A 72,089-nucleotide genomic window follows, 5' to 3' on the forward strand; every position below is an offset into this window, starting at 1 on the left:
AATTTCAAATTTCTCCTCTTTTTTGAAAATGTCAGGACAGTTTTCCCTAACGATTTTTTGGTAATATAATGTCTAGGCTCTTTTTCTTTTTAATCATGACTTTCAGGTATTACAATGAGTCTTAAATGATCTCTCCTGGACCTATTTTATAGGTCAGATGTTTTCTCAGTGAGATGCTTCAGATTTTCTTTTTTTCTCCACTTTTGAACCTATTTTATTGTTTTCCTGATTTCTTATGGAGTCCTTAGCTTTCATTTACCCAGTTCTAATTTTTAGGGAGGTATTTTCTCCCTCAGGGTTTCCTTTTCCATTTGGCATCCTAGTCTTAGAAAGTTTTTTTTTCTTCAGTGGATTTTTGCCTCCATTTCTGTTTGGCTTATTCTAGTTTTTAGGAAGGTATATCCTTCATTGAATTTTTTTCTAAGCTGTTAACTTTCTTTGTCATTTCTCTTGTTTTTTTTTAGCTCCTTTTCAAGTTCTTCCAGGGTTTCTTTTTAAGCCTGACACCCTTTCCCCTTGCCTTTGTAGATTTCACATAAATATCCCTCTCCTGTGATTAAGTAAATCTCATTTTATTAATTGTTAAATGACCTACAAGTGTCTTATTGTGCTCTAGTATTGCATATAAACTACCAGGGGACTGACCTACGTAGGCCTATCCTGGAACAAATAGACAGTTAATTTTCATTCCTCTTTTATTTACTGAGAAAAATTAAGGACCTGGAATATCTCTGAGGTCCTCCAACTCAGAAGTATCCTTTTACTGTGCTGGCCCTCTTATTCCATTGGTGAATTCCATCTGTAGTGCCTTTTGGGGGGAGGAGCTCAGGATGGCAAATCTCCATTGTACTGGCTTTGCTTTTGACCTTCCAGATTTCAATAACATATCCCCGTTTTACTACCCCCATCTACCCCTCCAGATTTTCAGCTTTATTTTGTGTATTATCTTCCCCATGGGAATATAAGCTCATTGACAGCAGGAAGAATATTTCTTTTTGTTTGTATTTTATACTCAATTGCTTAGAATAGTGCCTGACACTTAGTAAGCATTTAATCTGTGCTTGTCACTTTGCCTTGACTTATTGACTTTGGGTTGATAAGTACCATTTAAAGCTTTAAGGTAGACTTCTTTTTGAGTACAAAGCAAGAAATAGATATATGATAACACACCCAATCCTGGCCAATCTGCTAAAAGATACCTGATTTTTTTAAAGGGGAGAAGATAATGGGGAGATTGGCCAATGAACCCAGTTCTTATGAACTCTGCATATACTCAGTTGATATAATTCCCATGGAAATTAGAAATATTTTAGGTGATAATATATTACTGATTTCTCTCCTCATCAAACAAAATCTAAAGTAGTACTATGTTTGGTTCTGGTCACCATACTTTAAGAAGCATATTGATAAGCTAGAAAGAATCCAAAGAGAGGCAACCAGAATGATAGGGAGATAGTAGTAGTCCATTGCATGTATAGTTTGATTAAAAATACTTGGCATATTTAACCTGGATTAAAAAAATTACATGGCTATTTATTTAGCATTTTGAAAATTCATTTATTTAAATGAAGTATGTTCATATGTTGGTTCATGTTTCAAAAGTTGTACAAAATAGATCAACTCTAATATGTTTTTATTTTACTAGCTTTAACAATTTCAAAAATTTTCAAACATCTTTGCTGTTAAATGTCATTTTGTTGTGTTATCCAGTTCTTTTAGTCATGTCTGACTTTGTGACCCCATTTGGAGTTTCTTGGCAGAGATACTGGATTAATTTGACATTTCTGTCTCCGACTCATTTTATAGATGAAGAAATACAGCAAATAGGGTTAAGTGATTTGCACAGGGTCAAACACATAGTAAGCTTAGGTCTGACTATCTACTATGCCACCTAGCTGCCCCTAGATGCCATACACATATAATTTTCAGTGTTTTTCAGTTTGATAACTGAATTATGTAATATTCATAGTCTGTTTATTTCATTATCTTTAATATTAAGGAAAAAAAAGTAAATCTTTTAGGAAACCTGGCAAATAATAAGAAGCATAGGTCAAAAATTTTTCTCTAAAAGTGGCAACCAAATATCTTGCTTTTGGCCTCTGACTCAATAAAGCATCAGTTATAGCATCAATAACTTCTTTTGAGTCATGCATTCCATTGTTTCTTTGGTTATTCATATAGCTAACAAAGGATTGTAGATATGTTTTACTGTAGCTTGCTTTAGTTTCTTCATCAAATTTATTCCAGAATTGTTCTATAGTATGTAGTGGCATAATATTAGTGGCAAGAGCATAGTTTCCTGGTTCAATGAGAGACACCTGAAAGATAAAATTAGAATATTCACATTTTGTGGAGTTAATCAAATACCAATCATTCATCCATATCCCCCCCTTCTATATGAAGGCATTAGGTTCTTATAAGAATAAACAAAAAGGGAGCAGCTAGGTGGCTCAGTGGATTGAGGGCCAGGCCCAGAGATGGGATGTCCTAGGTTCAAATCTGACCTCAGATATTTCCTAGTTGTCTGATCCTGGGCAACTCACTTAACTCCCATTGCCTAGCCCTTACCACGTTTCTGCCTTGGAACCAAAACATAGTATTTATTCTAAGATAGAGGGTAAGGGTTTAAAAAAATAAACAAAATTTACTGCTTTTTAATATGATAGATTCTACTCTTTGGAACCATTTTTTATCATGATGATTGCTAGGCAATGTTCAAATGAAAGATATATTAAAGAATGATAATGGTTTTGAACATTTAATTTATATGAAGCACATTCATGGGAACAATGAAAAAGAATAGAAAAATGATCCCAAGGAAGATTGTTATTAGACTTTTCTAGAGACCACACTTTCAAATGTCTAGCCAAGATGCTAGCCTAAAAGGAAGATGACCTCCCAATTTCTATATACCTACTCCATTATAAACTTAAACTTTAGATAAAATAATTATCAAGAAATTCAAGGAGAACATATAAGTGTCTTCTCCAACCTTAAAATTGCACAACCAGAATATTTTATAAAAACATTTTAAAAATAAATAAATTTAAACATTTTATGGACTTTCTCCTTAATCATCATCAATCATGATCCCAAAGGACCACTGATAAAATATATTGCTCATCTAAAAGGGAAAAAATGGACTAAATATGCAAAATGAGACAGATTTTCTTAACATGGTCAATATGAATATTTGTTTTACTTGACTTATACATATATTTCTTTTTTAAAAAACCCTTACCTTCTGTATTAGTATGAATACTGTGTATTGGCTCCAAGGCAGAAGAGTGGTAAGGACTAGGCAATGGGGGTTAAATGACTTGCCCAGGGTCACCCAGCTAGGAAGTGGCTGAGGCCAGATTTGAACCTAGGACCTCCCATCTCTAGGCCTGGCTCTCAATGCACTGAGTACCCAGCTGCCCCCTATATATACATTTATTAAAATGACTATGTTTTTATTTTTTTCCTAATGAAGGATGTGGTAAAAGGAAGAAGTACAAAGTGCTGGAAATAGAAGCAATCAGTACAAAATGCCTATGCTCAGATTGGAACATCTTAAGTTTCAAGGGACTCCAAGCCCTCTTGAGATGCCAAAGTACACATGAATATAACAATCTGAACCTCAAAAATTCAAGTGGACTCTAATCTCAGGAAGAAAAGATTGGTGCAACACCCAAAGTGATCTTGGGAGGTTAATCAAAGCCATAGTATCATTCAAAAAAAAATAGTAAGAGATGAATTCTGACCCTGTCACAAAGCCCCAGTTCAGGAACAAAAGATGGAGAGAAGGGTTAATCAAAAAGGAAACTATTGTGTATTAAAAAATTGTACTGCTAAACCTTTGTTCACATTTTTTCCTTTGATATTTCCTTTGATATTCTTGACTTTTTGTTTTTCCAACTGAATTATGTTATTTTTCCAGCTCAATAAAATATTTTTTGATAATTTAATTGAGTTAGCATTCTAATAAATTCTCTATTAATAACTCTTCTTGCAGGACATTATTGGTGATATATAGAAATGCTAACTATTTATGTAGGTTCATTTCATATTCTGCTACTTTGCTAAAATTATTGATAATTCTCAACTAATTTTTGAGTGGAATTTTTCAGTAATATATATTTATTGCCTCTGAAAGGAGATGCTTTTATTAACTTTTTGTCCATTGGCAATAATGATCAAAAGTATTTGATAGATTCTGGCTAAGAAACAGAAAAGTAGATCAGTGGAACAGAACAGACATACAACAAACAGTTGTAAAAGATTATAGTAATATTGTGTTTGACAAAAGTAAAGATTCACATTTTTGAAATAATAATTTACTATTTAATAAAAATTGTTGAGAAAACTAGAAAGCAATCTGGCAAAAAATAGATATAGGCCAATATAGTACACCATTTACTAGGATAAGATCAAAATGGATACATACTTAGGCATAGAGATATCAAAATAGATATCAAAAGCAAATAAGAACAGATAACATTATTTATTAGGCTTATGGATAGGAGAAGAAATTTTTAATAAATAAGAGAAAGAAACCACTGTGAGTCGTCTGAATAGTTTTCTTCAATTAAAAAATGATATGAACTTTTAAATTTTTTCATCTTGCTTATTGTACTACATGGGATGAAATTTTAGTTTAAACCTAATTTCTGCCAGATTACTATTCATGATGTTCTCTCGTAAAGATTTATTGTCAAAGATTTATCAGTCATTGATTCAAATAGCTAAGAGCAAGATGTTTCCCAATAGTCAAACAAAAAAGTTTCCAAATGAAGAAATGTAAGCAATTGGCAACTCTATGAATATTCCAAATCTCCAAAAATAAGTGAAATGTAAATTAAAATAATTCTACATTCCCACAGTATACTTGTAAATTAGAAAATACAGCTTAAGGTGAAGGAAGGTAATTGGAAAAGGCAACCACTAATATTAGCACTCTTCATAAAACAGTGAATTAGTCCAATGATTTTCAACAAAAATTTATCTCTACCCCAAGGTCACTAAACTACATGCAACTTTTGACACTGATTCCACTACTGGATAGATAAACAAAATTGTTTAAAAATATGTATACAAACACTTATGGAAGCATATTTTTCTTATGACAAATGAAGTGGATAAGTGTCCAACAACTGAAGAAATGGAAGCCATAGTATGTATATGAATGAAATGGACTATTAACAAATGACAAATATTAAGGTTTCAGGAAACTCTAGAAAATGTATATGTCTTTCCAAGGAAAAGTATTTTTAATTATATATGTCTTGGTGTACAGTAAAATGAATATAAACAGGAAAAATAATTTATGTTAAAAATTGTCTTAAACTACAGAATTCAAATACAGGCAATTCCATTCCACCTCTTCTCTTCCAACAGATTGCCCCCTCTGCCATTTCTACTCTCATTTATTGTCAATCTTTCCCCATCTACTAACTTCTTCCCTACTGCCTACAAATATGTTCCTGACTCTTCTATTTAAAACAAACAAACAACAACAACAAAAAAAAATATTCTTGATCCTTCCATTCTATTGTCTTACACATCACCTAGTCTTTGTGGCTAATCTCCTCAAAAAGGCTATCTACAATAAATGCCTTTAATTTCTCTCCCTTCACTTTCTTTTTCTTACAATCTGGCTTTCAACCTCAATATTCCACCAAAACTTTTTTCTCCAAAGTAATCAAATTTTCCAAATCCAAAGGCATTGCTCAGTTGTCATTCTTCTTAACTTCTCTAAAGTGTCTGATGCTACTGATCATCCTCTTTTGTTCTTTAATTTTATATTTTTTTATTTTTTCTATCCTCTTCTTAATACTTTCTTCTCTTTAGGTTTTTAGGAAACTACTATCAAACTGCTCCTCAGCCTTCTTAGAGGATCCTTTTCCAAGTCATACCCTCCAAGTGTAAATGCCCCAGGGTGACTTTTCTAAAACACAGTTTCAATAGTTATTCATTCTACTCAATAAACTAGTGGTTCCTATCACCTCCGAGATCAAATAAAAATACTCTGTTTGGTATACAAAACCTTTCATAACCTACTCCACTCTGACCTTCTAGTCTTCTTATGTCTTACTTCCTGTCATGTATTTTTTGATCCTCACTCCATCACACCACTGTAGACATTTTCTCTGTCTGTATTGCCTAGAATGTGCTCTCTCTTTTATCTTTGCCTACTACCTTCCACAGCTTCCTATATATCCCAAATAAATTCCCATCTTCTACAGGAAGCCCTTCCTAGTGCTTACTCTCTTTTGATGATTTCTTATTCTGCACATAACTATTTGCAAATATTTGTTTCCTTAATTTACCCCCATTCGAATATGAGGTAAAAAACTGTCTTTTGTCTTTTTTTTTAATCTCCAGCACTTAGTACAGTAACAGACACTTAATACATGTTTATTGAGTGACTGACTACCTTTTGTTCTTCTCTGGGTAACATACCCACCCCAGATGTTTGAACAGTTCTCTGAAAGACAGCTTTGTGATGTGTGTGTATGTAAACATGTATAGAGACACATGATTTCTAATGGAAATTTCTGAGCCACTAGGCTCAGAATAAATATGGTAAATATGAAAGAGGGAGAAAAAAGTGGAATTCAAGAAAAGAGAGAAAAGGCATAGATTTTTGATTGGCAAATGCTATAGACATATAAGGAAAATTCAGTTACCCAACAAATCCCTTGATTCCCAGTACCTGTACTTCTCTAGAATGCTAAAACGAGATTTACCTAATAAATTTCCCTTTCTTTAGTAGACATGAGATTTTATCTGGTTCCTGTTTTGAAGAGCTCATTTAATTTCATTCTCCTATTATCAATCTAATTCAATTGTTTTTTACTATTTCCTTTGATAAAAAGATTTATTCACTACTCATGTTCAGCTTTTGTATATAACTAACTTTTGAAGAGAGATTAAGATGCTTGAGAATACATGGTTACCCTGCTCTTTTAGAGCAACTAGCAAACATGTCTTTTAAACCTCTAAAAAAGTTGTTCCACTGGGTGGCAATCTGTATATGTATAACTGATAGATGTGATGTTGGCCCAATAGCCCTCAGAGAAATCGTAAAGAGCTATGACTGCTGTTCTTTGTCCAAGGATGGAAATAATAATCTCCCTTAGAGACTAGGAAGGCTAGAATTATATCTACCTGCTAAAAATCACTGACACGTATTAAGGGTTCATCTTTGGAACCTGATAAATTTGATAGAGTTAGAGAGAGTTAAGTCTTTGGGACTTCAATCCTATCTTCCTATGGAGGTTATGGACCTACCTTATTGAAACACTAGAAAATATTTACTGGGCCAAGTCAATTAATGTCATGTTGAGAATCAGCATCATAAATTTAGAGCTAGAAAGAACCTCAGAGGTTATATAATCTAAACTTATTTTTGATAATCGAGGAAACTGAGGCAAAGGTCAAATGGCTTGTCCAGTGTCCAACAGCTAGTGTCTAAGACTAGATTTGAATACAGGTCTCCTTGACTCCAAATCCAGCAGTTTATCCAATATACCTCAGTAAATCCATTTAGTTTAGAAGTCTATACCCTCAAAGTAGGTCAGTACTCTGAGAAATCTGGTTTGGGGAAAAACCTTCCCAAAACCTGTATCTTCAGCCCACAGATTTCACCTTTCCCATCTAATTCCAGAAACAGGATAAAACCTTGAATAGGACCTGGTAAATATGATGCATTCTCTTTGCTTCTATACCAAACTGCCTTTAAATGATAAAGTGTCAGTAATGGGGCAAATCGATTGGCTTGGGTCATTGCAGATCAAAGCCAGGCCTATGAAATGCAAATTAGTGGTAGAATTTAGCCCTAATTTATAGAAATCTTAAGAAAACTGAGTTCAAATCAGAGACTTGAGTCAACTTTACTTCTTTCAGGATACCATCATATTTTTTATTGTTGTTTTTGATCCAAATTGTGAAGGTTTTTATTGTTTCTTTTTTGTTTTTATTGTTTTTTATTCTGGACTTAACTATCAATAACCTGGATACAGTATTTTCATCTACATAGTGTAAAGTAGGAGGAGAGATAGTCCACTTTGATCAGAGAACAGTCTCTGACAGAGACTAGCTGAAGAGAGAGTGGGGGAGGAGCAAGAAGAAAAAACTGAAAATTCCAGGAGAATCAGAAGCTTGGAGGTCCAACTGGCCACTCACTTCCAGCTGGCAGCCTGAGGAAGGAGGTGAATCTCCTAGGCTAGGAAGAAGAATGTCTCTCTGGAGATCAACTGTCTCTTTCTGAACCCCTAGATACCTCTCAATCAACTCTTAATAACAGCAATCTAAAGTCATCAGTGGATTTTGTGGACTGGGACTTTCAAGAAAGTCATCCACAGATTCCTTCCAAGGATCTCCCTCTCTACCTCTCTCTCTCTTACCTCTCCCTGCACTCTTATATTCAAGCTAATTAGCTTAGGGGTAGGGACTGACAGGCAGTTGGCAAGAAAGGCTGAGAAGCCTTGAACCCCTAGACTTTGGAGGGTCAATCTGCCAGAGGGGGCAAGTTGTAGCATTTCCTTTTTGATACCTGTGATACCTCTTCCCTACTTAAACCCCAATAAAACACCTGTTACTCAAGATTTAGGGCTGGGCTAGTTTCTAAGATTAAAGGGGATTGAAGATTTGGGGAAGGTCACACCTCTCCCCAAAAAGGGTGGTTGACTTCTGGATCACAGTGATCTAAGACTGCCAGACCCAAGGAATAGACATCTCTCCTTGGCAGGGGAGTAACCCTAAGATCCTGAAGGGAACTAACAGTTGATGTCCCTGAGGAAATCAGAGGCATAAGAGTTCATCTTACCTCTCAAGGATAGATTGAACCTCAAGGGGGGCATCTTGTCATCTTCCTAAGGCTTCCTTCTCTTGTCCCTTGTCCGCCATCTCCCAGAAAACATTCTCTGAGGAGACATACTCCCTCTTTCAAGGAGACAGGAGAGAGTAGAGGATAGGTGGGAGTTAACTGAGTCTACACCTTCCCTGATACTATTTTAGTTCTTATCTCCTTTTGGCAAAATATTCTTGTAACTATCCTGATAATATTTTCCATTTACAATGTTCTTAATGCTATTCTCTCTCTCTCTCTCTCTCTCTCTCTCTCTCTCTCTCTCTCTCTCTCTCTCTCTCTCTCTCTCTCTCCAATCTTCTTTCTGCTGAATAGTCCAGGTGACTATTCAGGTGACTGAATAGTTCAGGTGAATATTCCAGGTGATATTTTTTTCTCTCTATCTTACAAAGGTGCTGTGCAGCTTGGACACTTTTAATTAGACTACTCTTGCCTTTTCTTTCTCATTTTTACCAATAAACAATTAAAATTCACTACACTCTCCAAGATTAATTTTACCAATTCATATCCCATATCTACAGAAATCAAGTCCTATTGTGTCTATACCTATGATATGTCTGACATTTAAGTCTTTGGTTGTTGTTGTTCTACCTCCATATACAGGAAGTGCAGGGATCTTGTTCCCAAGTTTTTCAGTTTTCTGTCTAGGACTTCCAAGTCATGAATAATTGTGAATGTCTTAGCGATTCTACACACTGCAGTGATCCAAGACAATTGCCAAGGACTTGTGATGAAAAATACTGTCCGTTTCTAAAGAAAGAACTGATGGGGTCTGAATATAGACTAAAACATACTTTATTTCTCTTTCCTTCTTCACTTTTTTCTACATTTTTTGTTTGCATTTTCCTCCACAAACTAATATGGAACATGTTTTACATTACTACATGTGTACAAATATATATATATATATATATATATATGTATATATATACACATATATATCAGACTATTTGTTTTCTTAGGGAGGGAAGGAAAGAAAGGAGGGAGAGTATTTGATTCAATTTTTTTAAACTAAAGATGATAATTGTTTTTTACATTTAATTGAGGAAAAAACAAAATATTATTTAAAAGTTAAAAGAGCAGGTAGATGGATCAGTTGATAAAGACCTAGGCCAGTTGCTTAGCTCTTACCATTATTCTACTTTGGAAATAATACTTAATATTAATTTTAAGATGGAAAGTAAGGGACTTTTTAAAAAGCTAAAAAAATATTACTTTTCAAGTATAAACTTTGGTCCATTTTATTAATTCAATAGTATTTGAAACTTTTAATTTTGAGGTCTCTTTTTAAACATTGAATTTTGACTTTAAATTTTCTTTTCTTCTCAAATACACATCTTTAATTTTAAACCTTGATAATTTTGTCTAATATTATTTCAACATAGATCTGTGTCATGCTTATTATCAACTTGAAATAAAAAGTGCTACCAAAGTACTGAGAGAGAGAGAGAGAGAGAGAGAGAGTAGTCCCTGAGAGGCAAGTGTTTATCAACTCCATTGTCTATATTCACTCCTGGATCATATTTCAAGTCAGGGAAGAGCACTTTTAGCAAGAGAGAATGGAAATCCTGAAGAGCAAAATCACTTCTGATTTCAAGGGATCAGAGACTTTGAGGAGAATCAATGGCAATTACAAGAAATCAGGGGCCCTTCCCGAGTAAGGATGAGAGTGCAGTTGTAGTGGAAAATCCTTAGAACTCTCCTTTAGGGATCCCTTTATGCTCTAAGGACTCGCTTTGTGAGGCTGCCACACCCAGAAACTTGCTACAGACAGGGTGACCTATAGCCCCTCCTTTTCTTGTATTGCTAGAACTCAGAACAAAGCAAGTGGTTCCACTTCATAGGACACTGTAACTTCCCACACTGTTACCTGACAAATGCATGATGGATTGGTGTCCTGAATTTATACTGTCTGTACCATACTAAGAACTATATAAGCCTGAAGACTCCTCCCCCTCACCTCCCCTTGAACAATCCTGCAACAGGATGAAACCTTTTGAAACAATACTGTGTAGGAATATGGTTATGGATAAGACTGGCTTTCTAGGGTTATTTAAAAGAAGGGAATTTTGAGATAAGCCCTGGGAAAGGATTCTGGATTGGAAAGGGATTGTGGAAGTCTAAAACTGAAAATAACTGAACTTCACTTTCTTCTTGGATTTCAACTGAGCTGGAAAGAGGTTTAGACTCTCTGCTGACATTTCCATAAAGCTGAAGGGGTTTTTATTCTAAGAGATTCTCCTGGATAGTCAGAATTTGATGGAGAAATATTTTGCATCTAGGTAGAGGATTTATTTGGAGAAAACCAATTTTCCCTGAACCTAAAGATCATCTGCCAATGGTCAAGGTGCCAGAATTCTTCTTGGCTAAGGTAATCCAAAGCTTTCCATCTATAACTTTGAGTTACTTAGTACAGCAGACAAACCCAGGGGTTTTCCCTTTCTTTATTAATTACTGGTGGAAGATTAGGTTAAGTCAGGTAGCTTGGGAAAGGGTTTTAGGCTAGTAGTAGTCTCTCGGTGACCGAGAATGACAATTGTCTTTGTGCATTATCATCTATTGATATGCCCTCATGTGGCTTTGAAGTCCAAAGACTGAGGTGCAAAGTTTGTGGCACATGGGGCATGGGATGCCAGTTGTGCGGAGGTGCGGGTGTGGCCTGATGTCGGCGTGTAGCGGCAAGACGTCGATGTTGTTCATCTTCAAAGGTGGTGGTGGCATGGTTAATGTGGGTTCACCAGCTGCTTCTGTCAGAGGCAGCGAGTTCTAGTTGCTTTGGTGCAATGCCAGCCCACTTCAAGTTTGATTTTAGCTGATCCTTGAATCTTTTCTTTGGTTGGCCATGTTTCCTGAGTCCAGCTGACAGTTCACCATAGAATACCTGTCTTGGTATTCACTGTGGGTCCATGCGGATGATGTGTCCAGACCATTGTAGCTGGGTTTTGAGGACAATGACTTCGATGCTGGTGGAGTTGGCTCTGTCGAGGACTTCCTGATTGGTGATTCGGTCCTGCCATCGGATCCTCATGATTGACCTGAGAGAGCGTTGGTAGAATTGCTCCAGCTGTTTCATGTGCTTCCGCTACAGTGTCCATGTCTCACAACCATGCAGGAGCGAGCTGAGGACCACTGCATCATACACTTTGAGCTTCGTTGCAGTGCTTACACTGCTATGTTGGAGGACTTTGCAGCGCAGCCGCCCGAGTGCCTGGCTGGCCTTTTGGATCCTGGCATTGATCTCATGATCTAGGGACCCGTCATTGGTGATGGTGCTGCCCAGGTACTTGAAAGTGTTGACATTAGAAAGCTGCATGCTGTCTATTGTAATGCATGGCTGGTTAGTTGGCCTCCCTGGTGCGGGTTGGGATAGCACCTCTGTTTTGCTGAGGCTGATAGTCAGGCCAAACAGTTTTGTTGCGGTAGAGAACCTGTCCACAATGGTTTGGAGATGATTTTCCTGGTGGACCATGAGAGCACAGTCATCTGTGAAGAGAGCTTCCAGGATGAGTCTCTCTGTTGTCTTTGTTTTTGCAGTTAGGCGGCAAAGGTCGAATAGTGAGCCATCCAGTCAGTATTTGATGTAGACGCCCAGGTCTAGATCCATCACAGCATGTCGTAATACTTGGGTGAAGTATAGGTTGAATAGTACCGGAGCGAGGACACAGACTTGTTTCACACCATTGGAGATGTTGAAGCGATCAGAAGTCTCTCCACCAGATAGGACTTCCCCTGTCATGTCGACATGAAAGAACTGGATCAGTTTGATAAATTTTGTTGGGCAACTGAGCTTGCTAAGGATCACCCACAATGAGTCCCTGTTCACTGTGTCGAATGCCTTTGTCAGGTCTATGAAGACAATGTAGAGACTCAGGTTCTGCTCAAGGCATTTTTCCTGCATTTGCCTCACCATGAAGACCATGTCGATGGTGCTGCGATCTGGTCGGAAGCCACATTGTGATTCAGGCAGCTTCTGCTCTGAAACAGATGATAGGAGTCTGTTGAGTATAACACGAAAGAGGATCTTTACAGCAGTGGAGAGTAGTGAGATGCCTCTGCAGTTGTCACAGGCTGCCTGTGCGCCTTTGTTCTTGTATAGGGCTACGATGGAGGCATCTCTGAGTTCTGGGGGCATGTCTTCCTCTTCCCATATGCTAGTCAGCACTATGTGGAATGCCTGAAGCACCTTCCCCTTTAAGGCCTTGTACACCTTGGCTGGGATCCCATCTTTACCAGGTGCCTTGCCTGCACACATTTGTTTAATGGCTTTTTGGACTTCCTCTATTAAAGTAGGGTCATCAAGTTGTTCAATGGTGCGGTTTTGGGGGATCTGGTCAAGGGCTCTTTGGTCGACTGAAGAATGTCGGTTGAGAAGCTGACTGAAGTGTTCTTTCCACCTGTTGCTGATGCCTTTTTTATCTTTTTATGAGAATGGCACTGTCAGAGGATAGCAAGGGAGTGGTGGTGGGTTTTAATGGCCCATAGACAGTCTTGAGGGCAATGAAAAATTGTTTGTAGTTTTTCGTATCAGCAAAATGCTGGATTTCTTCTGCCTTTTTTTCCACCATCTGTCTTGCATCTTCCTGATCTCACACTGAGCCATGGCTTGGAGAGACTTGAATCTGTCCTTTTTAGGAGCAGAGTTTGGGTTATTTTGCCACTTCATAAAGGCTTTGTTCTTTTTGCTCAATAGGTCTTCAATAGCAGTGCTGTTCTCCTCGAACCAGTCCTGGTGGTTGCATTGTTTGGGGCCTAGGACTGCCTTTGATGTTTCCTTCACTGCATCTCTGAACTGGTTCCATTTCTTGGTTGAGCTTCCAGTGAGTGGTCCCTTTACAGACAGCTTGTTGTCCAGGCAGGACTGGAATGTTTGCAAATAAGATGGATCTCTAAGACGACTCACGTTGTAAAATTCGCGAACTGTCTAGGCGCGTTTTGGATGGCGAGGCACAATGCGCATTTGAAGAGTCACTCTAACCAATCGGTGGTCTGCCCAGCATTCAGCTCCTCTCATAGCTCTGGTGATCTGTACATCCTGGATGTCTTGCTGGCGTACAATGATGTAGTCAATGAGATGCCACTGTTTTGATCGTGGGTGCATCCACGTTGTTTTATGTTTGTTCGCCATTCTGAACACAGTGTTCGTGATGGTGAGTTCGAACTCTGAGCATTTGCTGAGTAGCAGGAGTAGGAGGTTTTAGGCAGGACAGTGTAATAGGAAGAGGACATTTGCAAAACAAGACTTTACAATGCAAACTTTCAAGTGATTGACGGGAGAATGTGACTGAGAGTCACATGAGAGGCTAAGGGTCAAGATCTGGGTAAAGATTCTAGGGTCCCAACAGAAACTTCACTTCTTTCCTGAAGGACCTTGGATTGCTTGTTTTATATCAAGTTTCTGGCCTTTTGGTGATAACAGCTGAAGAGAGAAGAATCCTGCTTGGACTGGCTGCTGGCAGATAGAGGACTAAAGACTCACTTCTCCACTGGACCTGCTTTGGACAGTTTTTATCTGAAGATTCTGGCCCATTGATTAGATTCCACTTGTGAGATTTTGTGTTGGGGAACTTAAAGTTTTTAGCTTAGATAAGTTAGGTTAAGATAGGTTTATAGACATTAGGGTTTAAGATTAATTGTAATAATTTTCCTTACCCTTTACCCTCTTCCCTTTCCCAAAAATTTTTATATGATTTTTATGTTTCCTTCTTGTTCTTTCCCCTAACAAAATCTCACTATTATAACTGGGAGTTGTAGGCAGGGCCCAGAGAAGAAACAGAAGATTCCCCTTAAGCAGGGGATTTAAGAGTTGGGTGGAGATGGTTTGAAGTGTATTAGGATTATACCTACAAGTTTCCCTTATTCCTTTTATTAAAATAAACTTTATTTCCATAAACCAAGGACTTGGTGCTTAACTGGTCCTGAGGAGTTCCTAGGTGGGTTGTAACATCTAACATTCCTCTAGGACAGTTTCACATTATATTTGTAACAGGATGCAGGGTCATTCTCAGTATGTTGAAAATGAAACTGTGTACCAAGTATATGTGTAACCATCAAGGGTATAAAAATAAAAATCAGCCCGAGTAAAGGCAGAGTAGTTTTTGTGATGCCTGATGGCAGGTTGAAACTTTAACTGTTTCCCATCTTCTTCTTATTTGCCAATGCCATCACACCACCTATACCCTGCAGGAGGACTGGCCCTGCCCATATCATTAGAGATTTTAGATTTAGAATATTGTTAAATTAATCAAATCCTTTTTGGCAGATGTAACCATAATACAGAGTATTTATATCTTTTTCATTTCTTCTGGTATCCTTAATGGATTGTTTTTTCCCTTCCAGAAATATCTAAATACAAATTGACCTAGAGCATAATTATTATTTTCATTTTGTATTAAATAACAAGATAAATGCCATTGATTATGTTGATTTTGAGTTATAAGAGTAGAAACCATTCCTTTTTGACTCACTTTCTCTATAGGTGATAACCAGAAAGGGCATTAATGTCTTTCTTCTGCATCTCAGAGGATACTTACAAAGCACTGAATAGTAAAAACTGATAGGAAAATTCAAATGTGTTCTTTCCACCATGTTACACAGAATCAGCCACCTGAAGAATTGTAGGGTCAGAGAGGTGTCAGTTCTATGAGTCAATGTGAGTTCATGATTAGTGGGGTGAAATGTTTCACATTCATCAATTCTTAATGTGAGACACTGCAACTTTACGGAAAATGTGTAATTGTTTCCTCTCTCTCTAGGTTATATTCCAGGTTAGTTTTCCTTTGTAAATAGAAAGGCTGCCCACTTCTGAAGTAAAAATGTTCAGCCATATTGGAGAATCATCATTTGAATTGTGGGATTATTTTAATGGGGAGAAAAATTCATGAAATTACTTACCTTAACTCCAAATTTCTTTAATTCATGCCTTAACATATCACCATATTTTTCCAATGCATTTTTTGATAAAGAATAGAAGATATTTCCTCTTTCTATAAATGCAAAAGTACTAGACATGAAGATTAAACGTCCTAAAACAAAAAAATATCATATCTATCACAATCAAATCAGAATATTTACCAAATGCTTATTATGGGCAGGATACTACATTGCTAATTGTGAAGGACTTAAAAGAGAAATACCATATGGGCCAGCCCTCTTATCCTATTGCCCCTCTATCTAGATTTTAAGAAATGTTACTAATGCAGATAAAATTTAAAAGATATGTCTACATATATCACTTCTGCACCCCACCCCACCTGATTGTTAAACATTTACCAGCACATCACAGTGTTACACTATTATAATTGCTTGAGCACAGAAGGAATACTGCAGAGAATGATTCGTCCATTTCTTTAATTGACCCTAATCTGTATTATTGCCCCGTTTTGCATAATTGCTCCAATCACAGTTCTCCATTCTTAAATTAATCTCAGGAATGCAATTTTTCATCTGAGTTATTTTAAAGTTATAAGTTAACTTGTTGCAAGTCTTTTTTAAAAGTTAATTTATTACTTTGTTACATTTAAAATACTCAGTTAACTCCCACCTATCTTCTACTCTCTCTTTTGGAAAAGGCATCATATGAAAAAAAGATATATGTATAAAGGAAACTATGTTTTATGCCCCCATAAACATAATTGCTAGATAAACCTATTCTTTTTAGATATATGACTGCCCCTATCCTCTATGGGACTGGGGAGGGATTGAGAGTCTCCATGAATAATCAAAATGTATTTATAGATCTACATGAAGAAATTTCTTTGTCTTTATTGAGAGGATCACTGACTTATTGATTTGGAGGTTAAATGCCAGCCCAATTATTGAAGTTATATTCTTATCCAAAAAAATAGTCTCTTAAATATTTTAATTGTAACAGAACAAATGAAGGGATCCTGAATCCTTCTTTTGCTTACCAGAAAAAAAAAAATCACTCCAAGACAGCCCAGGGAAAGGTTTTCTTCCACATGGAGTGATTTCTTTTCTGATAAGTAAAATGGAGATGTAGTAGAGGTCCCACCCTATTCCTGATGATCAGATCCTCTGTGGGTAAGAATTATATGTCTTTTGTGTTATTTTTTTTTCATGAAAATAATTGGACATAGATAGCCCTGGATGCCTGACCTTTTTTTAGATTGTCGAAGATAAAAGAGATGGAGATACAGAGGGAGAGTAAATATGTTTATGAAGTAAAAGGTATTTGGGGAACAGGATCCCTAAAATTTACAGGAGTTCTTTGTATGCATTGTTAATTCTTGGAGGCTTCTGGCTTTTCAAGAAAAACTTCCCTTTGGGGAACTAACCCTTTCAAGAAAAATTAATTCTTGAGGGAAGAGCCTTCCAGATGGGAGAAGCCCTTCTTCCCAAAGTTTAAACAAAACTTTAGGGATAGACTCTGAACCCTGAAGACTTAAAATAAGATGTCAAAATTTTGCCTCCTACATGTACGTGTATGTATGTCTGTGTATTAAAATCGTCTTGTATGTCAGTATCTTAAAGAACAGCAAAAACATTTTGCTCTCCAGGGGAAAAGAATAGCAATGAGCTATGGTCTGAAGTTAAAGAAGCTTTACCTCATATAGCTGAGATAGGAAACTATGATAAAGGATTTTAATGTGGGAAATGAAAATAGTCTTTGTGGAACAGACTCCACCAAAGATTCAGTCAGCTAGGCTGAGGAACTCTCAAATTCTGCTTCTTAATTGTCTTTTTTTTCTTCTCCTCTGGCATTGCCAGCATCTTTGAATTCACTCCTTCCTCATTTTAAAATTCCATCTCTATAACACAAGCCAGTATTAACCCCTTCCTTTCAAGCAGCTTCCATGGGAACAAGTAAGAAAATGTGAGTGTGGTTACATTCTTTGGATAAATAATAACAGTCCTGAGTGGAAATCTGATTGCAGAGCTAGGAAAGTAAGATTATTTTTTTGATAAGTTAATAACTTTTGTGTAATATCATTTATCTATTAAAATTATAATAGCATGAGATATGGATAGAATGTGAAGGCTGTAGATTTCAAAGTAAAATAAAAATTTAATGTGTTTTGCATGATAATACCTGTACCACCCAGATTGAATTGCTTGTCAACTCTGGGAGGGGGAAGAGAGAAAGGGAGGAAGACAACATGAATCGTATAAATTTGGAAAACTTATGTATAAATTTGTTATACAAAATAAAGATAAAATTAAAAAATTAAATTAAATTAAATTAAACTAAAAACTGTTTAATATAAATTAAATTTTTTTAAGTTTAAAACAAAAAGAAAAAATTAGGAGAAAAATAGTGTAGGAAATAAAATTGGAGTGGTATCAGAGCCACCTAAGGAATACTATAGAAATTAAAGTTTATTTTATATATATATCTATATATCTATATAGATATATATATATATCACTGAATTGAAATCTTTTGTTTCCTTAGATATTTTAGCTTTTAAAATATAGATTACTAAGGCTGTCAGAATACTGACCTGACCAATAGCCTTCTAGAACCTGGAGATATTGCTCTTTAAAAGGAGATAAGAATGAGGTTATAGGGAGTCAAGAGTTTTAAAAATCAGTATTGATAAATAGCTCGAGATTATAATTCCACTGTAGAAAACACCTTTATAATACATAATCAAGTAATTCTATTAGAAAATTCTATGAAATGCATGGATTCAAAGAAGGCCTGAGATAATATGCAATCTGCATAATTTTAGAATAAATGTTAGCAGCTAAAAGGCATAATACCCTGCTTGATATATGGCAAGCACTATATATTTTAACTATTATTATTGCTACTATTATTTCTTCAATGGAATTCATTTGTCTTATAAAGTGGTTTAATTGTGAAGTATGAAGTTGTTTCCACTTTCTATGAAGTAGAATTATAATCTGGATATATTATATACACATATTTATGGTATTTATATGTATGATATATATAACTATATATGATAAATAATATCAAACATATCAAAATATATCACAATATAATAAATATATCATAAATAAATTATACATATATAATTATGTCATAAACATAAAAATCCTAAATATATCATAAATAAATCATAAATATAATATATATCAAAATAATATCATAAATTATATATAAAAATAAATACACATATCATAAATAAATAAAACATAAAATTATATGTCATAATTCTAGATCATACATATAAAATTATATATCATAAACAAATATACATAATTATATATCACAAATATAATTATGATATACAAATATATAAATAAAAGGCATTTATAGCATAAATAGCATATTATACATATATATTTATAGTGAAAATTCAGTGTTTTTCTAGAGTTTTGAAAAACCTATTATCTATTCACTGTCTATGGGGAATTTCAAAATGCAGTCATTTATTGAATAAGAGTTATTGTCTTTATAATTGTGATTGGATATATATTTTTGTTTGTTTTTTTAAGATCTTTATCTGCTATTTTAGAATTAATATTGTGTGTTGGTTTCAAGGGGGGGCAGAGGATAAAGATTAGTCATTGTGAGTTAAGTGACTTGCCCAGGAGCTTGGAAGTGTCTGAGGCTAGATTTGAACTGAGGACATCTCCTCCCTAGGCCTAGGTCTCTATCTACTGAGCCACTAGATGCCCCTATATTTTGTTTTAAATCAAAGAAATATTAATGGCATTTAATAACTTACTGCTGGATAAAAAGGGCACAGTAAATTCCTTTTGGATCTTTGTCTATGAAGTTTGTTAAACCTTCCTCCTTAAGCTACGTTGTGAAATTGGAATACTGCAGTTTGAAAGATCTAGGATTTTTCTCTCTGTTAGTGAGAATTTTATGAATTAATCTTACTTGATTAGTAAATATAATTTCAGATCATTTGGGAAATTATGTAATTGTATTTGTTAATAACTGCTATATAGGAAAACTGCATTTTTAATGATTTAGTCACTGTAAAAGTTCAGGTTGTAATTTTTATATGTTCAGGTTAATAGAATACCTTGATTTTTAGGAAGGAATGAGGAAATTAATAATATTCTATTCCTAAGCTGCAAATGATGGAGATTTTGCTTTTGAAGAAAAGTGTTGGGGACTTTAATCTTCTGTTATTCTAAGTTTTGATTTTAGGTATGAAAATCTGACCCTCCACAAAGTCCCTGGGAATTGTTGCCCGAGAATTTTGCCCCTAGGAATGTTGAAGGAACAAATTTGAAAAAGTTAAAAGGAAATTCTTTTAAATGAGTTTCCCCATTATGATAATTCCTTTTGAAAAGGAATGTTTCCCTCCTGGTTAAATCCCAAGTCTGGCTTTGGCATGGTAGAAATGGAAATGGGACTTTGTATGGAATTTAACTATTGACTCTTCCCTGAAATCAAACAAAGCTCCTGGCATAAATGTGTTGAATCATTCCGTGTCCTTAGGCATCAATCTGAAGGACATTTTAATGTTATTTTAATTATGTTCCTGCTTCTTCATCTCATAGCAAATTTCTATTAATCAGGGAAATGTATCAGTGAAATATAGGAAAACAATTTAAAATCTATATCTAATCGACTAAGGCTGACTAACATCAAAACTACTAATTTGCAAGGATCAAAGTTATTTAACCTGAAATTGTCATTCTTTTAATACTCCTGACACAACTAAATACATGAGTATTTGACTTTATCAGTCATTCAAATCCTTCAAATATCTCAGAATGCTATAGGAATAGTAAGACAATGATTTGGGAAAATGTAAAGCCAGGCTATAATTCCATTGTCTAATAATGTTATGTTAGGAAAATTTTCTATATATTCTATTTTGTATTAGAAGATTTTATGCAGTTACTTATCTTAGAGTCTAATGACAGACTGAACTGCTGGGGATGGGTCACCTAGTCCTTTCATGTTTTCCCCATGCACTGTTATTTTGTCAATAAGACCCATATTCCAGAAGAGGAGTGTCTCTTTGATGATTCTCTACCTATGCATGTAACAATCATTTTAAACATCATGTTAAGAAACACACAAATATTATAGTTAGACCCTCCATGAAATGTAAAGTACCATCAGATTCTTTTGTATCATGGTGAGTGAGTCTTGAAATTTATAAGTACCATTTTGGGATGATTCATTGAGGAAACTGTACCTCAATTTCAGAGGGGGGATTATGAGAATTTATTTTGTACATAATATATTTTTCCTATATCAGAATCCTGGATGAGAGAGACTCCAATTAGTCTGTTGACTTTTTCATTTTCTTTGGCCTTAGGAACTACAAGGAATGTTCTCTCTCACCACCACCAAAACCTGATTAGTAGATAAGTAGATTAGTACATAAGTAGTAGTAGTTAGTAGTAGATAAGGCTCTTCCTACTTGGTATGAGACTACTAGACATCATTAATACAGGTTTTGTGAATACATATTATATGACTCTACAGTATTTATTCATTTATTCATTTACCTGAATAGGGGGATAAGAGGTCAGACTGACTAGTTATTTCCTAACATTCATTGTCAGAGTTGGTCACATGCTTTAATGAATAGAATTTTTTCCAGGCTAAGATGTGAAAAGAAGTATTTTGTTTCAATGATTAAACAAGAGTTGAGTTATCATTCATGTTACTGGATCTGAAAGAATAAACTCAACATGGAATCATTCCTTTTTCTTGTTCTATAACTTTTCTCATTCAATATTAGGTTAATTTAGGTGGATCTTAAAGTCTTATATTATTGATATTTTGCTTTTCTTATAGTGTGGAATGTAAATGTTTAATTTACCTTATATCATCCATTGCCCTACTATGATCCATTATTTGACAATAGTGAAAATATGAGACTCACCTTGACTCTTTTTTATTAGGGGAAGAAATGTTAGTGTTGTCCTGATGCTCCCCAAAAGGTTGACGTCTATAACATTTTTACATTCATCAAAAGATATCCATTCAATTGGCCCCACCAGCATTATTCCTGCATTGTTTACTAGACCCCAGAGACCTAGGAGCAGATATTTATTTTTTAAGAATATTAGTTATTACAAAAATTTTTTAGGAAGTGAACCATTGTCATTCAAAATAATACTATTAGATATATTAGGTCCTTCCTGTAAAAAGTAATACTTGATCTATTTTGATTTTATTCAAGGTTTTGAAAGAGCTATCACATGATTGAGGACATTAAATTATTCTATACCATTTCATAATTTATTCCATAATTGACTCTACTCTATAGTACTGCCCCATTTTGCATAATTGCTTATCACATTTCCCCATCTTTATTATCAACCTTAACTATTCTTGGATTTTATCTCCCTAACAAACTCTTCTAGATACTAAGAAATCTACTAACTCAGATCTACTAGCTTGGTCTGCATGATGTTGATGGGTCCCATAAAACAATTTTTTTTGGTAGTTTAGTCATATCTAACTCTTTGGGACCCTTTTTGGGGATTTTCTTGGCAAAGGTGCTGGAGCAGTTTGCCATTTACTTCTCCAGCTTATTTTGTAGAAGAAGAAATGGAAGCAAACACAGTAAAATGATTTGTCCAGAAGGACTTCTGTTCGCAGTGGTTAGAATACCTGATCTGAAGACAGAAAGACCTAAGTTCAAATCCAGCCTCAGACACTTACTAGCTGTGTGATCCTGGGTAAGTCACTTTAATACTATTTGCCTCGGTTTCCTTATCTGAGGTCATTAAGTGTCAGACATGACTGACAGATGACTGAATTACAAAAAAAGTTTGTAAAAAGAATAATAGGAAACTCAGAATAAGCCACTGGTTCAATGAAAGAAGTCAAAAAGAATCAGCTCCAGTTTAGGGGAGCTCATAATTTCTGTAAATACACAAAAATATTCCTTTCTTCATTAACAAATGGCATTGGCCTACTAGCCAAGGCATTCCAGTGGGACAGTGCAAAGGAAATAATTAAGTTGAAAACAAAGTGGAGTGTCTTTTTTTCTTCCACTTTAATGAGCAACTTTGGTTAGTCATATTTTTAATTGTTAGTAGTCTAATTAAAAGTGATTACCACAGATCACTCTGATACATCTTTACCTATAGATACCTGGTCAATTTGACCTTTTGAACTAAGTATCCAGACTACCTCTAATGTAAGATAATTTCCACTGGATTCCTTCTCCCAATACAATGGAACATGGGATATAACATCAAGAAGACTTGGGTTCTAGTCCTGCCTCAAATATTTATAAGTTGTGCTCCCCTAGTCAAATCACTTAGTCTCTCTTCATTTTAGTCTCTTAATCTATAAAATAAAGATTATTTCTTTTGGCAATAAAATTTATAATTCTATGATCTATGTTTTTTGAGGTCCTTGATATCCATGATATTCCAAATAACCTAATATTCTTTTCCATTCTATTTGTAGTCATAAATTGGGCAGTATGGGTGGGGGAAAGTTAATTCTAATTAATACTCAAAACAAATTCTGAAAAAGTACAATTTCTCATAGTGTTAGAAAAATGCTATGTAAATGTATTCAATCAGTTAATAATCATCTATTAGGCATCTGCTATATACCAATCACCATGATAAGTTTTTGGAATTTAAAAAAGGCACATTTCAGCAGCAAGAATTAGAAAGAGAAATTCCATTTAAAATCACCCTAGACAATATAATATACTTAGGAATCTATCTGCCAAGACAAACACAGGAACTATATGAATACAACTACAAAACACTCTCCACACAATTAAAACTAGATCTAAACAATTGGAAAAACATTGATTGCTCATGGGTGGGATGAGCTAACATAATAAAAATGACAATCCTACCCAAATTAATTTACTTATTTAGTAAATTGAACTACCCATTGAACTACCAAAAAACATTTTTACTGAATTAGAAAAAACCATAACAAAGTTCATTTGGAAGAATAAAAGATCAAGGATATCCAGGGAAATCATGAAAAAAAAATGCAAAGGAAGGAGGACTTGCAGTCCCAGATCTCAAACTATACTATAAAGCAGTGGTCATCAAAACAATTTGGTACTGGCTAAGAGACAGAAAGGAGGATCAGTGGAATAGATTTGGGGTAAATGGCCTCATCAAGACAGTCTATGATAAGCACAAAGATCCTAGTTTTGGGGACCAAAACCAAATTTGATAAAAAAAAAAAACTGCTGGGAAATTTGGAAGACAGTATGGGAGAGATTAGGTTTGGATCAACACCTCACACCCTACACCAAGATAAACTCAGAATGGGTAAATGACCTGAATATAAAGAAGGAAACTATAAGCAAATTAGGCAAGCACAGAATAGTATACTTGTCAGATCTATGGGAAAGGAAAGACTTTAAAACCAAGTAAGAGCTAGAAAAAAATCACAAAATATAAAATCAATAATTTTGATTACATCAAATTAAAAAGTTTTTGTGCAAACAAAACTAATGAATCCAAAATTAGAAGGGAAGCAACAAATTGGGTAACAATCTTCATTATAAAAACCTCTGACAAAAGTCTAATTAATCAAATTTATAAAGAGCTAAACCAATTGCACAAAAAATCAAGCCATTTTCCAATTGATAAATGGGCAAAGGACATGAGTAGGCAATTTTCAGTTAAAGAAATCAAAACTATTAATAAGCACATGAAAAAGTGTTCTAAATCTCTTATAATCAGAGAGATGCAAATCAAAACAACTCAGAGGTATCACCTCATACCTAGAAGATTGACTAACATGACAGCAAAGGAAAGTAATGAATGCTGGAGGGGATGTGGCAAAGTTGGGACATTAATACATTGCTGGTGGAGTTGTGAATTGATCCAACCATTCTGGAGGGTAATTTGGAACTATGCCCAAAAGGTGCTAAAGGACTGTCTGCCCTTTGATCCAGCCATAGCACTTATGGGTTTGTACCCCAAAGAGATAATAAGGAAACGACATGTACAAAAATATTCATAGCTACACTCTTTGAGGTGGCAAAAAATTGGAAAATGAGGGGATGCCCTTCAATTGGGGAATGGCTGAACAAATTGTGGTATATGTTGGTGATGGAATACTATTGTGCTAAAAGGAATAATAAAGTGGAGGAATTCCATGGGGACTGGAACAACCTCCAGGAATTGATGCAGAGTGAGAGGAGCAGAACCAGGAGAACAATGTACACAGAGGCTGATACACTGTGGTACAATCGAAGGTAATGGACTTCTCCATTAGTGGCAATGCAATGCTCCTGAACAACTTGGAGGAATCTACGAGAAAAACCACTATCCACATTCAGAGGAAACACTGTGGGAGTAAAAACACTGAAGAAAAACAACTGCTTGACTACATGGGTCGAGGGGGATATGGCTGGGGATGTAGACTCTAAATGAACATCCTAGTGCAAATGTCAACAACACGGAAATGGGTTCTGATCAAGGACACAAGTTATACCCAATGAAATTGTGTGTTGGCTGGGTGGCTGGGTGGAGGGAAGGGAGGGAAATAATATGATTATTGTAACCAAGGAATAATGTTCTAAATTGACTAAACAAACTAATTCAAATGGGGGGAAAAAGGCAAAAGATACCCCCTACCCTACAGGAGCTCAAAATGTAATGAGAGAGACAGCATGCAAATAGCTATGTACAGATAAATCATATATAAAAGAAATAGGAGATAATCAAGGGAGGGAAGGTATTAGAAGTAAGAGGAATTGGGAATGCCTCCCTGTAGAAGGTAAGCTTTTTACTGTAATTTGAAGAAAGCTAAGAAAGTCAGAAAGCAAAGATGAGAAGGGAGAATGTTCTCTGCATAAGGGACAGCCAGTGAAAATGCTCAGAGTAAGATAATATTATTAGACAAAAACTCACCAATCAATCAACAAGCATTTAATTACATCTCTTGATCTTTCTGTGCCTCAGTTTTCTCATATGTAAAATAAAGGAGTTGGACTTAATAACTTTGTTTTTGAAGTCCTTGGACTCCAGGATCTACCAAATTAGCTAATGTTCTCCATTCTATTTAGAACCGTACCAGAAATTGATGGGAGATGGGAAGAGGCAAGAGAGAGGAGAGAGAAAGCGGAAAAGAGGGAGTGACTTCATTCTAATTAGCATTCACTCACAACTAGTTCTGGAAAATGTCAGATCCTCGCAGGATTGTTGTGATAAAATTGTTGGATGGGAGTTATTAGACACGAATTCACATCAATCAACACACATCAGGTGTCTAGTGTGTGTCAAACATTAATGCTAAGCAGTGGGGATACAAGTAACAAAAAATGAGACACTCCATCCCCTCCAGGGAAGTGTAAGAGAAATAAGAAACCCGGCATGTGACTGTGAACTTAGACTGGGGGAAAATCCTACCAGACAGTGCTGATACTAGGTTGCAGTCTTCGGAACTACTCTCTTCACCCATCATTTTCCCTGAAACCTGGGACCCAGACATTAATCTTTATTCTTACCTACAGCAAATGTTCCCCAGGTGCAAAGTATTTGTGAGGATAGTTAGCAGCTGGGTGGCCTGGGGATGTGGAAGAGCTGAGTAAGTCACTTCTAACTGAAGTAAGGAAAAGATTTTACCGTTTTCAGGCATGTTCTTCAGGACAAATTCCTTAGCTTCAGCCACATCTTGGTCCTGAGTGACGTCAAGTTTGAGAACATGGAGCCGACAGCTAGATCCAGCTTCCTGCCTCAGACGTTGCGCCCCTTCCCCATCTGGAAAGAGGCAGGTAGCAAACACAGTGAAGCCGAGACTGAACAGTCTCAAAGCCAGGGAATGCCCAAAGCCAGTATCACAGCCAGTGATAAGCACCGCTTTTCCAGCCACAGCGATTCTCTTATCAGATGCTCCAAAGAATGCTATTTTTCTCCAGACTGGCAGCAGTCCCAGAAGGGGAGCTACCCAGAGCAGGTAACTCCAGTCATTTATGAGCCCTAATGCCATAGAGAGAGCAAAGAAGAAGAGGAAGAAACTGGGGATTCCAAACATAGTCTGACTTCTCTCCCTAAGCTGTATTAGAACAGAGAGAAATGTGCCTTCTTTATACAATTGGCCAGTAATGCTCTCTGCCAACCAGGACAGAGAAACAATGGATAATCTCCTCCCCAGTCCCTCCCTGACTGTGGAGTGGTTGGTGCAAGCTGTGCTAGGATCATGGTAGCTACGTTGTAAACAAATTAGTCTGTGGGACTAAATCTTAATGTACACAAAGAGAAGTTAATGAATTTGCTGTTGTCAGCAATATTAAATAGTTGGGCTAGGCTTCTCTAGACTAGCCCCTGGGATTGTTCAGAATTTGCCTGAAACTAGGAAGAATGAATTAGAGGGAGAGAGATGAGGAGGTTAATCATTATCATCATCAACACAGTAATAATGCTTACAGAATGAACAAAAGAAGAAAAAGAAAGAGGACTCTGAAAAATGAATTGAGGTAGTGTGGAAGCATGTTTGATTTGGAGTTGGAAGATGTAGGTGCAAATCTTTGCTCTGAAATCCATTAGATGTCTCTTCAATGCTAGTCTTCAGTTATTTCATTTGTTAAATGAAGGGTTTGAGCTAGTTAATGTCTTAGACATCTTCTAGATCCAATTCTATAATTCTAAATAATATTCCTCTCCTCCCCTCAAAAGGAGTAAGCAGTCCCTTTATCAATACCTAAAGTCAAACTCCACTTGTAAAATAATCCCTTGGAATTTTGATTTAATGAATTGGCAAACACTTATATGGCATTAGAAAGTGTCAGAGGTAAAAAATGGTGATTTTGTAGGTTCTTTTTTTAACCCACTAATGGATATTGGCATATGTATGCACATGTGCATGCATGTGCACACACACATATGAGTTTTCGAAGCTAAACTTAGTTATCAAGACATTTTCCAAAGGGCAGTTTAGTGGCTCTGTGAATTGAGAGCCAGGGCCTAGAGATGAGAGGTCTTGTGTTCAAATCTGAACTCAGACACTTCCTAGCTCTGTGACCCTAGGCAAGACACTTATTTGCCCCCATTGCCTAGCACTTACCACTCTTCTGCTTTGTAACCAATACACATTGATTCTAAGACAGAAGGTAAGGGTTTTTTAAAAAAAAAAAAGACATTGAAATATAGGTTCTCCATTTCTTTGTGGAATGATTCATATGGGACATAGAGTTGTTTTTTATAATTGTTTAGTTCTCTTCTCACACTAAGTTCAAGAGAATTATATCTGACAGTTTGGCTTACTAACATTATTAACATAAACATAACTTCAAAACGTACATGTTAAGGATCTATAATTTCTTTAGCATGGAAATGCCTTGTTCTAAAATAAATCACCTATAACTTGGGTGTGTTTGTCTTGACCATCCAGGTTATATGAATGTCTACATGGACTGCCTAAATGTAATTCACAATTACACTTCAATAAATTTCTCAGGAATCTTGCCCACAGCTCTCTCCAAGAGAGACTTTTGACTCTTGCTTAAAGGGGTACATGAAAAATGTCCATAAAGTTTATTGTCCTGCTCTATTCAGATAGGGGATACTAGATTGGAATGATGTTTTTCTATTTCCTTTTAACATTTCTAGTCTAAGGGAATATTTTTTTCTTAGGCTCAAGATACTTTCCTGGCTCTTAAAGAGGAAAGGAGACCCCAAACTTATGTCTAAAGATTTAACTCATTCCCACTGAATGCTGATAAGAAGACCATAACAAATAGCAAATAGCAAGTAAATCCATTGCTCCAAGCTGATAGACAAGATAAATCAGAATAGTAATAAAAATAAAAATAAATTAGATAATAGAGTGAATGAGTTCTCTCACTGGAAGTGAGATATCTCAATTCAAACAAGAGAGATACTTCAATTTTACTCAAGGCAAATCCCATGAAGTTTCTAGAGAGGTGAACTGGAAATCAGGGACATGGAGAAAGGGAGGGAGAGAGACAGAGACAGAGACAGATAGACAGGCAAACACAGAGACAGAGACAGAGAGAAAGGGAAGGAGAAGAGAGATATGAAGTATATATACACATATACATGTATACATATATGTATATATGTACTTTATTTTAGCATTCATATTTAAGTTTTCAAGTTTCAATTCTCTCCTTCCCTCCAGCTCTTCTCCTATGCATTGATAAAGCAAACAATATATCAGCAGAAGTGGCTTTTAATTAGGTATGGCTGGGTGATCTTGTGATATCTCTCTGTCTCTGTCCCTCTCTCTCTCTCTCTTTCTCTCTCTCTTTCTCTTCTCAATCCTTGACAAACAAAATAATTACAAATTAATATAACTTTCCAGAAAATTTTAATTATAACACATGCATGTGTGTATTTTTTTTTAATCAAGGCTCTGGTTTCATTGGCAAAGAGAGCTCTCAGTGAAGAAAAATCTCTTGCCAATGCAAATAAGAAGTTCATCAACTGCACAGCAATACTTGGACATAAAGAATTGCCTTGAGCACTAAAATCTTTCCCAGGGCCCAGAGTTGTATCTTTATTTTTTAGACCCTTACCTGCTGTCTTAGTATCAATTCTAAGGAGAAGAGTGAGAAGGCCTAGACAATTGAAATTAAAATGTTTTTCCCAATTAATTGGAAATTAAATAATATGATACTCCAAAATTGGTTAGTTAGAGAAGAAATCATAGAAACAATTAATAATTTCATTGAGGAAAATGACAATGGTGAGACATTCTTTCAAACTTTATGGGATGCAGCCAAAGCAGTACTTAGAGGAAAATTCATATCCATGAGTGCATATATTAACAAATTAGGGAGGGCAGAGATCAATGAATTGGAAAGGCAAATCAAAAAACTTGAGAACAAACAAATTAAAACCCCCCAAAAGAAAACCAAACTAGAGATCCTAAAAATTAAGGGAGAAATTAATAAAATTGAAAGTGATAGAACTATTGCACTAATAAACAAGATTAGAAGCTGGTACTTTGAAAAAACAGACAAAATAGACAAAGTACTGGTCAATCTAATAAAAAAAAGGAAAGAAGAAAGGCAAATTAACAGCATCAAGGATGAAAAGGGGGACTTCACCTCCAATGAAGAGGAAATTAAGGCAATCATTAAAAACTACTCTGCCCAACTATATGGCAATAAATATACCAACCTAGGTGATATGGATGAATATTTACAAAAATATAAATTGCCTAGACTAACAGAAGAAGAAATAGATTTCTTAAATAATCCCATACCAGAAAAAGAAATCCAATAGGCCATCAAAGAACTTCCTAAGAAAAAATCCCCAGGGCCTGATAGATTCACCAGTGAATTCTATCAAACATTCAAAGAACAGCTAACCCCAATACTATACAAACTATTTGACAGAATAAGCAAAGAGGGAGTTCTACCAAATTCCTTTTATGACAAAAACATGGTACTGATCCCAAAGCCAGGCAGGCTAAAAACAGAGAAAGAAAATTATAGACCAATCTCCCTAATGAATATAGATGCAAAAATCTTAAATAGGATACTAGCAAAAAGACTCCAGCAAGTGATCAGAAGGGTCATCCACCATGATCAGGTAGGATTTATACCAGGGATGCAGGGCTGGTTCAATATTAGGAAAACCATCCCCATAATTGACCACATCAGCAAGCAAACCAACAAAAATCACATGATTATTTCAATAGATGCAGAAAAAGCATTTGATAAAATACAACACCCATTCCTATTAAAAACACTAGAAAGCATAGGAATAGAAGGGTCATTCCTAAAAATATTAAACAGTATATATCTAAAACCATCAACTAATATCATCTGCAATGGGGATAAACTAGATGCATTCCCAATAAGATCAGGAGTGAAACAAGGATGCCCATTATCACCTCTATTATTTGACATTGTACTAGAAATACTGGCAGTAGCAATTAGAGAAGAAAAAGAAATTGAAGGCATTAAAATAGGCAAGGAGGAGACCAAGATATCACTTTTTGCGGATGGCATGATGGTCTACTTAGAGAATCCTAGAGATTCAACCAAAAAGCTAATCAAAATAATCAACAACTTTAGCAAAGTTGCAGGATACAAAATAAACCCACATAAGTCATCAGCATTTCTATATATTTCCAACACAGCTCAGCAGCAAGAACTAGAAAGAGAAATCCCATTCAAAATCACCTTAGACAAAATAAAATACTTAGGAATCTATCTCCCAAAACAAAGACAGGAACTATTTGAACACTACAAAACACTCTTCACACAACTAAAACTAGACTTGAACAATTGGAAGAACAGTAACTGCTCATGGGTAGGACGAGCCAATATAATAAAAATGACCATCCTACCCAAACTCATTTATCTATTTAGTGCCATACTTCAAAAATGTTTTTTTACTGATTTAGAAAAAAAACCATAACAAAGTTCATTTGGAAGAACAAAGGATCAAGGATATCCAGGGAAACAATGAAAAAAAATACAAAGGAAGGGGGCCTTGCAGTCCCAGATCTCAGACTATATTATAAAGCAGCGGTCATCAAAACAATTTGATACTGGCTAAGAGACAGAAAGGAGGATCAGTGGAAAAGACTCGGGGTAATTGACCTCAGCAGGACAGTATACGACAAACCCAGAGAACCCAGCTTTTGGGATAAAAATACACTATTTCATTAAAAAATGCTGGAAAAATTGGAGGACAGTGTGGGAAAGATTAGATTTAGATCAACACCTCACACCCTACACGAAGATAAATTCAAAATGGGTGGATGACTTGAACATAAAGAAGGAAACTATAAGCAAATTAGGCGAAAACAGAATAGTATACATGTCAGACCTTTGGGAAGGGAAAGATTTTAAAACCAAGCAAGACTTAGAAAGAGTCACAAAATGCAAAATAAATAATATGGAATACATCAAATTAAAAAGTTTTTGTACAAACAAAACCAATGTAACTAAAATTAGAAGGAAAGCAACACATTGGGAAACAATCTTCATAACAAAAACCTCTGACAAAGGTCTAATTAGTTAAATCTATAAAGAGCTAAACCAGTTGTACAAAAAATCAAGCCATTCTCCAATTGAAAAATGGGCAAGGGATATGAATAGGCAATTTTCAGTTAAAAAAATCAAGACTATTAATAAGCACATGAAAAAGTGTTCTAGATCTCTTATAATCAGAGAGATGCAAATCAAAACAACTTTGAGGTATCACCTCACACCTAGCAGATTGTTCAACATGACAGCAAAGGAAAATAATGAATGCTGGAGGGGATGTGGCAAAGTAGGGACATTAATGCATTGCTGGTGGAGTTGTGAATTGATCCCACCATTCTGGAGGGCAATTTGGAACTATGCCCAAAGGGCGATAAAAGACTGTCTGCCCTTTGATCCAGCCATAGCACTGCTGGGTTTGTACCCCATAGAGATAATAAGGAAAAAGACTTGCACAAGAATATTCATAGCTACACTCTTTGTGGTAGCAAAAAATTAGAAAATGAGGGGATGCCCTTCAATTGGGGAATGGCTGAACAAATTGTGGTATATGTTGGTGATGGAATACTATTGTGCTAAAAGGAATAATAAAGTAGAGGAATTCCATGGAGACTGGAACAACCTCCAGGAAGTGATGCAGAGCGAAAGGAGCAGAACCAGGAGAACATTGTACACAGAGACTAATACACTGTGGTACAATCGAAGGTGATGGACTTCTCCATTTGGGACAATGCAGTGTCCCTGAACAATCTGCAGAGATCTAAAAAACACTATCCACAAGCAGAGGATAAACTGTGGGAGTAAAAACACCGGGGAAAAGCAACTGCTTGACTACAGGGGTGGAGGGGATATGACTAAGGAGAGACTCTAAATGAACACTCTAATGCAAATACCAACAACACAGAAATGGGTTCGAGTCAAGAAATGCCCCTTTGGTACTGTGGGGTGTCGTGGAGTTAGGGTCAGAGCATTCAAATAAGTGGCTCTTGCAGCGTCTTTGGCAGCTAGATCTGCCCGATGATTCCCTCAGGCTATTTTGGAATCTAGACCCTGATGTCCTCTGCAGTGGATGACAGCAATTTTGTTAGGTAAAGTGACTGCCTTCCCCTGTTTCAAGGGACAGTTTTTGGTACTGAATAAACCCTTTTCTTTCCATATGGCCCCATGAGCATGTAAAACATAAAAGGCATATTTTGAGTCCCTGAAAATATTCACCTTTTTCCCTTCAGCAAGCTGCAATGCTCTTCTGAGGACAATCAGCTTTGCTTTTTGTGCTGAAGGCCCTGGGGGGAGCCCCTTTGCCTCAATGGTAGCTGTCTGTGAGACTATAGAGGACCCCACTTTTCTAACCCAACCCTCCATAACGGAGGACCCATCTGTATACCAGCTGATCTCTGCCTCAGGGAGAGGTGAATCTTTAAGGTCTGGTTGGCTGGAGAATGTATGGTCTATCAATTCCTCACAGTCATGGGAGGAGGGGTCTCCCAGAAGAGGGAGGAAGGTAGCTGAATTCAATGTCCTGTATAACTTTAGAGTAAGGCCAGGTGTGTCCAGTAAAAGAGCTTGGTATTTAGTGAGATGGCACCCAGAGAACCATCAGTGACCTCTAGCCTCCAGAACATTGAGGACCTGATGGGGGGGGGGATCAGAATTTCTGGGGGTTGGCCCAGAGTTCATTTAAATGCCTCTACTGCCATGAGAACCGTGGCAGAGACTTCTCTCAAGCATGGTGGCCATCCTTTGCTAACTGAGTCAAGTTGCTTGGAAAAGTAAGCAATGGGACAAAGGCCAGGTGCTAGGTACTGGGCTAGAACTCCTAGGGCAAATTGCTTTCTCTCATCCACAAACAGGAAAAATGGCTTTTCAAATTCTGGAATCCCTAGGGCAGGGGTGGAAGAAAGCCGGGTTTTTAAGAGTGAAAAGGCTTGTTCCTGGTCTCCCCCCCATTCTAGGGGTTCTGAATCAGGCCACTTGGTGGCCTCATAGAGAGGTTTTGCAATGATCCTGAAATTAGGTATCCAAATGCAGCAAAACCCTGCCATACCCAGAAAAGTTCAGAGCTGTCTTTTGGTGGAGGGGACAGGAATGGACAGTATAGCCTGTTTCCTGTCTGTGGTCAGAGAGCGAGAATTTTGGGTTAGGTTGTGTCCCAAATAAGTTACAGACTGGGAAACAAGTTGGGCTTTAGAAACAGAAACCTTGTAACCCCATTCTCCTAGAAAAGTTAGGGTAGAAATTGTGTCTGTGATACAAGCAGCCTCAGATGGACTAGATATCAAAATGTCATCAACATACTGTAAGATTGAGCTGCTCATGAGTCTCAGGGCTCTAAGATCTTTGTTGAGGGCAGCCCCAAAGTAGTATGGGCTGTCCCTTAATCCCAGAGGGAGCACTCACTATGTGAACTTGTGGGGTAGGGGGTCTGAGGGGAAAACCCACTCAAAGGTAAAAAGGAATCTGCATTTTGGGTGTAAGGGTATGCAAAAGAAGGTGTCTTTCAAGTCAATGACAGAGAACCACTGAGAATTCCCTGGTATCTTAGTTAGAATTGTATATGGGTTAGGGACAATGGGGTGAACAGAAATTATTGCTTCATTAATATGTCTAAGGTCTCAGACCATAGGCCAGGTCCCATTTGTCTTTTTCAGTAAGAGGCTATATAGGCTGGGAATTTATCTATGAGTGGTTGTAATCCTTTTCTGGCCTCTGGGTAAATAGGATATTGCTTCCTGTGTGGATAAGGAGAAGCAGGCTTGAGGTTTATCATTATGGATCTGCCTGAATGGCTCTTCCTGGTATGCCTTGATCCCAGACAATAGAAGGAACTTTCTCCCAGATTTCTGAGAAGATTATTAGAGGATTTTGCAAAGGGGTGGTTGGGGAAATTAAAATTGAGATAAGGGAGATTTGTGAGCCTAATTTCTTCATAATGTTCCTGCCCAGTAAAGGACATGGGGAGGAAGGAATAACCAGAAATATATGTTGGAATAATTTGTCTTCATTGGCACACGTTAGGGGTGCCTTTTCACTACAGCTAAGTGTCTTTCCCCCAACTCCAATTACCTTCTGCTGCGAATGGAATGTAGGACCATTGTGAGTTTGGAGAACAGAATAGGTAGCTCCCATATCGATTAGAAAGGTAATTCTCCTACCTTCAACCTTGAGAGTAACCCTGGGTTCGGCCATGGTGATGGAAGCTGGGAGGGAACAAACCCTAGGGAGGCCCTATTCTGAGTCCTCAGGAGACTGGGGGTCAGAAAAGTGCCTCTGGGGTCGCTGGGGTCTCTGGTTGGCCGGGCACTGCCATTTCCAGTGTCCTTTTTGGCCACAGGCTGGACATGGAGTCGTGGGCAGTCTTTTCTTCAAAGGGCAGTCCTTCGACCAGTGCCCATCCCGTCTGCAAGTGTAGCAAGAGCTCCTTGGCCTCTGCCCCTAGGTCAGAGAGGTGAGAACTGCCATGGGAAGTTTCTCATGTTTCTGTCCTTCTGTCTCAACAAGGTTCCTGTTGTGAAAAATCTTAAAAGCAGCATCCATTAATTGGTTAATTGAAATCTGATGTCCCAGATCCAGCTTTTACAGTTTTCACCTGATGTCTGGGGCTGACTGTCCTATAAAGTGGAGCCTTAAGATAAGTGCCCCCTCATCAGTGTCTGGGTGGACATTGGTATATTGATTCATGGCTTCCAGTAATTGGGACAGGAAGAGGGCTGGATTCTCCTCCTTTCCCTGAAAGATTTCTTTGAGCTTATTGTAATTCACTCATTTTCTAATCCCTTTCTGCATGACCTCAAGGAGACAGTCTATCATATGGTCTCTCCTAAGTCTGTCCCTTTCATTCATATAGTCCCATCCAGGATCTTGCCCTGGGACTGCGGTGGCACCAGGAACTCCTGCCCACGTGCCGCCTAACCCTAACCCTTCTCATCACCTATTTCTACAGCCAAATCCCAGATCCGTTTTTTCTCATCTGGGGTACAATAGGTGGAGATAATAATATGCAGATCAGCCCAGGACAGGTCAAACTGCAGGGAAGGCATTTAAAACACTCAATGAATTTGGTATGGTTTTCTGTGTAACAACCCAATTTCTCCTTCATCTGGGCTAGATCCATCATAGAAAAGGAAACATGTACCTGAGCCAGCCCATCTGGCAAGGGTACCTCTCTCATAGGGAGGAGGTGAGCCCTGTCACCTGTCACCAAAGCTCAATCCGCTCTGGGTGTGGAGTAGGCTTGGTTGAGGAATGGGCAAGGAAACATTTTCCTTAGGCAGTGGCAGGCACAAAAGGATATTATGGTTGGGAGTAGAGAGAGGAGTGATCTCATGCTCTGAAGCTGGAGAGTAAGGCTGGAGTTTCAGAGCTGAGGGTTGGGGAGAGGAACCAGGAAAATCTGGAGGAGAGGATTCTGTAGTAGAAGTTAATTTGGGGGGAGGGGAAGGCCTTGGCTGCGCTGCAGCCAGTGTAGGAGATGTTATCTCCCTACCCCTCACAGAAGCTAAATTGACTGGGAGAGCTAAGTCATCCAGAACATCCTGTTGGGGACTTTCCCCAGAAGGGATCAGTAAGGGTGCAACAAGGCACATGAGACAGAATTTTCTTAGCTCAGGGTTCTGGCTAAGTTTAATAAAGGTGGAAATATAGGGAATGGCTGTCCATTTCCCTTCCCTTCTGAAAAACAAATCCAATTGTCTGATGGTGTTATAATTTAGAGTACCATGGATAGGCCATGTCTCTTGATTACCAAGGATGTAACGTGGCCAGTCAACATTACAAAAAGGAATTAGTTGCTTTTTCTTTAAGCTGTTCAGTGCCATTTTTTTTCCAATTTTTAAATACACATCCCAAAGGGGCATCTCCTGGTAAGCTCTCTGTCTCTGTCCCATTTAGATGCAGAATGGCCAATTCCACTCTGGAGGGGCAACAACTGTGCATCCACAGAGGTTACCCGACCAAGAGCACTCAGTTTAACACTGAGGCGAGACTTCTCATACACCAGGAAGTCTTCCAGGATCAGAAGGGGAAGCTGATAGACCCCAAATCCAGTGGACCAACTGATTTCTGGGGCCAATGGGGGAGAGAGCACAAAAGAGGTCCCACAAAGATATCACCCAAAAGATGGGGGTTTCAGGAGTCAAAGAAAAGGCTCCTTCCTACCTGAGAAGCTGTGTCCCTGTGGACAATCTGGGCTACAGGAGTAGCTTTCAGGAGAGCCAAAAATGTTGGGCACCAAGATGTTATGGGGGTATAGCTGTGTACCCCTGGGGTTCAGGAAGGATAACTTTTGCAAGAATTCAAGACTCCAAAACTTAGCTTAAAAACAAAAAGATAATTTTATTAATTAATTCTCATTAATTGAGAATGGCCAGGAGGATAGCAAGGTGGACCAGCAAGATGGGGATCAATTCCTTGGGAGGACAGTATGAATGGAAAGGCTGTTCCCCCATGAGGACAGCATGTATGGAAAAGGCTGTCCTCCAGATGACATCAGGTCTGGGGATTTTTTACTTTTTACAACAGAGAGTTTTAGTCACTCCTGCATTTGGTGGGGTGAGGTGGTCATCTGACTGGTCTGTTGATAGGATCGAGGTGTAGCCTAGAGGTGCATCTCTCTGTCCATAATAGTTTGCCTGAGTTTCTGGGGGTACAATGCCCATGTCGATACAAAATATTTCATGTATTAACAAGACCAAAAATTTGGGAAGAAAAATTAGACCTTAAAGTTAAGAATTTCTGGTCCTTTTGCCTCCTGCTGGATATTCCTGTATCCAGATCGCCAGTTCTGGTTTTGCCTCTTCAAACTTTTGGGAGGAATTAATCATTAACAGCTTTCAGGCATTATTTGCTAACCTTTAAATCACCAGCATTTGAAATTATTAGCAAAGTCTCTGCCTAAGAAATACATTAGACATACAATATAAGCAAAAGCCCACAGGAAAATTTGAGAAAAAATCCAGAACTTAAGTTCTTAAGCTTCTATGAGAAGCTCTTTCACAGACTTTATGACTATTTAAACCTCAAGCCATGGCATTAATTCATGAAGAAACTTTCTCTCTTTTAATCAACTTAAAGCAGTTATTCAGACCCTCAATTGAACACTCAGGCTCTCACACTCTAACTCAAGCTTCCCATTCAAAACTTTCAGCCAACCTTTCCTGCATCTGACCTATACTATCCTCACTCTTACTTCTCTTTCTAATATTCACAGGTACCTGGTCCATAATGTATGGAACATGAACTCAGCAGTGGTCTCATTGAGGGGCACACTGGGGCATTCACGGAGATGTGGTTGCCCATTTGTTTCCTGATTAAAGAAAGGTTCGTTTGCCAAGAGTTTGGCTTACCTAAACGAAAACTCCGAGCTGACTCCTGACTGAACTCAGTGGGTTCTTGTGTTTACCTCACGTCGGTGGTCAAGCTGGCTGGAGGTTTAGGCAGCCATAACTTTGGCAATGGCTGGCTCACCATATGTTAACTTGGAAATAACACAGAACTATTAAATAGTCAGAAAAAAACATGTCTTTAATCAGGATAGGGTTAAGTCCAATATTTAATTCCTTAATCAGAGTCTGGCGCCACAACTTTTTCAGGGTATAAACCCTGGACTTTGGGGACATTATCCCTGGGAGTTCCACCATGCTAGATGATAACTCCAAGGAACAAAATAATTTTGGTAACCTATATACCATTTCGGAAATCCAGGGGCAGGGAAAGATGACTGACATCACTATAGCTACAAAGAAAATGGGAGTGTTCACACTACATTGACAGGATATAATCAAGCTTTGGAAAGGAATCATAGCTAGAGGCTAGGGTGTAAGAAAAGGGGCTAATTACAATGAATACTAAAGGATCCTTAGCATATGCTTAGTCTCACCCAACTAGGATTGTCATTCCCCAGAAGGTCCTCCACTCAGGCTAGTCTGCTAGCCTGGGGTTCCCTTCAGGGTAGATTCCCATGGGAACAGGGAAAAAGTACAAACTTTGTGGTCCACAACCTATAAGGTAGTCCTAAAACTTGGGGTTCATCAAATCTCACTATGCTACAAGTTTGGGGTTCCTATATTCCATGTTGGCACTGTTTTATTCTAATAATAGAATCTAATAATAATCTAAAAATAATTTTATACTCTCACATGGCTGACACACTGTCACTGATTTTAAGCTATATGTTTTTAATTTTTAAAACTTTTTTTAAAACTTTGATTTTTCTATTGCATGTGCAATATAGTATCTGTTTTATTTTTCTTTCCTTTTTGTATTTGAAGAACATGTCAAAAGTATTGAGAATATTTTTCTTTAATTTTTTTGTTTTGCAGTAATATAAGTTTTAAATACATTTATTCTAATGTAAATGCATACCCAAAAAAGCTTTAGACTATAAAAATGATGCTATTTATTATTTAAAAGAATTATGGGACTTTGATTCATGATTCTGTCTGATTCTAGAAGAAGGGAATATACAAAAGAGCCACTGTATAGTGCTAAAGAAACACAGAGTACCTGCATAATGCCTATGGAGAGCAATGTCAAAGAGACCAGATCCCAGTGTGATTGATGCAATTTTGAGCCAAGATAAGAGGACTTAAACTTGTTTGGGGTTCCAGGTTTCAGCTGTTTAACATATATTAAATGTAGGTCTTCCTTGTCCTATATTCTACCAACTATCTCAAATTTGACTCCTACCTGGCTCCTATAATCTAGTCCCTTTTCTGTCTTTCATGGTGTGGCAAACTTTCTATAGTCCTGGCTACTGATTGAGTAAATGTATAATTGCTTAAATTATTTTAATTGGGCCCTGATTCAAGGACCTGTTATAGATTTGTTTTTCCTTTACTTAGATTTTTTTATACATAAGACTTTTACATTTTGTATTTCATACACAAGTTATTTTTTTCTTTTATTTGGATTTTTTCATATTTTTTATTTTCTTTTGCAAATTGATTCATGTACCTCATAATTCAGCCATGCATTCCTGAGTAATCCCTGTGTTTGTCATTATTCACCTCAGCGGGGCCAAGTTATTATTGTTAACTTTGATTTAAATTTGAGCAATTTTAGAATAAGCAACTCGCTACCTCTCAGAATTCAGAATGCGCCATGAAGATAGATGCCTGCAGAGACCACATGCTACACCAGAAGATCCATAGTGAACTTTAGGATGTGAATGGAACTATAGGGGGTTGAAATGTCTTTGTTTTGAATGTATACTCTTATGCCAAAGGGGACTACTTCTTATTTAAAAAAATATTTTAAAAAGGAAGCAGATGTCCACCAAGGGGAGGCTTGTACCCCAAGGTATAGAGAGAGGGAAGAGAGAACTCCCTACTCCACAAAGCATGGTACAGGGGAGACAGCAGCTATAACAGGTTGGCTCAGAGAGAAGAGAGGGGTTATTAAAGATTTTCCCCCTTCTACCTTCCCTCCTTAACTAAAGCTGTTCTCCCCAATTTGCTCTTGTCCCTCTTGTTCCCCCTCCACTACTCAAGACCAAAGGGTCTCCCCTTGATCGGTTCACTCACACTCAGCTTGGGGAACAGATAACTTTTAACGTTAACTCAAATCAGATAATACAAAAGGAATAATGGGCAGGGAAGAATGGGGAAAGGAAAATGGGAAAAGGGGGTCCCTGTCTCTATCTAAACCCTTTTCCTTCCTCCTTGAATCTGGGGGGAACTCAGGCCTTGGCAGCCTAAGACCCCCGAGAGAGTCAGGTTGACTCACCCCTGGGCAACAAGAGCTGAAGTAAAGTCTGCTTAGGTTTCTCTTCAGAAAGTCCCTTCAATTGGGAAGTCTTGGGGGGAAAGATTTCTAGTTACCAGCAGGAAAAGTGGGTAACCCTCAGGAGAGAGTTTTTATCCACCTTCTCTCTTCGATGTCTCAAGATGGAGAGACCTTCGCTGCTTTCCAATAAAGAGTCTTCTCCCCTCCAGAAATTCACTCCTGGGGCCCCTCCCCCATTGAAGTGATCAATTTAATATACTCTTCAGTCTGGTACTTTTTATCTAGTGCCAGCCTCTATCACACCCCAAATTGGCTTTTTGTCAACTTAGTAATCATTGTTTGTGTTCTTTTTTTTTCTCTTTTGTCCACAAATTATTGCTATTTTTAAGTTGATTATGTTTCCATGATCCTTTTGGGGAAATTGGTTTCCCATCAGGATCACAGTGGGGTATATATAAATGGAGATTTTTGAACCTTTAACTTCATTCTCCAGAAGTCCTTAGTATTTCCCAAAATTCCCTATAATCTCTCCTGTGTCTCCACATTGGTGAGATCACATTATTGGCATTTAAGTGGATGTATGGTCCTCCCACACTCTCTTGGACCTGTGAAAAGGTTGGAGTCAGGCAGTTATTTTGTTTTAGTTATTATTAATAAAACTTTAGAAAATATAGTTTTAGTTATTATTAATTTTAAAACCCACATCCAGCAGTTAAGAATCAGCCTTTCACTCAGCATGTGTCAGTCCAGTCAGCAGATTCTTATCAGCCTCACCAGGGAATCAGGGTCTCAGGTTGTAAAATTGAGATTTAAACTCTGGACTCCATTCCCCAGGAGTCCTTGCTAGCTCCCAGAATGCCCTCTAATCGCATGGATTTCTCACCTGGGTGAGATCACAAAACTTTATTTAAAGGATTTCTCCTCCTACTGAGGGCCCTTTTCGACTCCCTTTTCGGAGCAGACTTGTCTCTTTCATGCTGTGAAGTTGTCTTGTCCAGGCCTCTCTGGCCTAGACCTGTGCTTTCTTATTCTGTATTTTCTTTAATCTTTAACCTTTAATAAACCTCATAAAAATATAATATTCCTTTCAGAGAGAAACTAATTTCTACCTTGCCTCAGTCTTTTCCCAATTTTTTAATCTTAACAAGGTCCAGTCAGGAGATCCTTCTGCCACTCTTCACCAGCCTCAACTGAAAAGCATGAAGAATTGACCTCAGTCTCCATTCCAAAAAGTGAAGAACTATCTCTCACAGGAAGCTCCTTTTCAAGATGCTTCTTTTGTGTCACTTCCTGTGTCTTCCCCAAATTTTACATCTACCAATCACAATTGATCCTTTTTTTTAGGACTGCCCAGAAGGCAGTCAGTCAATTCTGATTCATCATCCACTATCACACACTTGGGTCACAGACCACCCCCATTCAAGTGTGAATTGGGTGTTTGCACCTTTAGTGATTAAATATAAAATGGGCATATCTTCATACTTAACTTTTAAGTAGGGTTTTTACACTTTAGGGCATTAAATCTAAAAATAGTCAGGGATTACAATTTCATCTTCACAATCAGAGGAGAGTTAAGTATTTTTATTGTTATAATCAGGGGAGAATTAAATTTAATCTTCACATTACTCAGAGGATGGTGCTTTTTGTAACTACATCCTTATTAGAGTATAATAGTTTAAATTAATTCTAGTATGGGGTCAACTGTAATGAGGTAATTAAAATTGGTATGTTAAATGTTATTAATAAAATTGATCTGACTGCATTGATATTGAGTATTGATAGCTTTGATTGCCCAGCTATGTTGACATACTAACACTGTCAGGGTTAACTACTTGGTTGATGGAAGGCAGGAAACCAACTGTAATAATCACTACACTATCAAGAGTTAATTTATTGCAGACAATAGATTGAAGGTGTGAGGCAATCTAATACAACTCATTGATTATCTCTATGACGAGAGGAAGGACAGGAGACAGGATTTAAGAACAGGCTAGGACAGGATAGGAATCTTTTAACCTTAACACTAAGCTTTCTAAATAAACCACCCCCACCAACTGCTTCTCATGATGCTGCTTCTTGTTTACTGAGGTGAACCTACATTGATCTATTTTCAACTGTTGAAATATTTAATTCTATCTTATTAACCTACACTAAAATGTATATATAACCGACCTAAAGTAACTTACAGTAAATTGTAAATCTTGAAAGAGAAATTGAATCAGTTTCTCTCTCCCTTCAGAAATTAGGCAAAGCAAGACTTTCGGTCAGGATGGCGGCTTAGAAGCAACGAAAGTTCAGACCTTGGAAACCCTTCCTTACCGATTGCAAACCAAGTGCTCCTAGGACACCAAAATTCAAGCTGAACAACAGGACAGACCCAGGGAACCCTCTTCCTGGACCTGGATCAAAAGGTACAGCCCCCCAAAAGCCAGAACCCTAGATCACTCGAATCTAAGGGGTAGGCAGAAGGAAGGTCCCAGGACCCATCCCTCCCAACCCAGAGTGCTGAGCCCATGGCAGTAGCGGGAACCTCAGGGCCTGCAAAAGGGCCTCAGGGTTGGCTATTTTGAAGGACTCACCTTGAAAGCAACCTGAGCCAGTCTCCAGGGCGCCCAACACAGATGGCAGGGAAACATAGAGAGAAGGGGGAAGCCTGTAGCCCTTTGGCTGAGTCCTTCCATCTGAGTCTCAAGGGAGGTCCCAGCTTTAGGGCACCAGCTGAACCCAATCCCATCAGGAGCCCTCAGAGCTTCTGAAAGAACAGAAACAGGGCCGGCGAAGGGCTTACCTTGAAAGGAACCTGGGCCAGTCTCCAGGCATTTAACACAGATTGTGGAGGAGGAGGTTTTTTGCTTCAGGGCTCATTTGGTCCAAACCAGCTGAACATAATCCCATCAGGAGCCCTCAGAGACCAGGGAGGCCATGACCACACCCCCTTAGAGAGAAGGGTCTTCTGAAAAAACAGGAACCTAGAGGCAAAGTCAAGATGGCAGTCTAGAAGGAGCATAGACCTGGCAGCCTGGCCAGAGCTTTGGAGATCCTCCATATTTGCTCCAGCTGTCCAGGAAGTTTAAAACTCAGAGTAAACCCAGCCCAACTAAGCTGAACCCAATCCCATCAAAAGTCTCCAGAATGCAGGGAAGCCCAGGCTCCCCACCCATCCTCATTGACTGCTGGACTTTAAGCCAATCAAAAGCCTCCAGAGGACAGGGAATCTCAAACTCCCAACAACCTCCTCCAGAGACATTGAAGAAAATGACAATGGTGAGACATCCTTTCAAAACCTATGGGATGCAGCCAAAGCAGTACTCAGGGGGAAATTTATATCCTTGAGTTCATATATAAACAAATTAAGAAGGGCAGAGGTCAATGAATTGGGCATGCAAAATAAAAAACTAATAAGTGAACAAATTAAAAACCCTCAGATGAAGACTAAATTAGAAATCCTAAAAATCAAAGGAGAAATTAATAAAATTGAAAGTCAAAGAACTATTGATTTAATAAATAAGACTAGAAGCTGGTGCTTTGAAAAAAAAACAAATAAAATTGACAAAGTACTAGTCAGTCTAATTAAAAAAAAGGAAAGAAAAAAACCAAATTGACAGTATCCAAGATGAAAAGGGAGACCTCACCTCTAATGAAGAGGAAATCAAGGCAATCATTAAAAACTACTATGCCCAATTATATGGCAAAAAATATGGTAATCTATGTGATATGGATGAAAACTTACAAAACTATAAATTGCCTAGACTAAAAGAAGAAGAAATAAATTACCTAAACAACCCCATATCAGAAAAAGAAATTGAACAAGCCATCAAAGAACTCCCTAAGAAAAAATTCCCAGGTCCAGATGGATTCACAAATGAATTCTATCAAACATTCAAAGAACAGCTAACCCCAATACTATACAAACTATTTGACAGAATAAGCCAAGAAGGGGTTCTACCAAATTCTTTTTACGACACAAACATGGTACTGATCAAAAGTCAGGCAGATTAAAAACAGAGAAAGAAAACTATAGGTCAATCTCCCTAATGAATATAGATGCAAAAATCTTAAATAGGATACTAGCAAAAAGACTCCAGCAAGTCATCACAAGGGTTATCCACTACGATCAGGTAGGATTCATACCAGGAATGCAAGGATATTTCAATATTAGGGAAACCATCCACATGATTGACCATATAAACAAGCAAACCGACAAAAATCACATGATTATCTCAATAGATGCAGAAAAAGCCTTTGACAAAATACAACATCCATTTCTATTGAAAACACTAGAAAGTATAGGAATAGAAGGGCCTTTCCTAAAAATAATAAACAGTATATACCTAACACCATCAGCAAACATCATCTGCAATGGGGATAAACTAGATGCATTCCCATTAAGATCAGGAGTGAAACAAGGATGCCCATTATCACCTTTATTATTTCATATTGTACTAGAAACACTAGCAGTAGCAATTAGAAAAGAAAAAGAAATGGAAGGTATTAAAATTGGCAATGAGGAGACCAAGCTATCACTCTTTGCGGATGATATGATGATTTACTTAAAGAATTCTAGAGAATCAACCAAAAAGCTAATTGAAATAATCAACAAATTTAGCAAAGTTGCAGGATACAAAATAAACCCACATAAGTCATCAGCATTTCTATATATATCTCCAACCCAGTTCAGCAGGAAGAATTAGAAAGAGAAATTCCATTTAAAATCACCCTAGACAATATAATATACTTAGGAATCTATCTGCCGAGACAAACATAGGAACTATATGAACACAACTATAAAACACTCTCCACACAATTAAAACTAGATCTAAACAATTGGAAAAACATTGATTTCTCATGGGTGGGACAAGCTAACATAATAAAAATGACCATCCTACCCAAACATATATCTATTTAGTGCCATACCCATTGAACTACCAAAAAACTATTTTACTGAATTAGAGAAAACCATAACAAAGTTCATTTGGAAGAATAAAGGATCAAGGATATCCAGGGAAATAATGAAAAAAAATACAAAGGAAGGTGGCCTTGGAGTACCAGATCTCAAACTATATTACAAAGCAGCGGTCATCAGAACAATTTGGTACTGGCTAAGAGACAGAAAGGAGGATCAGTGGAATAGACTCGGGGTAAATGGCCTCAGTAAAATAGTCTTTGACAAACCCAAAGACTCCAGCTTCTGGGACAAAAACCCAGTATTTGATAAAAACTGCTGGGAAAATTGGAAGACAGTGTGGGAGAGATTAGGTTTGGATCAACACCTCATACCCTACACGAAGATAAACTCAGAATGGGCGAATGAGTTGAATATAAAGAAGGAAACTATAAATAAATTAGGAGAACACAGAATAGTATACATGTCAGACCTTTGGGAAGGGAAAGATTTTAAAACCAAGCAAGACTTAGAAAGAGTCACAAAATGCAAAATAAATAATATGGAATACATCAAATTAAAAAGTTTTTGTACAAACAAAATCAATGTAACTAAAATTAGAAGGAAAGCAACAAATTGGGAAACAATCTTCATAACAAAAACCTCTGACAAAGGTCTAATTACTCAAATTTATAAAGAGCTAAACCAGTTGTACAAAAAATCAAGCCATTCTCCAATTGAAAAATGGGCAAGGGACATGAATAGGCAATTTTCAGTTAAAGAAATCAAGACTATTAATAAGCACATGAAAAAGTGTTCTAAATCTCTTATAATCAGAGAGATTCAAATCAAAACAACTTTGAGGTATCACCTCACACCTAGCAGATTGTTCAACATGACAGCAAAGGAAAATAATGAATGCTGGAGGGGATGTGGCAAAGTAGGGATATTAATGCATTGCTGGTGGAGTTGTGAATTGATCCCACCATTCTGGAGGGCAATTTGGAATTATGCCCAAAGGGCGATAAAAGACTGTCTGCCCTTTGATCCAGCCATAGCACTGCTGGGTTTGTACCCCAAAGAGATAATAAGGAAAAGACTTGTACAAGAATATTCATAGCTAAGCTCTTTGTGGTGGCAAAAAATTGGAAAATGAGGGGATGCCCTTCAATTGGGGAATGGCTGAACAAATTGTGGTATCTGTTGGTGATGGAATACTATTGTGCTAAGAGGAATAATAAAGTGGAGGAATTCCATGGAGACTGGAACAACCTCCAGGAAGTGATGCAGAGTGAGTGTAGCAGAACCAGGAGAACACTATACACAGAGACTGATACACTGTGGTACAAGAGAACGTAATGGACTTCTCCAGTAATGGCTTTACAATGTCCCTGAACAACCTGCAGTGATCTATGAGGAAAAAAGAAAAAAAAAACACTATCTTCAAGCAGAGGACAAACTGAGGGAGTAAAAACACCGAGGAAACGCAACTGCTTGACTACAGAGGTTGAGGGGACATGATCTAGGAGAGAAGCTAAATGAGTGCCCTAATGCAAATACCAACAATAAGGAAATGGGTTCAGAGCGAGGACACATGTGATACCCAGAGGAATCGCATGTAGGCCAGGGAAGGGGTGGCGGGGGGGTTAGAGGGAGGAAAAGAAAATTATCTGTTTCCAATGAACAATGTATGAAAATGACCAAATAAAATAATGTTTTATAGTATTCCATCACCAACATATACCACAATTTGTTCAGCCATTCCCCAATTGATGGGCATCCCCTCGTTTTCCAGTTTTTGGCCACCACAAAGAGCGCAGCTATGAATATTTTTGTACAAGTCTTTTTGTCCATTATCTCTTTGGGGTACAAACCCAGCAGTGCTATGGCTGGATCAAAGGGTAGACATTCTTTTATTGCCCTTTGTGCATAGTTCCAAATTGCCCTCCAGAATGGCTGGATCAGTTCACAACTCCACCAGCAATGAATTAATGTCCCTACTTTGCCACATCCCCTCCAGCATTCATTATTTTCCTTTGCTGTCATGTTGAACAATCTGCTAGGTGTGAGGTGATACCTCAGAGTTGTTTTGATTTGCATCTCTCTGATTATAAGAGATGTGGAGCACTTCTTCATGTGCTTATTAATAGTTTTGATTTCTTTATCTGAAAACTGTCTATCCATGTCCCTTGCCCATTTATCAATTGGGGAATGGCTTGATTTTTTGTACAATTGATTTAGGTCTTTATAAATTTGAGTAATTAAACCTTTGTCAGAGGTTTTTATGAAGATTTTTTCCCAACTTGTTGTTTTCCTTCTGATTTTAGTTACATTGCTTTTGTTTGTACAAAAGCCTTTTAATTTGATGTAGTCGAAATTATTTATTTTACATTTTGTGATTCTCTCTATGTCTTGCTTGGTTTTAAAGTCTTTCCCTTCCCAAAGGTCTGACATGTATACTATTCTGTGTTTACCCAATTTACTTATGGTTTCCTTCTTTATGTTTAAGTCTTTCACCCATTTTGAATTTATCTTGGTGTAGGGTGTGAGGTGTTGATCAATTCCTAATCTCTCCCACAGTGTCTTCCAATTTTCCCAGCAGTTCTTATCAAATAGTGAATTTTTGTCCCAAGACCTGGGATCTTTGGGTTTATTGTATACTGTCTTGCTGAGGTTGCTTTCCCCCAGTCTATTCCACTGATCCTCCTTTCTGTCTCTTAGCCAGTACCAAATTGTTTTGATGACTGCTGCTTTGTAATATAGTTTGAGGTCTGGGACTGCAAGGCCCCCCTCATTTGTGTTTTTTTTCATTATTTCCCTGGATATCCTTGATCTTTTGTTATTCCAAATGAACTTTGTTATGCTTTTTTCCAAATCAGTAAAGAAATTTTTTGGGAGTTCCATGGGTATGGCACTAAATAGATAAATAAGTTTGGGCAGGATAGTCATTTTTATTATGTTGGCTCGTCCTACCCATGAGCAGTTAATGTTTTTCCAATTGCTCAAGTCTAGTTTTAGTTGTGTGGCGAGTGTTTTGTAGTTGTGTTCATATAGTTCCTGTGTTTGTCTTGGGAGGTAGATTCCTAGGTATTTTATTTTGTCTAAGGTGATTTTGAATGGGATTTCTCTTTCTAGTTTTTGCTGCTGAGCTGTGTTGGAGATATATAGAAAAGCTGATGACTTATGTGGGTTTATTTTGTATCCTGCAACTTTGCTAAAGTTGTTGATTATTTCAATTAGCTTTTTGGTTGAATCTGCTCAAAGGAATAATAAAGTGGAGGATTTCCATGTGAACTGGAACAACCTCCAGGAAGTGATGCAGAGCGAGAGGAGCAGAACCAGGAGAACATTGTACACAGAGACAAACACACTGTGGTATAGTCGAATATAATGGACTTCTCCATTAGTGGTGGTGTAATGTCCCTGCACAATCTGCAGGGATCAAGGAGAAAAAAACACTATCCAAAAGCAGAGGACAAACTGAGGGAATAGAAACACGGAGGAAAAGCAACTGCCTGACTACAATGGCTGAGGGGACATGACAGAGGAAAGACTCGGAGCGAACACTCTGATGCAAATACTAACAACATGGCAATGGGTTCAAGTCAAGAACACATATGATACCAGTGGAATCACGCGTCGGCCACGGGGGGTGGGAGGGAGGAAAAGAAAATGATCTTTGTCTTTAATGAAAAATGCATGGAAATGAACAAATAAAATACTATAAAATTAAAAAAAAATAAAATAAAATAAAATAAAATAATGTTTTAAAAACTAAAAAAAAAAAGAAAGAAATTAGGCAAAGCATCAGGCCTTCTCACATCACAGTGCCTTCTTATCTCAGCTCCACTCCAAACTATCACAAACTGCTCTTCAGCATCCTCTGGCTCAAAGTGCTAAAGCACCCAGCAAACTCTTCTCAGCTCAGGATGAATTTCAAAGCTCAAATCAAATTCTCTATTTTCAATCAACCCAAACTCAACTTTCAGTTTCTTCTCGGGTCAAAGACACTTGACCAGCACCTTCTCTCCTCCTCCAAGCCCAGCACCTCCAAGCCCAGCACCTCCAAGCCCAAGTAAAATGGCTCCCCAACTGCCTTTCCTTCCTTCTTTAATGGTTTCTGCTTAAAGAGCCCCAATCCTATTTAGATAGCTTCTGTACTTAAAGAGCCCACAGCAAAATTGTCTGTTCCCCCAGCTATGGGAACAGTATCCAAATTACAACTCTGCCTCTTCCCTACTACTTCTACTCTTAATTAAACAGCATAAACTAATTTAAACTAATTTAAAATCCTTATAATTTATAAGAGGAAAAAACCTCTTCTAGGAATTTGGGCCATGATTTCACAGATGGTCAAATGATATGAACTTTGAATGAGTTATTCAGACAGCTATGAGCTAGAAGCAAGTGTCCCTTCAAAGGTTCTGCAAAGTTTTTCTTGTTGTTTTTTTTTTCTATACAGAATTTTTTTTGTATACAGAAAAAGTATAATATGAGTAATTAGTTACTATTTCACATTCAAATATTTTTCAGAGCATGCTTATAAATCTTTTGTGTCTGTGAGGAAAACCAGCTGTCCTACACTTGATATTTACTTCTTTGTACATTTAGAAATTATTCCAGAAGAGACTGTACATTCCTCTAGACATAACAACATAATTCAACCCTGAGCTTAATTTAGACAACTAAATGGCACAGTGGATAGAGTGCAGAGCCTATAGTGAGGAAGATTTTACCTTCCTGATTTCAAATTTGGCCTAGACACTTACTAACACTGATCCTGAGCAAGTCACTTAACCCATTAGTAAAATGAACTGGAGAAGAAAATATTTCTACCAAAAAACAAAACAAAGCAAAACCCCCACACCCAAATGGGGTCATGAAAAGTCAGATATGACTGAAAAATGATTGAATAACAAAAAAAGTTCATTTAAGAGATTTTTTCCTTGAGATTCCCTGGGGGTCTAAAGAGCAAGAACTGGGAGAATTGAGTCTCTCTCTCCCTCTCAGAAGTCATATTCCTCATAGAAGATTGGTCCAAGTGAGTCCAGAGAGGTGGGGTGCTTTGGTTTATAGAAGGAACAAAAATACCTTATCACATTTAAACATACAATAGAGTTTTGTTGGTTTTCTTCTTCCCAAGTGATTCACAAGAATAAAAAATTAATGAATAAATAAAAATAATAAGTAATGCAAACATAAATAAATGAAAATAATAAATCAATATATATTGCAAATTTTATTCATGCCACTTCATGAGAGTTGTAAAGACTTTGGCAATATGGACATGGCAAAACATGCTTCCTCTCCATTAGAGTCCAGAGACTTTCTTGTGGGTGGCATCGGGTTTGAAGATAGCTGAAGCCTGCCTTGTCCTCTAGGTATTTTTTTCTCTTTTCCTTTCACTATTTTTCACTGCCCTGTACTAAATACTGCAATTTCCTTCCCTTGCTCAATCTAAGTCACCATTCCTAGGATTCCATTGTCATGCCACTTTCCCATGTTATGTCCTTCTTCCTCAACCCTTTGGGCATGGAAGGGACTGCTGAACTATGCTCTTAAGTTAGCCATGCTCTCAAACTCTTTTGGTCCATGTGAAAGTATATCTAGTTATGACTCTCTACTTTAATAACTTTTGGTCATCTGAAATCATAGCATCTATAGGAGTTTGCCTAATATTTTTCAAAGAAAGGAGAAATCTTCAAAGCCATTAATCCATAGCAGACATCCCGTGACATTACCATCAAACCACAAAAAAGGATAGAATGTTCTTTTAAATGGTCAGATTCATATTTCCTGATCAGAGGCCTCTAAATAATCACAAAATCATGGAATTTGGGAGTTGGAAAGAACCTCAGTGCTTATCGAGTCTAACCCACACTCAAAGGCATCCTCACTTTTTCTATTACATCCTTTATATATTTATACATTCCTTTGTATATTCCTTCCTTTGGTTGTCTCATATACTCCTATAGCTCTAATACCTCTTCATAGATGACTCACAAATCCCAGTCTTTTCCCTGCTAAATGTCAACTGGCTTTCTCACAGTCACAATACAAAGCAAAGCGCACACATTCAAAAGTGAATTGAGAAACAATTGGATCAGAAAATGTATGGTGCACTGAGCCTGGAACCAGGGAGAACTGAGTTGATATGCAAGTTGCTTATATATTTGGGAAATTAAGACTTTGTCAGAGAGTTTTGTTATAAAAATGTTATCCTAGTTTATTGCTTTCCTTCTAATTTTGATTACATTGGTTTTATTTGTACAAAACCTTATTAATTTGATATAATCAAAGTCATTCATTTTACATTTTGTGATGTTCTCTATCTCTTGCTTTGTCTTAAATTCCTTCCTTTCCCACAGATCTGATAGTAGCCCCTATAAGGGCTACTATAAGTTGATATATATCAGAAATCCTTGGCCAATAAGATACAGGTTAAGTCTAAACTGATCAGTGAAGCCCACCCAGGTCCCCTCTAGGGTTTGGGAAATTCCTTTTGATGGCTTGTAATTTTCCCCATTCCCATGGTTTGAAATTATACTCAGTAATGGAAACAAGTCAAGTGGCACAAATTACTTTTCCCTCATCTGAAGTTTCAGTTTGAGTTTGGAGAAACTGAAAAGGTATATTCTAACCACAGGCTCATATTGGGAGGGAAGAGGAAGAGGAGAGGTAAAGGGATGAAGGAAGAAGAGAGTAAAGAGAACAGGTGTTCTTGGGGGCCTCAGAAGATGAAACAACCCTTCTGGAGAGGCTTGCCATTAGCAGAATTGTTTACAAGTTGATTCTGATTCCACCTTACACTCTCTTTTGGCAGCCTTTGCAAACTATTTATAAAAGCAATTCCATTCATGATATGTCATTTTAGATTTCTTTTCACTTTGTTTTTATTTAAAATTGATTGATTTAAACAGGTCAAAGGATTTCTAACTGGGCCATGCCAATTTATCATCATCTTTGGTTAAATCTAGCTATTTACTCAGTGGATTGAGAACCAGACCTAGAGGCAGGAGGTCCTGGGTTCAAAATCTGACCTCAGACACTTCCTTGATGTGCATCTGAGCAAGTTACTTAAGCCCTATGCTTAGCCCTTACCACTCTTCTGCCTTGGAACCAATACATAGTATTTATTCTAAGGTGGAAGGTAAGGATTTAAAGAAAAATCTAGCCATTTACAACAATATTTATGCATGTCAAAATCATGTTTTTTTGCACATTTGAAATTTAGCCCATTGATCACGTGGTTCAGTGGCAGAAAAATCCTTAGAATTCAATTGACCAATGTTAAAGAATATCCTAACCTTAGAGGATGATCTCTGAAGGGCCCACTAAGTTTTGTTGGGAAGAATAGAACCAACAGGTAGGAGCAGGAGAACAGAAACAGGGACCAAAGTCACCAATCTAATGATTTAAGCTTCAGGAGAAAGAGTCCTATGGCACCTAGCTGTAGCAGTGTTCTGGCAAGGTCCAGATCAACTCTGCCCATCTTATCAAAGTCTCAACACCAAGAAATATCAACCCATCATCTTCCTAGGTCTCTGGCCCCATAGATAAGAGTGGGACTGAGTTAGAGAGAGACACTAAGAACCAGAGAGAGACACAGGCATGTTTAGCATCTTCTCAGAAGAATGGCATGCATACTAGAACTCCTTAAGAAAAGGAACCCATCAGCCAACTTTTTTATTGCTTCAAAAACCACCAAAGCTCAGAGAAAAGGGTGTGACAGTACATTTCTGGAATGGGCCAGAAGACTCCCTGGGAAACAGGCTGAAAATAGTTGCTTTATCTGGAAAATCTCTGAGGTTGTTCCTAGTTGAGATAAGTTGATTGCTTTATCTGGAAAAGTTATTAAAGTTGCTCCCAGTCCAGGGTCAATTGGAATTGTCTGGTCAGGACTCAGTTGGTGGGTTTCTCAAACTTAGCTTATAGTTGTAAAGCATTATTATCATGTATCAGAACCCCCTGGAATATGTGGAGGCTTGAGCAAATCCAGCTAATTATTACTGTCAGTATTCCTTTCATTTTCACATTGCAAAGTCCCCTACATATGTTATCTCATTTGAATTATCATTGTTGGAAGGTTAGTAGAAACAGACACATTAAAAAATTGTTGGTGGTCCATTAACTTGTGGAAAGCTGTCTGCAATTATGAAAAATGAGTAACTAAAATATTGATACTCTTTGACACAGAAATTTAGGCATATATATCCAGAAAAGATCAACAAGAAAAAGAATCAGCCCATTTGAGACAAAATATTCATAATAGCACTTTTAAGTAGCAAATGAGTAGAAACAAAGCAGATGCCTTTTGGTTTGGTTCTAACTAAACCAATTGTGTTCCATGAATGGAATGAAATATTACAGTGCTTTAAGAAGCAAGAAATATGATGAATACTGATATATGGTAAATATCTGTATGATTGTTGTGGTAGAAGTGAGATATCAAGGTTTGCTGGTTACTTGATACCCACTGTGAGGCTAGGACAAGTGAGCTTATCTGACTCCAGACAAGTTTAAAAAACAAAGACAGGGTTTTATTTTGACCATGATAATGTAAAAATTAAATTAGTTTCTAGCAATAAAAGTATTATATTTTATGAGGTTTATTAAAGATTATTAGAAATCAAGGATACAAACTAATAAACCACATGCCTAGGGCTGATTAGCCCATTCACAGCCTACTTACTACATGTTGCAATAGCCAAGTAGAGGATGAGTGAGGAAGAGGTAGGCTTTACAGCCAGTTTAAATACTAATTGTGATCTTGCCAGGTGGAGACTAAGATGAGATTATAGGGAATTCTGGCAAGTACCAAGGACGTCTGGGGATTTAAGTCTGGTGTTCAAATCTCCATTTTTACATATCCCCCTATGATCGTATTGGGAAACCAGTTTCCCCAAAAGGATCATGAAAACATAATCAACTTAAAGATTGTAATAATTTGTGGGTAAAAGGAAAAAAAGTTTGCCTAATATTTTTCAAAGAAAGGAGAAATCTTCAAAGTCATTAAAATCCACAGCAGAGGTCCCATGACATTACCACCAAACCACAAAAAAGGATAGAATGTTCTTTTAAATAATCAGATTCATATTTCCTGATCAGAGGCCTCTAAATAGTCACAAAATCATAGAATTTGGGAGTTGGAAAGAACCTCAGTGCTTATCGAGTCTAACCCACACTCAAAGGCATCCTCACTTTATATATTACCTCCTTTATATATTTATACATTCCTTTGTATATTCCTTCCTTTGGTTGTCTCATATACTCCTATAGCTCTAATATCTCACGCACAAATCCCAGTCTTTCCCCTGCTAAATGTCAACTGGCTTTCTCACAGTCACAATACAAAGCAAAGCGCACACATTCAAAAGTGAATTGAGAAACAATTGGATCAGAAAATGTATGGTGCACTGGGCCTGGAACCAGGGAGAACTGAGTTGATATGCAAGTCCTTATATATTTGACTTAGTTCCTTATATATTTGGGACTTTTATATCAAACTAAGAAGGTTTTGTACAAATAAAACCAATGCAATCAAAATTAGAAGGAAAGCAATAAACCAAACTATATACAGGGCAAATATGAAACAATAAGGGAGGAAAAGCACTAGAATTAAGGGGGGTTGGGAAAGGCTTCCTATAAAAAATTAGATTTTAGTTAGGACCTAAAGGAAGTCAGGAAAGTCAGTATACCACTGGTCAATTTAGGGTAATGGTTCCATTCCAATTTCTTTGCAAAGCTAAAAATGAAACAACCTGGAAATCAAAACTTTCAAAATGTAAATCACAAAGAATTTATCAGATACTTCAAACCTCAATACAATTTCTTGATAGTACACCCAGGATAGAGATCTCCTAGATTTAGTGCAATATAATATCCACAGGTTTTTCTTTCTCTTCCTTTTTCCATACTGAAAATACAAACTTTGGATGCCATTAAAATTATCTTTGACATTTATTTGTCTTTTAAAAACTTAATAATGTATAAATGGAGTAGTATATAAAACATTTAAAAATCAAGCAACCTTTGCTAATTAAGCTGGACGTTTCTTGCCATAGGCAATAAAACAAAAATGGAGTGCATTCCCTGGGTTACATCAGTTTCTGCAAGAAGTCATTATTCAGCCACTCTCTGCTAGATTTTCTTAATGGAGCTATGAGGTAGGTAAAGGCCCCAGCCACTAAGCCTTCTTCTGGGTCTCTTGGGAAGAATATACCTGCTAATGTCCTCACTGCAGCACTGAAGAGAGAGCTTTTTCAAATTCCTGCTGGGGCTGAAGCTTTGCCCCATCTTTTCTGTTTCCTCCCAGCCTTCCTCCACTGCTGGTCTTGAGATGAGTCTTTTCATCTTGGGTTGGAAGAAACACAGATTCCAATCTTGTATGACTTCCACCTGATCAGATTTAGTCAGTCTGGTTTTTTCAAAGGTACTGTTATGGAGAAAATATTCAATAGGTAGAATCTTAATTAAAAAACTGTCAAAGCTTTACCTTTTGAAAAGGAAAGGTGAGATTGTTTCCTATATCCTGAGTGCTGTTAGGCACAAACCTTCTTTAATGTTCTCAAATCCAAGGGTAACACACTATTATATTTCCAAGGGATTATGTGTGTGGGGGGGGTGGGGTTGTGTCTATTTTATGTTATAACCCATTTTCTTGCAAAAGACAAAATTTTAAAACACAGTAACTAAATTGAATTAATTATGTGAATACTGCATTGTACATCCATTTAGCTTTTTCATATTTAATCTAGCTTCCTGAAGAGATGGAAATAAAACACCAGTATTCTAAAGAGCAGCAAATGAACTCAAGGAAATATAAAATTCCATTCTACTTTTTAATTTGTAAGAAAATTTCTTAGGAGACAATATATATGGGGAAATTATGTATAAGGAGAATTATATAAGGGTGAAATGCTGAGAGAAGGGTAGTGACATATAATGTCTTGTTCTGTCATAGCAACTGGAGTGTGCAGATTTAAATTTTTAAATCATAAATGGAAAAGATCACCCTGTGTAAGTAAAAATCTCCTTTTATTTGTTAACTGAAGAAAAAGTGTTACTTATTTGTTTTCAGAATTAGTCAGGTTAAAGGCAGGTTTTTTTCTCATTTAAGTCATTCTAATAATTCTCATTCATCTTATTCTTTGAAACCATTTTTCTGCAAATATTGAAATATGTGTGTATAGGAGATAGATACATATTTTAGGTGGTGAAAGAAAAAGACTGTGCAAAGTAGTCTCTGAGCAAAGTCTGGTTCTGTTGATGGGCAAAGCAAATAAGCCAAAGATCTCCAAATTCCCCAGCTGAATCTGAGACACCTGATCATCAGCTTGGACAGGTTTTTAAAGGCAAAAAAAGAGGGCCATGTAAGAGTTGGGTGGGGCGAAGGAACGGGACTTACAGGGGTCATTCTTGATGTAAGTACTAGGAACTTAGTCAGGATACTGATCTGGGCTTCTTAGTATATCTCAACCCCATTTTTGAGAAATCCCCAACTCCCTACTCAGGACTTGCTGCCTTTCTACATGAATCAATTTGATATAAAGAATAGTATAATGTGACGTAACCACACATTTATGATTGATATAGTAATGCATTTGCAGTAACATATACTTAAAGCTATATCAAGAACTACCCGGGGACTGTATTCTTAATCAGGTTTACATCCACAGACTTTTGCCTATGACTATATTCTTAATAGAAATCACACAGTTACAAGGTATCAAATGTAAAAGATTTTTAAGCTTAGTAGAAATTAGAAGCTACTAAGTGGCTCAGTGGATAGGGCTGGAGACAGGAGGTCCTGGGTTCAATTCTGGCGTCAGAAGCTGCCCAAATGTGTGACCCTGGGTAAGTCACTAAATGCTCATTGCCTAGCCCTTAGCACTCTTCTGCATTAGAACTATATCAGTTCTAAGACTTAAAGTAAGGATTTTTAGAAAAAGGCTTTGAAAGAGGGAAGGCATAGCCATCTATTAACAAAATTAAATAAAGCTGCTTCTGTTTTGCTCAGGGTAAGTGTTCTTAAAATTCACAGCAGTGTGTTGCTATTGCCCACTCTTTATTAGAAAGAAATCAATCAGTCGAGGAGTTTTGACAAATACAGCTGTTGGGCTGCCTGGCACATACTCACTCAGCTGACTCAATTATTCTGGCAGCTTTTGGTGCTGGAAGTAATTGTTTCTGTTGATGTCATATAAACTGAACTCTGTTTATTTAAAATAATCTGGAAGCATGGAAGGACTCTTTTTACAGCAACAAATCTGCCAGTTCAATCACTTCTCAGTTCTTTGTGCAGAAGCTGCCTCCTCTGATCACAGACATTGAGCAAGTACTGGCACTCTCCTTCCCTGTCCTCCCTGCCACCTCACCGAAGTGATTCCTTCTCTGCATCTTGGCTTTCTTTTCTCATCTGCCAGAACTTTGAAGCTCTGATTCTCAGTTGATGGGCTCTACTTCCAATTTTTCATCATCACAAAAAGAGATAGAAATATTTTGTGCATCCTTAGAATTTATTTTGCTCAAGATTAATATTTCCCTTCCTCTGTCCTCTCTTTAATTCTTCTTATTCCTTTTTTTCCTCTTACTTCTCTATTAAAAGAAATAGATTTCTATATACAACAGTGTATTCATATTCTTCCCTCTTTTGACCAGTTCATATGAGAGTGAGGTTTAAGTGGAAGCCCTCTCCTTCTCATGGCAGTTAAAGTCCTAGTGCCTGGCATTCTGACTTGCACAAAATAGGCACATTAAAATGTTTACTTAATGACTGAATGGGCTAGGAGCAAAGGTAATCATGCAGATAGCTTATGATAGGTTTGCATAAGAAGAATAATGACTGTCATTTGTAAAAGTGGATGTTGTTGGAGTTTTTTAAGTCCAAATTTTATAAAACAAAACAAAACAAGCATTTACATTCTTCCAGTATTAATTCTGTGGCTATAATGTTCTCTTGCTTCTATTCATTTCACCATTCACTGTCTCACATAATTCTTCCCAAGTTTTTTTCCCTACTTAATCTTTATTTTTTGACATTTCCCCCATATTTTATAAGACCAAACAAAAGATACATTTCCATATATCAAGAAAAAGCAGATAGTATGCAAATGAAATCACAAATCTCCTATATGTGTAGTTTACTTTTCTTCATGTCTATACAATAAATCCCATCCACAAATGTCCCAGCCTCTCCTCACCCTCTTGACATCACAGACGATATCATTAGGGAGAAAAAGATGTACTTACAAATTAAATCTTTCATGATTCACCTTTCTGTTCACTTTCTGGAGATAACATTCACAGTATATTTTTCCTGCATTCTCTCTATAAAATGTTCTTCTGGTCCTGCTCATTTCACTGTTCATTACCTCATGTATTTCTTTACAAGTTTTCTTAAAAATCAGACTGTTCATCATTTCTTTCTTTTTAAAAAAATATTATTTTATTTGATCATTTCCAAACATTATTCATTGGAAACAAAAATCATTTTCTTTTCCTCCCCCCCCCCCCCACCTCTCCCATAGTCGGCCCATGATTCCACTGGGTATCACATGTGTTCTTGACTCGAACCCATTTCCGTGTTGTTGGTATTTGCTCTAGAGTGTTCATTTAGAGTCTCTCCTCAGTCATATCCCCTCCACCCCTGTAGTCAAGCAGTTGCTTTTCCTTGGTGTTTTTACTCCCACAGTTTATCCTCTGCTTGTGGATAGTGTTTTTTAGATCCCTGCAGATTGTTCAGGGACATCGCATTGTCCCTAATGGAGAAGTCCATTACATTTGGTTGTACCATAGTGTATCAGTCTCTGTGTATAATGTTCTCCTGGTTCTGCTCCTTTCACTCTGCATCACTTCCTGGAGGTTGTTCCAGACTCCATGGAATTCCTCCACTTTATTATTCCTTTTAGCACAATAGTATTCCATCACCAACAGATACCACAATTTGTTCAGCCATTCTCCAATTGATGGGCATCCCCTCATTTTCCAATTTTTGGCCACCACAAAGAGTGCAGCTATGAATATTCTTGTACAAGTTTTTTTTTTCCTTATTATCTCTTTGGGGTACAAACCCAGCAGTGCTATGGCTGGATCAAAGGGCAGACAGTCTTTTATCGCCCTTTGGGCATAGTTCCAAATTGCCCTCCAGAATGGTTGGATCAGTTCACAACTCCACCAGCAATTGTTCATGTTTCTAATGGTGCAATAGTATTCCATCACAACTATTTAACACAATTTGTTTAGCCAGTGGTTCCCCAATTGATGGGCAAACCTTCAATTTCCAATTCTTTGACACCACAAAGAGATTTGCTCTAAATATTTTTTAACATGTAGATTATTTTCCTCCTCCCCTGATCTCCTTAGGAAACAGATCCAAAAATGGTATTGTTGGGTCTAAGGAAGAGGATACACAGTTTCATAAGTTTCTTGGTATAACTCCAAATTCCTTTCCAAAATTATTAGATTAGTTCACAATTCCATCAATGGTGTATTAGTGTCCTCATTTTTCCACATATACTCCAAATTTGTCATTTTAGCCAGTCTGTTGTATATGGGGTGATATCTCAGAGTTGTTTTGGTTTGTATTTCTTTAATCAGGAGTGATTTAGATAATTTTTTTATACCTATAAGTAACTTTGATTTCTTCATCTAAAAATCATCTTCATTATATGCATATCTTTGATCCATTTATTAATTGGGGGATGGTTCTTGTTCTTATAAATTTAACAAAATTCTCTATATATTCTAGATATGAGACCTCTATCTAGAGCCTGTCTATAAACATTTTTCCCAAAATTCTTTTTTTTTTAATTTTATGTTATTGGTTAATTAAGAAATTTTTTCCATGGATATGTGATTCACATTCTTTCCCTCCTCCCTTCCCACTTCCCTCCCATACCTGACCCACAATTCCACTGGGATTTATATGTGTCATTGATCAAGACCTATTTCCATATTATTGATATTTGCACTAGGGTGATCTTTGGAATCTACATCCCTAATCATATACCCACCAAACCATGGGATCAAGCAGTTGTTTTTCTTCTCTGTTTCTACTCCCACACTTCTTTCTCTGCATCTTGAAATAAAAGAGTAAATGGAGGAAACTATTACTTCTTGAATAGAGAATGTAAAAGTAAACTGAGGGGAACTGTTTCTTCTTGCAAATGACTATGCTCTGACTTGAAATGGAGAAATAAACTAAGGGGAGACTGTTTCTTTTGCAATGACTGCTGTTCTCTGGCTTTGACTAGAGAGAGAGCTGCTATTAAGTATGGAGATACACCTGCCTATTTGCAATAGTGGAGAGATGAGAGACACTGCTGGTACAGGGGAATGCTCTGGGGTTTGCCTACTAATCCCTACTGATGGCTGATGGATCAGTATATCTTTCTAACCTCCTCCCTCCTTCACTCCCTCCCTTCTCCATACCTCTTCTTCCTGCTACCCCTCTCCTCCCAATTCTTCTTGAAGCCTTTGGCTTCTTCCCTCCCCCCTGAGTGAAACTAGAAAGGTATTCCTTTCTTTTCCTTTTTCAAGTCAAAGGGGCTTATTGGGATAACAGGATGGGAAACTGAGGCAAGAGATATAAGGATGTCCCTAATCTAAAATGAGGGTAAATTGAGGATTTGAGAAAGTAGTCCAGTCACAAACTGTAACTCTAAAACAGTTAGGGAGATGGAGGACAGCAGCTTTTTAAAATCTTTCTTCTTCTTCACAAAGTCAGCAAAGTCTCTCAGCTTAACCCCAGAAAGAAACAAAGTTAAAAGTCTCTCAGTTTCTCCTGGCCAGCTCAACTCTCAAATAGACCACCAACTCAAAAGCCAAGCTTCTTCTTGTCAACTTCAACTTCCAAAGCCAGAGAACCCCCAAAACCAAGTCAGCCCAACCAGTGTCTTTCAGCCAGGTTCAACTTTCCGAGAGAGTGACTCCAAGTCCAGTCCCCTCCCCTTGGTCAGCTCAACTGCCAACTCCTGGGAACATTCTGTTTTGGAAACTCCTTCTTGATTGACAGGCAGGTCTCCGGTCCTGGTTCCTGCATCTTGGCTTACAAGTCCTCTCCATGCCTCTACTACAGTGGGGATAGCATCCCTTTTCATAAATCCCCCAGAAATGTCTTGGATCATTACATTGCTACTAGTAGAAGTCCACTACATTCAGTTGTGCCACAGTATATCCATCTCTGTGTATAATGTTCTCCTAGTTCTGCTCCTTTCACTCTGCATCAATTCCTGGAGGTTCACATGGGATTCCTCCAGTTCATTATTCCTTTTAGCATAATAGTATTCCATCACCAACAGATATCACAATTTGTTCAGCCATTCCCCAATAAAAAGGCATCCCCTTATTTTCCAATTTTTTTGCCACAACAAAAAGCATGGCTACAAATATATTTTTTAAAGTCTTTTTCTTTATTATCTCATTGGGGTATAAACCCAGCAATGGTACAGCTGCATCAAAGGGCAGGCAGTCATTTAAAGTCCTTTGGGCATAGTTCCAAATTGCCATCCAGAATGGTTGGACCAATTCACAACTCCACCAGCAATGCATTAATTTCCCTATTGTGCCACATACCATACCATATATATTTATTATATATACATACCATACACATTTATTATCTTCCTTTGCTGTCATGTTAGCCAATCTTCTAGGTAGGAAGTGATAGCTCAGAGTTGTTTTGATTTGCATTTCTCTAATTATAAGAGATTTAGAACACTTTTTCATGTACTTATTGATAGTTTTGATTTCTTTATCTGAAAATTGCCTATTCTTGTCCCTTGGCCATTTATCAATTGGGGAATGGCTTGATTTTTTTTGTACAATTGATTTAGCTTTTTATATATTTGAGTAATTAGACCTTTGCCAGAAGTTTTTCTTATAATTTTCCCCAATTTTTTTGTTTCCCTTCTAATTTTGTTTGCATTGATTTTGTTTGTACAAGACCTTTTTAATTTAATGTAATCAAAATTATTAATTTTACATTTTATAATTTCTTCTATCTCTTGCTTGGTCTTAAAAGCTTTCCTTTTCCAAAGATCTGACAGGTATACTATTCAATGTTCACCTAATTTACTTATACTTCCTTTCTTTATGTTCAAGTGATTCAACCATTCTGAGTTTATCTTGGTATAAGGTGTGAGATGTTTATCTAGACCTAATTTCTCCATTCTATTTTCCAATTTTCCCAGCAGTTTTTGTCAAATAGTTGATTTTTGTCCCCAAAGCTGGGATCTTTGGTTTTTTCATACACTGTCTTGCTGAGGTCATTTACCCAAAGTATATTCCAATGATCTTCCCGTCTGTCTCTTAACCAGTGCCATATTGTTTTGATGACCACTACTTTATAGTACAGTTTAAGATCTGGTACTGCTAGGCCCCCCTCCTTCAATTTTTTTTTAATTAGTTCCTTTGATATTTTCGATCTTTTGCTCTTCCAAAATAACTGATATAGTTTTTTCAAAGTCAGTAAAAAAGTTTCTTGGTAGTTTCTTAGGTATGGCACTGAATAAGTAAATTAATTTGGATAGTATTTTCATTTTCATTATGTTAGCTTATCCTATGCATGAGCAATTAATGTTTTTCCAATCATTTAGATCTAGTTTTAATTGTGTGCAGAGTGTTTTGTAGTTGTGTTCTTATAGTCCCTGTGTTTGTCTCATCAAATAGATTCCTAAGTATTTTCTATTGTATAGGGTGATTTTAAATGGAATTTCTCTTTCTAATTCTTGCTAGTGAGATGTGTTGGAAATATACAGAAATGCTGATGACTTATGTGGGTTTATTTTGTATCCTGCAACTTTGCTAAAGTTCTTGATTATTTCGACTAGCTTTTCAGTTGATGCTCTAGGATTCTTTAAGTAGACCATCATATCATCTGCAAAGAGTGATAGCTTGATGTTCCCATTTCCTATTTTAATAGCTTTAATTTCTTTTTCTTCTCTAATTGCTACTGCTAATGTTTCTAGTACAATTTTAAATAATAGAGGTGATAATGGGCATCCTTGTTTCTGATCTTATTGGGAAGGAATCTAGTTTATCCCTATTGCAGATGATGTTTGCTGATGGTTTTAGATATATACTGTTTATTATTTTAGGAAAGGCCTTTCTATTCCTATGCTTTCTAGTGTTTTCAATAGGAATGAGTGTTGTATTTTGTCAAAGACTTTTTCTGCATCTATTCAGATATAATCATTTGATTTTTGTTGCATTGCTTGTTAATATGGTCAATTATGTGGATGGTTTTCCTAATATTGAACCATCCTTGAATTCCTGGTATAAATCCCACCTGGTATAATGAATAACCCTCATGATGACTTGCTGGTGTCTTTTTGCTAGTATTCTAGTTAAGATTTTTGCATCAATATTCATTAAGGATATTGGTCTGTAGTTTTCTTTCTCTGTTTTTGATCTGCCTGTCTTTGGAATCAGTACTATATTTGTGTCGTAAAAGGAATTTGGTAGAATTCCTTCTTTGCTTATTCTGTCAAATAGTTTGTGTAATATTGGAATTAGTTGTTCTTTGAATGTTTGATAGAATTCATTTGTGAATCCATCTGGACCTGGGGATTTTTTCTTAGGAAGTTCTTTGATGGTCTGTTCAATTTCTTTTTCCAATATAGGGTTGTTTAGGTGTTCGATTTCTTCCTTGTTAGTCTAGGCAATTTGTATTTTTGTAAATATTCATCCATATTCACCTAGATTTCCATATTTATTGCCATATAATTGGGCATAATAATTTTTAATGATTGCCTTAATTTCCTCTTCATTAGAGGTGAGGTCTCCTTTTCATCTTGAATATTGTTAATTTGGCTTTCTTCTTTCCTTTTTTAAATTAGATCGACCAGTGCTTTGTCTATTTTATTTGTTTTTTTCAAAGTACCAGCTTCTAGTCTCATTTATAGTTATAAATATAGCAATAGTTCTTTGACTTTCAATTTTATTAATTTCTTCTTTGATTTTTAGGATCTCTAATTTAGTCTTCATCTGAGGATTTTTAATTTGTTCACTTTCTAGTTTTTTAATTTGCATGTCCAATTCACTGTCCTCTGCCCTCTCTAATTTGTTAATATATGAACTCAAGGATATAAATTTCCCCCTGAATACTGCTTTGGTTGCATCCCATAGATTTTGAAAGGATGTCTCATCATTGTCATTTTCTTCAATGAAGTTATTAATTGTTTCTATGATTTGTTCTTTAACTGATTTTGGAAAATCATATTGTTTAATTCCCAATTGATTTTTTATTTGACTTTCCATGTACCCTTACTAATTATTATTTTCATTGCATTGTGATCTGAGAAGGTTGTATTTATTATTTCTGCTCTTTTGCACTTGTTTGCAATGTTTTTTTTTTTTTTTGCCCTGGTACATGGTCAATCTTTGTGAATGTACCATGTGCTGCTGAAAAGAAAGTGTATTCCTTTTTGTCCCTATTTATTTTTCTCCACATATCTACTAACTCTAATTTTTCTAATATTTCATTTACTTCTCTTACCTCTTCCTTATTTATTTTTTGGTTTGATTTATTTAGTTCTGATAAAGGAAGGTTCAGGTCTCCCACTAGTATAGTATTTCTATCTATTTCATCCTTGAGCTCCTCTAGTTTCTCCTTTAGAAATTTGGATGCTATGCCATTTGGCGCATACATATAGAGTACTGATATTTCCTCATTGTCTATACTGCTTTTTATCAGGATGTAATTACCTTCCCTATCTCTTTTAACTAGATCTATTTTTACTTTGGCTTTGTCAGATATCATGATTGAGACTCCTGCCTTCTTTTTCTCAGTTGATGCCCAATAGATTTGGCTCCATCCTCTTATTTTTACCCTAGGGGTGTCTACCTTCCTCATATGTATTTCTTGCAGAAAGCATATGGTAGGGATTTGGATTCTAATCCACTCTGCTATTCTCTTGCATTTTATGGGTGAGTTCATTCCATTCACATTCAGAGTTATGATTACCAGCTATGTATCTCCCAGCATTTTGTTTTCTACTCCTAGTCCTGCCCTTTCTTCCTTCACTATTTCCTTCTACACCAATGTTTTGTTTTTAAATCAGACCCCCACTTCCCACCCCTATTTTACTTCCCTTTCTACCCCCCTCCTTTCTTATTCCCCTCTTATTTTCTTTAAAGTCTTTTTAAACTACCCCCCAACTTCTCCCTCCCTTGTGGTGTTTCCCTCCCCACCATTCCATTGCTTACCCTTCTACTTCCCTATAGGGTGCAAATCAATTCTCTGCCCCAATGAATTGAATTTTTCTTCCCTCTTTGAGTCAATTTCAATGCATGTAAGAATTGAGTATTTCCTATCTCCAACCCCTTTACCCTTCCAGTGTATTGAGTATATTGATGTTCTCCTCCCCTCACACCATGAGCTTCCATGCGACATATACATTTACTATCTTTTGTTTCTTTTCCCGTTTCTTTTAGTATTAACCTCTTTTTTAGCTCTAGTTGTAGAAATATATACATATATATGTATTTATGCATACATATATCTATATATATTCATGTCTTGGCATTTCATCATATACAGTTTGTCACTGTTCCCTCTAAGTATAATTCTTCTAGCTGCCTAGGTGATAATAACAATTTTTAAGAGTTGCAAATTACCTCTTTTCTTATAGGGATACATATCATTTTAAATTATTGGGTCTCTAAAAAAAAGTTTTGTTTCTTTTTTTTGTTTTGTTTTGTTTTTTCTTTTTTCCTACTTTTTAAATTACCTTTTGATGATTCTCTTGAGTTCTGTGCTTAGGCATCAATTTTTCTGTTCAGGTCTGGTCTTTTCTTTACAAATGCTTGGAATTCTCCTATTTTGTTAAATGACCATATTTTCCACTGTAGGAATATAATCAGTTTTTCTGGGTAGTGGATTCTTGGTTGTAGACCTAGTTCCCTTGCTTTCTGGAATATCATATTACATGTATTTTGGTCCTTCTGTGTAGATGCAGCCAGATCCTGTGTTATCCTCATTGTGGTTCCATGGTATCTGAATAACATCTTCTTAGCAGCTTGTAATATTTTTTCCTTGGCCTGGTAGTTTTTGAATTTGGCTATAACATTCCTGGGTGTTGTCAGTTGGGGATTTAGTATAGGAGATGATCTGTGCATTCTTTCAATCTCCACTTTTCCCTCTTGTTCTAGAATATTGGGACCGTTTTCTTGGATAATTTCCTGTAGTATGATGTCCATGTTTTTTCTTTTGTCATGGTCTTCTGGTAGACCAATCATTCTTAAGTTGTTTCTCCTGGACCGATTTTCTCTGTCTTCTGTTTTGTGAATGAGGTGTTTCATATTTTTCTCAATTTTTCATACTTTTGATTTTGTTTTATAATTTCCTGCTTCCTTGTTAAGTCACTTGATTCTAATTGTTCTATTCTGGTTCTTAAAGACTGAATTTCATCCCTGGCTTTTTTGTCATCCTTCTCCTTCTGGTCTGATTTCCTTTGGAGGTCATCTTTCATATTCTTTCCCTCAACTTTCATCCTCTTACCAGAAGAGGGATCACTCAGAGAACCCACCCACTGGATACACCTTCTTCTGGAAAGGTAGAGCCACAAATGAAGACAGAATCCACGGTGTTGGTCTGGCTATCAAGACCAGTTTGCTCAAACAGCTGCCAAATTTGCCTGTGGGCATCAGTGAGAGGCTCATGAAGATCCATTTACCTCTCAGCAAAGACCGGTATGCCACAATCAGCAGCACATATGCCTGTAAACCTTAAAATTTCTTAGACTTATAAATGATGGAAATTTCACCATTGGGAAATTTCATACTTGGAAAATTTCTTACTGATAGTCTATTGGAATGTGAACCCCATTGGCAAGGGAGGTTCCTCCTCCTCCCTTCTTAAGATTACTTTAGGACAGAAACCTTTTGCTGAACAATGGAAAGGGCTGCAGCATAGATCAAAATTTAATTATTCCAATCTCCACCCTACTCAGGGTAACAGGATTTAGGAAGGGCTGCAGCATAGATCAAAATGTAATTATTCCAATCTCCACCCTACTCAGGGTAACAGGATTTAGGAGGGGCTGCAGCAAAAGATCAAGATTTAATTATTTGAGAATATGACCTTCAACAGACATGTGCAAAGCCACAGACCTCTGGGCGGTCCTGGGTTAAGCTAGAGCCACCATTGGCACAGGGAAGACATGGACAGTGATTGGTAGATGTGAGAACTGAGGGGAGGGAACTTGGATGTTTTCCTTAAAGATAGCAGGGTCTGAGGACTGGGTGGTTGGTTGGAGAGGTTGTGCTCTGAGAAGCTTGCTCTGAAGGAAGCTGGAGGTGGAGGCCCCTGAGACTGTTTCTCCATTTTGGTCACGTGAGTGATAGGTACTGATCTCTTTTCTTTGCCTCAGCTAGCTAAGGGCTTGGGCCTTTTGGCCCAGCCTAAACAGAAGGGGTATTTAAGCCTTATTCCCTTTTCTCCCCTTTCTCTCTCCCTCCCTCTCTCTATCTCTAATACCTTTCTTCCTCCTGTTTGTAATTAAACTCCATAAAAGGTTGACTGCTGACTTGAGTTTTCATTTAGGAATTACATAGCTGAATTCCTTGGCGACCTTAAATTAATAAATACCAGTCTTTTAAAGTGATTTCCTTGTCACATGCCCCTATACTGACCAGCACAGAGGAGACCATCGAGCAGATCTACTCTGGCCTGAGTGCCGTCCTGCACTCAGTGCCCACAAATGACAAGCTGATACTACTGGGAGACTTCAACACCCGGGTTGGCCAGGACCATGAAAGATGGAAAGGAGTGCTCGGCAAACACGGTGTGGGCAAAATGAACATGTCGACATGATAGGGGAAGTCCTATCTGGTGGAGAGACTTCTGATCGCTTCAACATCTCCAATGGCGTGAAACAAGGCTGTGTCCTCACTCCGATACTATTCAACCTATTTTTTACCCAAGTATTACGACATGCTGTGATGGATCTAGACCTGGGCGTCTACATCAAATACCGACTGGATGGCTCACTATTTGACCTTCGCCGCCTAACTGCAAAAACAAAGACAACAGAGAGACTCATCCTGGAAGCTCTCTTCACAGATGACTGTGCTCTCATGGTCCACCAGGAAAATCATTTCCAAACCATTGTGGACAGGTTCTCTACCGCAACAAAACTGTTTGGCCTGACTATCAGCCTCAGCAAAACAGAGGTGCTGTTCCAACCTGCACCAGGGAGGCCAACTAACCAGCCATGCATTACAATAGACAGCATGCAGCTTTCTAACATCAAGTACCTGGGCAGCACCATTGCCAACGACGGGTCCCTAGACCATGAGATCAATGCCAGGATCCAAAAGGCCAGCCAGGCACTTGGGTGGCTGTGCTCCGAAGTCCTCCAACACAGTGGTATAAGCACTGCAACGAAGCTCAAAGTGTATAACGGAGTGGTCCTCAGCTCACTGCTGTAAGGTTGCTAGACATGGACACTGTACAGAAAGCACATGAAACACCTGGAGCAATTCTACCAACGCTCTCTCAGGTCAATCATGAGGATACGATGGCAGGACCAAATCACCAACTAGGAATTCATTGACAGAGCCAACTCCACCAGCATCGAAGTCATGGTCCTCAAAACCCAGCTATGATGGTCTGGACACGTCATCTACATGGACCCACAGTGAATACCAAGACAGGTATTCTATGGTGAACTGTCAGCTGGACTCAGGAAACAAGGCCAACCAAAGAAAAGATTCAAGGATCAGCTAAAGTCCAACTTAAAGTGGGCTGGCATTACACCAAAGCAACTAGAACTCGCTGCCTCTGTCAGAAGCAGCTGGTGAATCCACATTAACCATGCCGCCACCCCCTTTGAAGATGAACGATGTAGACGTCTTGCCACTGCGCGTGAACGCCGACACCAGGCCACAACCGCACCTCCCATAACAACTGGTGTTCCATGTCCAATGTGTCACAAATTTTGCGCCTCAGTCTTTGGACTCCAAAGCCACATGAGGGTACACCGTAGATGAAAACGCACAAAGACAATTGTCATTCTCGGACACCAAGAGACTACTACTATATACTACTTATTGTTCCCATTTAACCTCCCCCCTCCCAAAATAATAAATCTTATCCTAATCTGTCTGTTTGCTAATCTAAATTCCTATCTTATGCTAAAACTGAGTTGTGGAAAGAGGGTTAGGATTATGTGCCAACAAAATCATTACAATATAACAATTTCTTAATACAAAAATCATTTCTTTTGCAATCAATATAAAATTTAAATCTTAAGTAAAATTGAACTATCCTACACCTTACATAATGCTAAATCCAATGTAACACTTCATAACATTTATAGGTGTATATATATATACATATATATATTAACTTGCATCCAAATGAAATCTGATTTATTCTGTCCCTATGTTACCTCTCTAGTTACAATATTCCCTTTTCTACCCTAAACTACTCTGTCCCTATCTATTAATGATTAGTATTTTAACTCTCCTATCTATTCATATTACTGGATTAGATCATTATTATGCTATATATATATATGTCTACTATTTTTATACATTTACATATGTGATATGTTATTTAAATACATATATACATATATATCTTCTGGTACTAGAGATCTATTTACATATATACAATTTATGGGTTGTCCTTATTTATGGCACAGCCCCTAATGTCAATGTGAAATTTGTTCATGTTCTAAATATGTCATGATACATATTTATTCCAATGTGCATGTGAATGTACTTCCCTATATGTGAAGTTAATGTGATAGGCGATTAATCTATGTGACCCATTTTCCTCAAGTTTATTCCCCAATAATGTCTGTGATTCAACATTCTTTACAGTTGTCCATGTGTCTTCCATCCTTTGTGATTGCTTGAAGTTTGTCATAGGTCTGGGGTGCCCTCTCCTTTACAGGATACATACTTGCCTGTCATCTCACCTTGAAAGAAGGTCTCAGCTATCCAGAACTACAGGATAATGCGTGTGTGTAAGATTAACATGTGTGTGGATGTAAGAGTGAATATTTTGTTGAATGTGGGTTAAACTTTATATAGGATGTTTGTGCCATCCTCATGAGTGCAAGTGAGATTTTGTTTTTTTATGTAATGAATGTAGGTATCTTTCTTAATGTGTGATTGTAAGGCAATTATTCTATTCCTATGTGGTTGATTGTAGAGGTTAATAATATTTTAGTCTAGGCTTCAGATTGAAATTAGTGTAGAGGTTTAATAATTCAAAGGGATTCTAAATCCACCCAAATAAACTCCCAGATTCCGCAAGGAATTGCTTCTCCTGTGTTTCACAGGCTACACTAATCCTTCCTGATCTAACTAACCCAAATTTATACTATCTGTCTTGGGCATTATTCTATTTCGGTTTCACTCTCTTTCACTCAGTGTCTTTATTTCTTCTTGTGCAATTTTGTTGGATTCATGGGCTCTATGTTTATTTATCAAGGGTTGTTCTTGGGGTGTCTGTATTTGAATGGATTCTTGGGCTCCAATTAAGTTGTCTTTTGGTGTGCTATCATGGGCATAGTGATGTTTAATGTGAGATGTGTGAAACCAAGAATCTTTTCTCACTACTTTGATCGATTTAGGAGTGGTGAGAGAACTACATCATATGGACCAATCCATCTGGGCTCTGTGGGTTTGTCTTTGGCAAAAATTTTTACATATACTTTGTCCCCTGGTCTTATGGTATATAATGAGGAATCTAGTGGGACCCTTTGCACTACTAGTCCCAGCCTTCTCAGTTCCTCTAGCCTATTTTGTATCTGTGTCAGATAGGTGTGTAACTGGCATTCCCCTCCCAGCATGGGAAGATAAGATGGTTTAGCAGTCATTCCTATCCATACTGGCTGTCTATACAACATCTCATATGGGGAAATATGTAAGTCTCCTCTGGGTTCCGTCCTCAGATAGAACAGCTCAAGTGGAAGAGGATGAGTTTGGGTACAGAGTTTGACTATCGTGGTTTTTAATTCCTTATTCATTCTTTCCACCTGTCCATGAACATTCTGATCTATACACATTATGGAAATTACCCTTTATTCCCAGAGACTTATACACTTGTTGTAAAATGCTAGATGTAAAATGACTTCCCCTGTCTGAGTCTATGGTGTTTGGAATGCCATATCTAGGAAATATTTCTTTAAGCAATGTTTTCCCTACCATGCCAGTATTGTTTTTCTTTGATGGATATGCTTCTGTCCATGGAGTGAATGTGTCCACTATAACTAAAACATATTTATATCCTCAGTCCCCAGGCATGTTAATAAAATCGATCTATAGACATTGAAAATGCATATAAGCTAAGGGTTGTCCTCCCAATGCCTTGCATTTGAAATGATCTTGATTAAACTTTCTACAGATGTCACATGTCTAACACTTTTAAAGCAGTTGTTGATATCCCTGGAGCTTCCCAAAACCGGTGGACCTCATCCAGCATGGATTGCATTCCATAATGACCTCTGGAGTGAATCACATTGCATAGATGTTTGTACAGCCTTTTGGGCAAGATGGGCTTCCTTCCTTGTGATAACCAGATTCCTCTGACTAATTTGGCTCCTAGATGTTCTTGCCATGACTGAATCTCCTCTTGGCAGTATGCTTGTTTGAGATCGTGCTTATCTACCTGAGAGAAATTCAGAACATGGATAGGACCAAATCTGGCTGCAAATCTTGCTGTTATATATCTGCCCTGTGATTTCGTAGAAATACCTTGTCCTTGCCAGTGGAGTGAGCCTTGCAATGGATCACTACCACTTTCTTTGGCAAGTTCACTGCTTTTAAGAGTTTGTTTTATATCTGTCCTCTTCTTATATAA

The 72,089-nt window shown here is 37.3% G+C and overlaps 1 protein-coding gene across 4 annotated transcripts; it reads right to left on the reverse strand.

Annotated features, from left to right (window-relative positions):
* Window positions 1–1,532: 1,532 nt before the first annotated feature.
* Window positions 1,533–27,615, reverse strand: LOC103098905 (retinol dehydrogenase 7-like). 4 transcript variants are annotated; one of them, XM_007476689.3, is made up of 5 exons: window positions 26,330–27,615; window positions 21,646–21,798; window positions 18,316–18,351; window positions 15,746–15,876; window positions 1,533–2,318 (listed from the first exon to the last, which is right to left on the reverse strand). In XM_007476689.3, the coding sequence occupies exons 1-5, from the start codon at window positions 26,736–26,738 to the stop codon at window positions 1,995–1,997; spliced, it is 1,053 nt and encodes a 350-aa protein (XP_007476751.2). In that variant the 5' UTR covers window positions 26,739–27,615; the 3' UTR covers window positions 1,533–1,994. The 4 variants fall into 4 exon arrangements, with proteins under 4 accessions (XP_007476751.2, XP_007476754.2, XP_007476752.2 ...); XM_007476692.3 differs by lacking the exon at window positions 18,316–18,351 and having other exon boundaries at window positions 15,746–15,837; window positions 26,330–27,611; XM_007476690.3 differs by lacking the exon at window positions 18,316–18,351 and having other exon boundaries at window positions 26,330–27,599.
* Window positions 27,616–72,089: the final 44,474 nt, after the last annotated feature.

Source organism: Monodelphis domestica, chromosome 1, assembly GCF_027887165.1.
Source record: "Monodelphis domestica isolate mMonDom1 chromosome 1, mMonDom1.pri, whole genome shotgun sequence".
NCBI lineage: Eukaryota > Metazoa > Chordata > Mammalia > Didelphimorphia > Didelphidae > Monodelphis > Monodelphis domestica.

Bases quoted from the DNA above. Each gene is read 5' to 3' on its own strand.
- LOC103098905 (XM_007476689.3), bottom strand. From the start codon at position 26,738: ATGTTTGGAATCCCCAGTTTCTTCCTCTTCTTCTTTGCTCTCTCTATG. The intron at 18,352-21,645 runs GTGAGTCTCATA...CTCCTTTTAAAG, and splicing joins CCTAATAAAAAAGAGTCAAG to AGCAATATCTCCAGGTTCTA. The intron at 15,877-18,315 runs GTCAGTATTCTG...TTTTTGTTTTAG, and splicing joins TCTAGAAGGCTATTGGTCAG to GACGTTTAATCTTCATGTCT.